The sequence below is a fragment of the Carya illinoinensis genome, chromosome 8, assembly GCF_018687715.1.
Source record: "Carya illinoinensis cultivar Pawnee chromosome 8, C.illinoinensisPawnee_v1, whole genome shotgun sequence".
NCBI classification, from domain to species: Eukaryota; Viridiplantae; Streptophyta; class Magnoliopsida; order Fagales; family Juglandaceae; genus Carya; species Carya illinoinensis.
In genome coordinates, this window is record NC_056759.1 from 14473719 (window position 1) to 14530884 (window position 57166).

Sequence of the window (57166 nt, forward strand, 5' to 3'; positions counted from 1 at the left end):
TCGGGCTTAGCCTCCTCCTCTTCCTCGAACTCTGCACTAAAATTTATGGAACCAAAAATGATACCGCAGGTAAGTAAAATCCAAACACCACTAGATAAAAACATATAAAACTCAAACAATATACATGAAAGAAATACCAACGCACATGTCCCGTAAAACCATATTTTTTTCCACGCATGCCAAAAACCCATTTAACCCAAAAAACATATCGCTTAAAATCAAACCTCGTCATTATCCCAGATAATGGCCCAAACCACAATTTTCCCCGAAAATGGATCAAAAGCCTCAAAACCAAATTTCGCCTTTTCCCAAAAAATGGCCCGCATCCGAAAACTATAAAAACGATCCAATTATGTATGCACCATGATCTCCCATACGGATCATCCGCACACCCTAGCTCTGTGCCACACCGCAGGTAACGACTACTCATGTGACACCTAAACAAGCGATACCCAAACTCGCGCCCAGCGCGTACCTGGCTAGGCCAACCTCTAGTCCCCGCCACTCTAGGGACCACAGAGTCGACACGACAGCGTTACCGTATCGTGTGATCCGGTCGTCGCCCTGCGACAACCCAGGGGATGTCACTCAGTATTATCTACTCCCGAGTGACCAGAGGAGCTCCATCGAGATAATAACCCATCTCGGCTCGGGCTTGTGAGACACACGCACCCGAAAACCATTTACGCCAACAAAACACGATTTTCTCAATGAAAATAAAATGCACATGTATGCAATATGTAACGCACGCCTCATGGCACAAATAACCAAGCAATCACAAACAACTAAAACCAAGTACTCCGTCCTCAAACCATCCAACCCCCGAACTTCTCGGACTCAGTCTGGAATCAACCAACCAACAGCAAATGTTTATTGTATGAGCAAAATATATTTAAATCTAAAAGTAGAGTTTAGAGAATACTTACAGTGCTATATGGTATTTTTTGAAAGCTCGCGGCATTGCAAACGACGGAAGAAAAGCAACGTAACAATGAAATTTCACTGTGGCCGTGGGTTGTAAAATATCCACTTTTGAACGGGGACAAACCAAAATTCGGGATTGATAGGGAATGGTCTATGGATGTTTATGAAGCTAGTGGAAGTGGAATTTGGTCGTGGGTGGTGGTGAAAATGGTGGTTGAAGGCCAAAATACCCAAATCGGAAAGGTAGCTCGTGGGGACTGTTCCGGGGACGGATTGAGGCCGGAAATGGGTGGTTTAGGACGGAAAGGAGTCGGTGATGAAGTGGTGAAGAGGTGGTGGTCGGAGGTGGAGTGACGGCGGCAAATCGGAGCAAAAGCCGTTCGGCTTGATGATGGTTTTCCGGCTAAACGGCGGCTCCGTTGGTGGTGGAAATTTGTGGGGTGGTTCACCGGAGGGAGGTGAAGAGATTGGTGGTGATGGTGTGCCACATGGTGGCCTGCGGTGGTGGGTCTGGGTGGTTGGAGCGTTCGGCGTGAAGGAGAGGAGAGAGAGAGAGAAACGCACGGGGGAGGGGGAAAACGCACAAGAAAGGGGAGGGAAAAAAAGAAAGAAATAGAAAAAGAAAAAGAAAGAAAAGAGAAAAAAGAGAAAAGGAAAAAAGAGAAAAGAAAAGATAGAGGAAAGAAATGAGGTCCAATCCTCACTCCGAAAACCAAAATAGATCCACCGAAAATAAGATTAAAAACCGTAAAAAGACTAAATAAGTAAAACACAACAAGAAATAAATTAAAAACCAATTTAAAACACAATAATTTAAAATAAATAAATCACTATATTAATTAAATTAAAAACAACTATTCAATAAAAATACATATAAAAGCAGGTCATCACATAACATGAGTTCGAAACCCCGGCCCACCCCCTTGTATAATAAAAAAAGCAGTTGAATGCTAAATAAATATTAATTAAAGCCATTTTTAGTGCTCTCCTTTGCACCTTGTAGGCTTGTAAACCAAATATATATACAATTGATAAGTAAGGTGCATTAAAGCTACTACGTACCTTTTCGGAGACGCCCTGATACTTTGGAACTCATTGACCATGCATGCATGCGTGGAAGAGGCCGCAAAATGATTTTGACACGAAATACAATAAAAACTATAACGAACTCGATGACATGAACTTCTAGTACTTGATCATGTCAATGGCACTTGAAGTACTGCCTGATTTCTTTAATTAAAAAGGGGAGAATGAGATTAAATATTACGAATATTTATAGAGGGGGGGGGGGGGGTGTTAATCAACTGCAATAGTCACATCTAACTATAAAACCAAAAGAGCTTTATAATTAATGAGCTGAATGATATATCGATCATTATTTCTTTAATTATTCACATAGTTAAGCTGGTACATTATTAGCTCGATCTCTCTCTCTCTCTCTTTCTGATCTCCATATATATATATAGCAATATATCAGACTAATTTCATGGTTCTAGTAATTACAATATATCAAACATGCATCCCATGCACCTAAGCTTTAAATCTTCATTTCTTCCCAATTTATCATGGTCATATATAATATATTTTTTCCTCCCTTTTTTCAGACATACACGTCTATTTTCCAAAGCCAAAAAAGTGGCAAATCTTTACGTATGTGCATAGCACAGCATATATAGTACTACTGCTCATACAGTACTGGAGGGATCACAAATCGAAGCCAATTCATTATCAGTACGGAAATCCGCGAGCTCTCCAAGTTCGTCAACCTCCTTCGCCAATTCTTCTACCTTTTCCACAATCTCCATCAATATGAACACAAAGGTTGCCATCGCAAGTCCACCATCCTGATCATGATCGATAACTTGATGATCTACCTTGCAATATTTAGTTGAGACCGAGCTTATCTCTACTCTCGTTGACTTCAACTTTGGCACTATCGACGTCCCTGCATGGCATTTTCTCATTTTCGAAATACTCTCTCCAAGCTCTCTTAGAGTCCATGTTAGTATCGATCCAACTGCCTCGCATGGCTCTTTGATTCTCTCCCTCTGGACTGTTGGTGGCTAGATAATGAAACAATTCAGACGAAATAACCCGATTAATTATTTTTTAATGATCTCTGCAAAAGTTCTAATCAAACGAAACTATTGCTTTCTGTTCTTTTTAACAGGTAGAGATGCAGCATTTTAATGGGCTATGAATACATGGCAAGAGAAAATAGAGAAGAACTCATCATGTCCGGCCAGTACCTGTCTTGGGGATTGAAGACAGCCATTCAATGAAAGGATAGTTGCTGCCAACTCTCTCAGATGTTCTCCAATCTGCAAATATTTTATCCAAGGATAGTATAGCCCGAATTTTCCATGCCATGGTTCCCATTTTGCGAAATTTGCCTGAAAATATATATAGTGCTGCGGCGTGAGCATGGGCGCCGCTTCTTTTCGATCACTAACTAAAGATAATAATTGCTTGAACAGTGAATTTCATGGTCTTTCAGAGGATACTAATTATTATTACTACTTAATAGACAAATATAAATATTAAATCTCTCTCTTCCAATCAGTTTAATCTTTTGGTATATAAATAGTGATTTCACGTACATAATATCAGAGCAGAGGGGAGTTTGAATCTTGCCTCCACTTTATACCCCATTTATATAATTAAATATTCTACGTAATAAGGCTACTTATTAAGAATTAGGAGTCTGACCCTTATATATATACGTGAGGATGTGTGTTAAGATCAATATAAATCATATAAGAAGAAAAACATAATACCAGTGACTCATCCTTAGATTTGGAATTCATGACGAATTTGCATCTATTAAAATTTGCTCTAGGCTGGTTTTCCTTTTCGTTCGTGAAAGCACTAGCAATGTATTCCTCCAGGCATCCTACATTAACAAACAGCTAGCTATCATAAGTTAATTAGCAAGCATGAATGCAGAACATATATAGTACTCCTAGTTATATTTGATCTGTTTCAATTAGCATATATAAGATAATTAAAGATCAAGGTTACGTACGTACGCACCTTCAATAGAGTGAGCGAGATGTTCAAAGTTGGAGGCAATAGAGTCATGAAGTTCATCGCTAGCCCAGACAGGGAAGACAAGCAAGCTTACAAAAATGCAGGTGACAAAACCCATACCAATTGTGGAGAGACGTTCACGTGCTAATCTCATGACCTTTTCAGCACGTATCCCAGATACCACTACTAGATTGAAGGTGAGGATGAATATCATTGCCCCGTAGTCGTATCTTTTCTTAATGTTTGGAACCTGTCTCACATACGTTGCAACTGCAGCTGTAATAATAAATCATTTTGGCGATCATTAATTAATCATCACCAAGTACAACCGCGGCACGTACCGCGTCATGTGTTAATTGATTTTCCAATTTCTAGCTAATTAAGCCCGTTTATATATACTAGGTGAGAGTAACGTGCAAAGCACGTTTGTCTAATTTTATGAAATGATTATTTATAAAAAATAATATATATTTTATAAAAATTATTGATGTCACTTAATAATTTAAGGCATATTGGAGAAAATAAAAAAAATTAGTTCAAAGTATCATATAATCCAATACATGTTTATAACATCTATAATTTTAGCAAAGATGTATACGAAAAATTTAATAAAAGTCTAACACAAACGGTAGTTCAAAATATGTATTGTTTGATGTTTGTATTATAATTCATCAATTTATGTCATCCTGTAGACAATCAATAGAGACAACATTGAAATTCTTATTTTGCTGTTGGTTAAGTCGATCAGGGACAACATAAAGTTAAAACATAATCTTTTTATAAAATTTGTGGTATAATATTTTCTAGATATAGCATATATATAAATCATAAAATATATTTTGAAATTGTTGGCCGAATTTACTCTTTCTTAATTAGCTCAAGGATCACGGCCTTTGTCACGTGCCTATCATAGCAAGCCCACGTATGGAATATGACTTAGCGGAAGCTACGTCCTACTACCATGGGGAAAAAAAATACTTTGATTAAACGTACTTATATTATATATTATATGAGATTTTTAAATTTAGAATACTCAATAATCTGAGTTAATGAAGCGTATAATATACGTATATTATACTTAGGGATTCACGTCTTATGCACCTAATACACGTGTATATGTTAAGGAGAAAGAGAAAATATAATAACTAATCTTTAATTACTTATTATTATATAAACTATTAAGTATTATAATTATTGAGATTAATAAATCATATAACAACATTGAATGCTATCTCTCTCAATATTTATGTCTTCATTTTATGTGCCAAACCTTTAAAACAAACGGTGTTAACTTTAACGGAAAAATAAGAAAAACCGTTAAAACAAGATTTTCCGTTTTATACACACTTTTTATATATAGAAGATATACACACACATACATAAAGCTCTCGGCAAAAATATACGATACACGTACGTACGTCGACGTTGCATGTGTTACAGCCTAGCCATATATATATATAATAATAATAATATTGCATGCATTAATTAACGACGCTTGCCCTATAGCTATGAGAGCAGTACAACTTTATAAAGGTGGTAATTAAGTTTTTGTAGTATGAAATATTAAGGTTGCGTTTGGCTAGTGAGATGTATATTCTCTTGGATATTTTGTGAATAGTAATACAAAAATAATAAAAAAGATAAAATATTGAATAGTAATGAATTAATAGTAGTAAAAATAATAAAAAGTAGGTGAAAAGTAATAATAAAATAATAAATAGTGGTAGAGTATTATCAAAATACTCTTGTACCCAAACTAGCCCTAAATGAATAGATTATTTATGTGAATACTGAAAAAAATTAATTTAAACGCACTTAAACTGCCGGCCAGATACTTAGGTATATATTATATGGTGCATGCTGATTTATAATTTAATATATGGTGCCTGCCATCATGATACTAATATAATATTATATATATGGTTTCTTTCTGAAAAAATAACAATAATCATAAGAATAATAATAACGATGAGGACCAGATAATATGATCTTTAAGCTATTAATTAATATCTTAATTATAAAAAGAATCAGCTTTGATCTCGAAAATCAAAAGACAGAATAATTGCAGGCTGCAACTTCAGCATCGCACCATCGATCAACTAATAAGATTGTTTCTTTTTCCTTAATTGGCAAAGGCCACATTATCATGTCAGCAGATGATGAGCAATATGTATGTAGGTCCAACAATATTAAGCTACATATATATATAATTCTTACCAAAGATAAAAACAGAAGTGCCAACGACAATGGCGTTGCCAATTCCACCAACTTCTTGAGCTAAAGCTGCAGCTAAACACCCGAGTCCGCCTCCTAATATAGTTCCAATTCCACGGTTCAAGCCCTTGCTGAGTGTAGCACCTGCCATGCATGCATGCATTTCATGATCATCATCAACAGGATCATAAGTAGTAGAGAAAATGAAATTAATTTGAAACACTTAATATTTTTGTTTTTAGACTATATATATGTAATATCATATAACGATCCATGCATGAGTAAGTACAACAATTTACATGCTTGAATACAAATAAACAAACCTAGCTACCTGCAAAGAACTCAAAGATGACCACAACAGTCATAATAGCCCACATAGCATTTTGTCCAACTTGACTAAAAAGAGGATCCAGGAGGTAGAGAAATGAAACCAAAACCAGCGCTATTCCAACCTTGAAACTGTGAATCAGTTTTCTCATGTCCTGCTTATTTGTCTTTTCTCTAAGATTGGATATAATGGGAGGAACTGAAAATTGGAGTCTATTCTTTTGATCTGATTTCAGACAGGAAAAAATGGGAAGAAGAGAAAATTGAAACTTCTTCTTCATCTGATCTTGATCATCAGGCCGAGCTACCCTCTGATCATCTCCATCTGAGATAGATATTACAGTACTCGATTCCATCGGTACTGAATATTCTCTCTTTATTTCTTTCCCTAGCTCTTGGCTTGACTTGAACTTCCACTTCCTTTTGAGCAGAAAGAGTTGGAGAGAAACCATATATATATATACAAACAGCAATCCATGAAATGTGAAAAGTGGGAAGAAAATAGCAATATTGGGTCGAAGACCTAAAGTGGAACAGGCCCTATGCACTCCACGAATAAATTCAAGGATTAAAGGTTCGAGAATATGAGGGAAAAAAAAAACACACACACACACCACTTTTTAGACGTAGTTTGTGCCTTTTATCCCAATGTGCACACATTATTAATTTGAACTTAGTGACCATAGTGGAACACGTATGCTTGCACGGCACGATTCATAATGTTTCTTAAACAGTATATATACGTATATATATATATTGTGGAGCTAGCATATATATATATAGTCTTTTCGCAACACCTCTCTATGCGTTGCGCACCGTACACTCATCCATTGCTAGCTGCGGATGATCAGAGCTAGGTTAACCCTAAATTCTCATGTTAACGCTATATATCGATCTTTATTGCCAGAAGAGAGACCATCCCCCGACAAAACTTTGCTAATTTTCAACAAGCTCTTTAATTTCCAATTATTTCAGTTTTCACGTTAGTAGTGTCAATGTCGTGCGGAGTTCAACAGGCCATCATTCATTTAAGACCGTTCCTAGCATCATAACGTCTCTGCTTCTTTTGCATGTGCTTAATTGGATGCATATGCATCATATATCTCTTAATAATATATATTTTGAGGAAGTATAGAAATGTTTGGTATATCATATAAAGTAAACTTAAAAATTAATCTGACTTGACATGTTATATTACAAAACTATTTTCATTATAAGTTAAACAGATATAATATATCGCATCAAACCATATTATTAATTGTAATAAAGTGTATCCCGTAAATCAAGGTGGTAATCAAGAAATTATTCAAATTAGATTCAAATTTGGAAGAGATGAATAGTGGAAGAGGCCGAGACATCATTGGCTGGAAGACTGATAAGATTAATTAAAAAATAACAATATAATCCAATGTGTGAGCTCGAAAGGCCGGCAAGCCTGATCGATAAGCATCTTATAGTATATATAGATCGAGACTTTAATTAATTAAATGCCTAAAGGTAAGAACGGAGAAGATCATTACACGTATCCTCCAAAAGATTCATCAAAACAAATAGCTTGTATCAGAAATATTTTAATAGTGCCCTCTGTCGCATTGCTCCACTATCTCTTTGTCTGTTAACGTGATCATGATCACCTAATTGGGCGCTATATATTTCTCTAATTAATACAACTCCTCCTTATAATTATACATAGAGAAGAATGTTTTAATCACTAGCTTGTCTGATAGATGACTATAAAGTTATTTTTATTATAAAGTAGATATAACAAGTCACATGAAATCACGTCAGTCAGTTTATAAGTTTACATTTATGTAATAATCTGTCTGTATTTGTAACACTATGAAAAAGGTAACTTGATGTTATATAATGGACTGGAAACTTGTCCACGTACGTCGACAGTGTAAAATCACTGTGTCTTGAAAATTTAAGGTAATGAGAGGAGATACAAAAATTGAGTAGACGACGAGCAGAGACAATTAATCGACAATCAACATTATCCCATTTAGCCATTTAGTTAAAGATCAGAGAACTAAAGACAAATTAGTTCGATCTCTTTCACGTTTCGATCTGTCTGGCCGGTTAATGTATCTTTCGCTTAACAAACACCGTACGTGCCTTTACCTCGTACATACATACATATTGTATATATGTCTCTTTCTTGCATGGCTTGAGTTAATTACTACTAGTACCTTAATTTCCATTCGTCGCTGCAACTTCGACCTTTCCATCAGTTTCCAGGAACCAATAATACCTTAACATTTTAGGTCCTTATAAATCCTATCTGAGAGTACCAGAAAGTTGGAATCAATCTTAAATTTCTCAAGTACGCGAGCAGAAGGAAGAGAAAAAGATCTGTCATTGTTGGTAACCTTCAGTGTCGATAGTACCCAATCAAATCATATACAAAAAGAGTAGTCTGCACGTAATTTTGGCTCCATGATGATCAGATTGATGGCACGGGTCTAAATTTCTTGATACTGACAAGAACTTTCAATTAGCTCAAAAGGTGCACCTGGAACGCACATTCATTTATTTTACGCTAGTTTTTAAAATTTTTTTATAAAATTATATATATATTATATATACCTATGCATGCACTAACTAGGTTTTGCGCCTTTCAATTTGTACGTACGAAATTCGTACCTGGCTAGCTCCCTCCTTGGCACTGCTTATCATGTGTGGGATCCACACGTTATTGACATGCAGTACTACCATGTCTGCAATGAATATCATTCTTTTTGAAAAAAGAAGATATTGGAAGAAATTAGGCAATCCAAAAACATTTAGGTACATATATATCGTGTATATATATGTGTGTGTGTGTGTGTATGTATGTGTGTCATGTAATTATCCTTGATTCTTGTGGGGATGACGAAGTTGGGTAGCCAGTCATATTCTGTGAATTTGGAATAAGAGCTATTGGTAGTGGTATAGACATTAAACAAAAGGAGTGCTTTCCATTTTTACTTCACGACTAGAATCAGAGTCAGCTTCGACATTGACAAAAACCTGCCCGTTGAAAGAGATACCGTTGATGTTGGGTTAATAATCAAGCCTAGCTATCTCCACAACCAGATAAATAGTCTCCATGCTTTCGAGGACGGATCCATTGTGCTCAACATTCTGTAACTTAATTAGTAACTTGGGGATGTTTATATACATATATACACACCAACTCCCTTCTAGGCTCTAGCTATAAATGCTTTCAAATAATGTTATATGGTCTATCCATTTATGAGTATTTTATCATATGAGTTTTTCTACTTACAAGTCGATATAGATGACATACCATCCACACAATTTAATTGGTGGTATTTGATTTTCAAAATTCTGAATTTTAAATTTTCTTTTTTAATAAAATCATTTTATATCAACGTCAGCGTGGAAGGTGTGTGCTCCACACCAACTTGCAAATAAAATTTTTCTTTACCATTATACAAGAAATTGAATAACTTATTATTAATCGATATGCCAAGTCAGTTATAATTAGTAATTAATAATGTTACAATTACTAGATGCATGTAGTAATTAATTATTAGTACTCACAATATTCATTAGTATGTGTTAATGTGCATATTATATAAAAGGTTAAATTATTTAAGGTAACACATAAAATATAGCATTTGGTAGAGTGGGTCTATAGTTTTAACATGGAACATGTTATAACACATGCAATATGCAAACATGATGCACCAGTACTTGGCTCATTGATCATGTGTATGCATGATGATCGCAAATCATTCATATAACATATATGTGTGTGTGTGTGTGTGTGTGTACGTGTGTGTGTACGTGTGTGTGTGTAATTCTTGGTGGAGGAAGCTAATGCTATATACCTCGTAGGATCAAAGAAGGGAACATATATACATTATCGCTACATCTAGAGTAGTTTGTATTTAACTTCTTAATACACACACACACACACACACACACACACAGAGAGAGAGAGAGAGAGAGAGAGAGAGAGAGAGAGAGAGAGAGAGAGAGAGAGAGAGAGAGCATTGTACGTGGTTGGGATGTTTTTTGTCATTCAAACTGATGTCATGACCTACATATGACGCACACATGCACACATGAGAGATATATATATATATATTATAATTAATTAGTGTCATGGAGGACTTATGGTCAAACGGAAAATCTAAGCGTAGCCATCACCGAGAAGATACGAATAATTAGGGATTAATTAGTGTTAAAAGTTGGATGCATGACTAGTACTTTCTAAGCAAGGTATACCTACCTAGTTATTATATGCATAATAGACCAGATGAACCAGCTTTAATATCCATATATAACTAATGGATCGATGTTAATTGGAAGTTATGTATTCCTTAATTAATTTGTGGAGTATCCATTGACATTCACAAATATGTCATTAGTTTTATAATCTAACGTATTATATTAAGTCAGAAATTTATATTTATGTAATGTCTTTATGGTTAAAACATTTTTTTATATAATGTATATATATCGTAATTACGTACTAGGAGATGGCGGAGGAAATGTGTGGCTAGCCACTAATTGGGATCGCTTATATATGCATACGTGGCTCATGATCAGTACTACCCCATATATATATATATATATTATAGGCTATAGAAACTTAATTAGTTTGAAGTATGGATGGACGGACGTGTCGATCGCCGGCCAGTGGAGGTGGCGTGTGGAATTAATACAACTTTGAGTGAGTTAGTATTATATATGATCCTTTCTTAAAAGTTAGGACGAACGTACAACTATATATACTTATTGTGTTAGGTATAAGCGTGATCTCTTAAAAAAAGATCAGATCGATCATATTATATATAAATAATGTTTTAATGTTTTAACCTATGGGAATTTTTTCATTTTTGAGTTTTTAAATTGCTTTAAAAAGAAAAAATTAAAAAACTTTGTATGTATATATATATATATATAATATATACTTTTTGGATCGATCGAAGATATTAGATGAATCCATAGGTCTGCAATCCGATCCTTTGAAAGAACAATTGGGGCCAACTCGACCCAATTAATGTCCAGACAGGACGAAATTCACTCAACCCGTCCAGACTCAAGCACTAACTTGTTCGCGACGTTAACGTCATGTCATGTTATCTTATGTGAATTGAAGATAAAACTCTAGATCTTGGGGATCAGTTTGATGATATATATATGGCACACGTCGGAAATAAAACTATCGACAATGGTTATCATGTATGAAAAGGGATATATAACAGAAGATTGGTGAGGAAAAGGAAATACGGTTGGACACAAAAAAATGATATTTATTTTGTATTAGCTAGCGTCCCTAGTCTATTAATGCACGCATGCATATACATAAGAAAAATAGATATTTGTGATTAATATTTTACAATTAAAAAGACAGAGAAAACAAATATGTTTTAATCTAAAATAGTCGTTTTAATCTAAAATAGTCATTTTAATTACAAAATATTAGTCATAAAAATTTATTTTTCTTGTAACAGTAACTGCGGCTTGTGGATATATACGTTTATAAAAAAAATTAAAATAATCTAAAATTTTAAAATTCTACAATAATTAGTAACTTAAAATAATTAAAGAAATTAAAATTTAAAAAAATTTAAAGAACGGAAAACTAATAATCAGGTTGACAAAACCTAGCTAGCTAGCTATTGCTTGCTTGTGCTCTAATTATAAGGAGTTTTGCTATATATAAATATAGTCGCGCACTAATCTGTATACTAATATTGATTTATTCATATTTAAAATTTAAATTAACATTATTTTTAATAAAAATTATTTTTTAACCAATCACATTATATTAATATAAAGATTAGTACACAATCGTACTTACAATTATATTTTTTCGATTATAAAAAATATATGCCGCCAGCCAGGCATGGACAGAGTCACAAAAGTTAAAAGTACGTACTACTAGAATTTCTCGTCTCAGGTGGCCAAATGAGGTTGGGACGTGCGCATGCATGTAATATTCCAGTAATAAAAGAGTAAGCTGGGATAACAGGCTTCTTTTTTAGGCGAAATATTTTAGTTTTTGAGAAAAATTTACTGATCATATTTACAACTTAATTTCCAAAACGTAATTAAAAGAACATTTCATTAAAGTGAACAATATATATATATATATATATGTGAATATGTATAAGAGAAATTCTATTAATTTGCAATTCCTGCTTTTTATTAAATAAGAAAAAATATCATTTTAAAAATGAGATTTTTATAATTTTAAAAATTTCTAAAGATAAAAATACTTAGACCTACGTTACAATCTCTAGATAAGAAAGTATACATAGCATTGCTCTGTGTATAAACCTATGGAATCCAAAACTCAGAGAAATACAAATTAATATATATAATCAACCCACATGATCGACGTATTATAAGGTGTGTAAATCCGATGAAAAACTAATTTATTTCTTATGAAACTAGCTACAGGCACGGTCTATGTTTTGCAACAACAACCCATATATTGTCTGAGCTCCTCCATACATATTGTGTGCCTATATTTATGAAAAAGTTATTTTGATTGTCTCTTTTACGAAAATTTAAGAAATCATGGTCCAAAACTTAAAGTTTTTCTCAAGAGGTTTTGATATATATATATATATATATATATTATGGAAAACAATACCAGTCATCAGAAAAGACATTATAGACATCTATCAAGCCATCTAGAAAGAAAATCTGAATATTTAAAAAGCTAGAGTACGTGGATTGAAAACTCTCTCTCTCTCTCTCTCTCTCTCTCTCTCTCTCTCTCTCTCTCCCCCCTTTCTCTTGAAGTGATTTAGCCACAATTAATATATCCCATAAATGTTAATCTAAAAAAAAAAAAAAAATTATACCATAAAATTAGTAAAGCTATGTACTGACTTGGTTGGTTTGATGTGATATATTAGATTGTAAAATTATTTTTATTATAAAATAAATTTAATGTATCATATGAAATTATATCAATTTGTAAATTTATTTTTAAAAAAATTATTTTTAATTAATCATTTTTTTTTTCAAACCTCGAGGAGAGTTGTGAAAGATTCCACTAATCCCTGTCGATCGAGAAACTGGACGACGTTCCTTGTATATTCTAATTTTTACGTATCAAACAAAATATCCGAGCCAATGAAATCATTTGTACTCTTCACGACTGACCTTATTGCATCCATCGTCAATATATATTAGTGTTGATTGTCTCCATCTTCCACATTAATATTAAGCAGGAATTGGATCCACTGCAGTCATATCAGTATAGAGTTGTACATAGTTGTTGCTCCGTCATCCATTTCAATCCTACAATAATGGTCTCGTCCTCTCGATCTGAGCATGTACGAAAGCAATATTCCTGGCGCTGCTGGTGCGTGCTGCTTCTCAATGGCCCTCGAAGTTGTCTTGGGCATGTTATTATCTCATTGTCCCTTAATTCGGATTGCACCAACAAAAGATCAAAATAGGATTAGTGTTTATCATATTCAGACGTACGAGTTGCATATATATGCATTATACTCATCTCCCAAACTTAAAGCTGATTTCTATTAGATCATCACTTCAGACTTTAATTTGTGTTAATAAAGCAATTAATTATTGTGTGTTTTACAGACCAACTAACCACCAAACAAATGCAAAAAATCAAGATCAGAAAAATGATGTTACGGCCACTCAAAACTAAATTAAAAAATGTTCTTGATATACACAGTTAATTTGAGTTGAAAAATGTTTCATTAATGAGTTGATTATTCACACAAATTAATATCTCTATAGAATGCTATATATCTGATCAATATATAATAAAATCCATCTATTTCAATCAATTTAATGATCTTTTAGGTAAGTGGCAATTGCACATATAATAATATCAGAGCACAGATACTAAGTTCAAGTTATAACTTTGGGCCCACCTGTTAAGGGAAAGTGTTAAGATAAAAAATAAATAAATAAATAAAGCTTTTTAGATATGGATGATCATTAAGCTTTGATTTATATATTTAATTAACCTGCCGTGTACTGCTTAGTGGGACATCAAAACAATGCCACTCTTGGCTGATGCAATGAGTGATCTAATATTACACATTAAACAGAAGGATAAAACTTCAAATCCAAATGTATTCTAGAAGGAAAAAAGGGGAAATGTCTCTTTTTCCCTTTTGAGGAAGATCAATGAAGTACTAGTCCAGGGGAACAAAATAAAAGAGATAGATGAGGAATAATGAGCTGTGCCAGAATTTCATATCCGATGCGACCGTTATTGATCATCAATTTTACCTACATTAATATATATATATATATATATGTATATTATATGCACTTAATGTGTACGATCACTACGGGAAAATGGGCACTTAATTTGTAGTTTGTAGGATTTAAGATATAAATATGCAGGCAGTCTACACTATATATACGTACATGCCCCGCCCAATTGATGATGAGTTGCCATACACGTAATCCACACGTTATAATATATAATTTTGAGTGTATTCCAATCGAGATGGAACCATTAATGCTAGTTAGTTCAAATTCTGATGATCATCACAGGCCATCATCTTAATCAGCTTGTCATGTCACTGCCTCGATCGATGCATTATCTTGATTACATTTTATCAAACTTTGTATTCTTCTTTATATCATAACCAAACTGAAGTTGATCGCATGCATGATCCGCACAATACAACAAAACTGTTTTTTGCTGTCAATTATTTCCGGTCAAAACGAATACTTTTTTTTATTATTAAAATGAGTTTATTTTCATCATAAATAGATATTTTATTACAGATAACTCGTTATAAATGCTTATTTTTCTTGTAGTTACACTCTGGAGGTTTGATAGTTGTACCTGTGGTGGATATCCATGCATGATTTCCAAAGATGAGTAAATGGTAAGAAATAGAGATAAAGGGAAACAAGATTTTACGTCGCTTGACACTCACGTGGCCTACATTCAAGTGTCTTGGACGTGAAACCCATCATGAATAAAGTTTTAACTCTTATATATATATATATATGATTATATGAGAGAGAGAGAGAGAGAGAGAGAGAGAGAGAGAGAGAGAGAGAGAGAGTTTTAAAAATGGTAAAGAAAGGAAAATTAATTGATAATACAAGTGGAGATCCCACTAAACAATGCAATATATAAATTATGCAGCAGCAAGCAACTCAAGAAAATGGAATTCTCCACACATTGGCCGGGCACTGATACACAACGCTAATATTGTTTTAGGATAAGTTGGTAATTGTCTGTTGGCACTTCCATTTTCCTGTTTTTGGCTCAAGACAGAAGCTGTACGTTGCAAGTTTGAAACAAGTGTTTGCTCTGTCCTATAGTAGAAAGAAACCTTTCATATAATAGTACGTACATCATGCGCATAATCTTGCAAACAAGAAATTTACCTATAGGCCTTTCAGTGGTGTAAAGGGCATCTCCTACCACCGAACGTGATCGTCAATCTGTAAGTAGCTATGTGGGTGGTACTATGTGTCTATAACAACTCCAATACTTAAATCACTAACAAGTGATGGAAAATAATTTAAAAATGTATAATCAAATCGTTTGAGAGTTATCTGTTACCTTTATATATAGGCGTAGAAATCTAATGGATAAATGCTATAAGTAGATTAAGTTCGCACAATTCTTAACCATGAGGAAGTTTGTCCCCAAGGCATCAGAGTTATTTGATCATCACGTCGTAAATATCTATAGGCTGAGGATTCATCCTCCTAATAATTAGGGTAGCTAAACCTATCTTAAATCATATGACTTCCTTGGATAAGTATCTTTTAGTAGTAATGGGCCTTGGGCTCTGGTTTGTGCCAAACCAATATTGATCCCTCCAAGTGGAAAAAAAAAAAATTATACACACATCAGTACTACAAAATAAACTCAAATACTAAGGACTTGATTGGACACTGAGAATATTTCAGAATATCTGTAAATAATAATAAAAGAGTTGAAATTAAGATATTTTATTGAATTTTGAAAAATAAGAGAGAAAAAGTTAAGTAAAAACATTATGATGTTAAAAAACTATTTGAATATAATTTGTGTTCTGAAATTTGAAAAAAAAAAATTTTTTTTTTTTGAGTTTTCTGTAAAAGTTTAAGAAAATTGTAATAATTAGATAATAATTAAATAAAAATTTTAAAAATTTAAAATTAAAAAATATTTTATATTTAAGTGATCTTTACAAAAGAAATATATGAAAATATCTTGTTACACAAACAGGGCGGCCTAACTCCCTATAAATCAATCTAGCATGCCAGATAAAAGGTCATGAAGAAAACTAATACGTTATACTATTGAACAAAGAGATCAGACACACGACTACAATAAAACTGACCTAAGTTAGAGATGAATAATCTATATATGGTGGAAATTATATCAATTTTCATGTAAATGTAACTGTTAAAAAGTTGGATGATAATTTATATCTTTTATGGTCCTTAGCTTGGGCTGGCAGGCAGGACCTACAACCAAGCAGGCCCAAAATTTAATACTGAAAATGGGCCATAGACGAGGCTATGATGGAGCTATGTAAAGGCGGACTTAAGCCTGGGCCTCCAGGCCTATCGCACCAAGTGGTCTTGCCCCAATTAATTTCCAAATATTGGAGATTTGCTTATTACGTTACAATGATAACTTAATAATAAAAAGGGAAAATTAACTAAAACTAAAAACCTTCAGATATAATAAATTAAGTTCAAACCATTAAACCAACTCAAATTATTCTTTCATCAAATTTTAATGGAAAAATAAAACTTAAGACTATTCCATGGATAGCACTTAATTGTAAATCTCCTTCTAACTCTCCCATGACTCATCTTATATAGCCAACTTTCTTATTTGTATGCTCCTCTTTAATATCTGTAAAATAAGAAATTTTATAGGTGGAAGGTAAATTCACGGCTCGGTAATTAGAATTGATTAAGTTGGGTGTAACATATCATGAACGTCATTTATTAAAAAAAAAAATCAACTTAATAAAAAAAATGATAACTAAAATTATATTACTGAATTTAAATTGAAAATCTTGTGCATGTAAAGAAGCACTTCCCAAAAATTTCTCCACATAGGGAACTACCCGTTCCAAGGGTATCTATCATTCTCATAAACTCTTCTCCATTTGGAATTTACACATTCTCAATATCATAGATCAGTGTAATTATCTTTTCCATTTTCTTCGCTGTTTAGGGTCCTCACATTCTCAATGTTCTTCAGTGTAGTTATCATCCCCATACATTTCTCATTGTATAGGTTTTCACCTTCTGAAAATCTTTCGATATAGTAATCCTCCCCAATATAACATGGTAATGGTATCGTACTAATATAAACATCACATATCTTATCATGAGATTAATTCCATAAAAAAATGTAATACATGTTTTTCATGTAAATAAAGGCGTGCCATACTTCACATGAAGTCACAAAAATCTTCTATGAATATGTTATATCAATACACGTAAAAGTCTATGCTATGAAAGCATTATTTTCATATAGGCTCAAATCACACAATTCATGTAAAACTATTTTGTCACGAGATTTTTCAACAAATTATTATGTAGTGCAAATAGGTTTTTTGAACAATAACATTTCATAACATGTTTAATAAAAATATAGTGCCTAGAAACTTGTAATAAAAATACCATATTAATTAAACCCATGTACCTAGATACACCAATTGCTATTTGATAGCAGCAGTTGTATCACTTTTTTTTTTCTTTTTTTAATCAGAGTTATCTATATTTTTCTGTAATTAATGTGATTGGTACATTCTTTATCTTTTCTATACTTTTTGAAATAAAACTTAGTATATCTTCTATCCAAACTATTTCAAACTCTAAACTAAGAGCCCTATTTGCTAAAATGCGAGCCACTTCATTTGAGTTCCTGTTAACAAATTGCACCTTCCAATTTTTATACTGCTGCAGCATCTACTTTACGTCTTGTACTATTCTTTCATAATTAGAGTAGTCTTCTCTTTTCTCATTTACAGCCTTCACAATGGTATGTGCATTGCCTTCAAAGACTACTTTGTTAAAGCCAAGATCTCTGTCCAGTTCCACAGCTTTCCAAAGGGCAATGCATTCTGCTGTAGCTGGTTGCTGCACATACTTCTTTTGATCACAACAAACTATTAAGACTTTGCCACACTCATCCCTTATAACTACCCCTATCCCCATTTTTATTTATTTCTAGTTAATAGCTGCATCCCAATTAGCTTTTACATAGCTCTCACTGGGTTTTTTCCACCTTCGTTGCCTTTCTACAGAGTTGCTGGATTGCTTTTTGAGAACCACGTTTTGAGCCAACTGGAAGTCCCTTATTTCATCCCTTGCTGCATTGATCACCTGTCCAGGGTTTCTGAAACTGTTTTCATACACAAATTGATTTCTTTTTAGCCATAATCCCCACATAATCATAGCCACCTTCTCCATTTCCTTTTTAGTCAGCTTCATCATCATTCTTTCTATAAAAACCAGCAGGTTGCCTTCATTAGTGCTCCATTTTTTAATTCTATTAAGAAACTCAAGCCACACATCATTGGTGGCAGAACACTACCATAGCACATGCATGGTAGATTCCACTTTACTTTTGCATATTGGACATAAGTCATTGGCCACTAGTTTCTTAGACATCAAATTACTCCTTGTGGCAAGCTAATTGTTCCTAGTTTTCCATAAAAACAATTTTACTTTCTCTGGGATGTTCAACTCTCAAATCCTAACCCACCTTTGATCTTCATCATACTCCTCCGATGTTTTCCCTTCTAATCTTTTCTTCCTCGCTATCTCTATATAGTATGCACTTCTCACAAAGAACATTCTCTTATTAGAAGGTCCCCACACCATTTTATCACCAAAGTTTAGTTTGCTTAAAGGTAAAGTCAGAATTTGTTCCACCTCCTCCTTCCCAAATATATCATTGATCAAAGTCTCATTCCATTCCCTACCTTCCTACAGAATTAATTCCTCCACCCTTGCATCCTCATACAGCCTTAATACAAGAGCCTGGACACAAAAGGAGGATGGGGCTATAAGCTATTTGTCTCCCTATATTTTAATACTTCTACTATCCCCAACCCTCAATCTCATCCCTTTTTTTAATAACACTAATACCTTCCACATGCTCTTCCAAATCAAAGAGGGTCTACCACCCAGTTTAGCATTCAAGAAGGAAGAATCTCTAAAGCACTTCTATTTATAAATCAAAGCTACTAAAATGTCAGGATTATGCATTAACCTCCACACTTACTTTGCAAGCAAGGCCAAGTTAAAACACTCAACATTACTTAATCCAAGATCACCTTTCTGTTTCTGTTGCCCCAGTCTTTCCCAGTTGCACCAGTGAACCCCTTTATTGGTAATTTGGTTCCAACCTTGTGGAGATATAGAGAGTAAAATATTGACCATTCATTGTGTATATAAGTCTCTACTATTGACTCCTCAGCTCAATCTTTATTCCTAATAGTGCGTTTTAGCCTATCCAAAAATCTCTCAATTGGATACATCCAATGAAACTACACCGGTCCTTTACATCAAAAAATTATAGTGGAAAGATCTGCTTGAATTTATATAGTATTATTGTAATGTTGTCTTCTATCTTCAGCAGCACTTCTTGATTTACCACCTGAAAGCACAAATCCTTGAAAGATATGAGTTTAGTTATGGAAACACGCACATTAGAAGTCAACTTCCCACATATTCCTACCGGTAACAATTTTTGTAAAAATACGTGACAATAATGAATTTTCAATCCACTTATTTTCTATTTATCAGGGTTTATGCATCTACTGAGATTTAAAGTATAACCATCAAACAACTTCACACCTTGTAACTATTTCCAAAAGTCTATCCTCTCATCCTTTATCATCCTAAAATATGAATGCAGCAAAACCACCCTATTGTTTTCCACACGCAAATTAAAATTATGTTTAATCATGTCATTCGTCTTTTTATTAATTCTCATCAATGTCCCCAATATATTAACGCAAATATTCTTCTCTACATGCATTACATCTAAACTATGTCACAACATGTATGATGACCAATATGGCAAGTCAAAAAAGTACTCCACTTTATCCAACTCAATTCCATTGCGCCTCATTTTCTCTTGTTCGATCCAAGTTCCATTAATTATTTCACTATCTCATCCACAGACAACTCATTTGGTGCAATTCTGTTAACCACTCTCCTATCAAATTTAGCGCATTTCCTTCATCATTAATGATTTGTTGATAAATACCGTTGATGGCCCATGAAACACATATTCTACGAGTATTTTAGCCACTTACTTGCAGTTTCCATATTACACATGGGACATGCCAACTTTCCTTTAGTACTCCAACCCGACAGATCGCCATATACTAGAAAATTATCTATCAGTCATAATACCACAACATGCATCTAAAAAGATGTCGATGTGTATACATAGAATGTTTGGATGTCATTTTCCCATTGATCTTTCAACTCTTCAATTAAAAATTACATGAAGACGTCAATATCATTTCCAGGTAATCTTGGGTTGAGAATAAGCAAAGTTAACATAAAATCGTCACAGAAGTGCACTCACAATCGAGGGATAAATCTATTATATATTTCATTTCAAACATATCCTAGTAGTATTTTTCTCTCTACATAATTTCAATTGTGCAACTTAGATGCAACCAATCATAATGAGATTTTGGAAGAATTATGGTTTTTTGGTATACGTATTACTTCCTTAAACTATCTCATAGAATTAATGGATCTTTTATAGTGAGATACTCAATTGTCAATAAAATTATTGCTTTGGAACGATTCTATAGTGTTGCTCTATTTTCTTCCTTAATAATATTTTAAAAATTCATTCATCAAGATGAGCCTCAACATCAATGATCCATGATAAATAATTATTTCCAGAAACATCAAGTGCAACAAATTTGAGTTTTGTAAGATTTGATTTGATCTATAAAAACATATTAAGTATGAGAAAAAAAATATTTAAAATTGAACTCAAATATAAAAGATAAGAATATTCATCACATTGATATGATAATATTATAATCTATATAATATATCACATAGATTATATCAAGATTTTATAAAATGATTTATATTACAATAAGCATATATCAATATTTATAAAAGATAAACATATAGAAGTTTGGGAAATGTTATGCAAATATCTTGTCAAAGATTAAAAGAACACAATGGTTGGCTAGAGTCTCCTGCTGTTTAGAAATTGTAAAACTAAAGAGAAGTAGGAAGAGAATTGGAAAATAGCTATGTAAACTTAGCTCTTCACGAGTTCAATATATTCTCTTTGAATTTCTTATATTATATAAATGATCTTCAAAACATCATTTTATAGGCATATATAGGAGGATAAGCAATATGAAGGGATGATTTATGAATTAATAAGATGCATTGATGAATTTAGGAATTCTAAGAATTGATACATAAATGAGAATTCCGAGAGTCGGTATATGAATGAGCTAAAATTCTAAATGGTGGAAACCAAATGATTATCAACCAAATTAGTATATGTATTTATAACAAAATCAAAATATAAAGTACATACAATTATTAACTTACAAAATAAAACAAATAAATTAATATTACTCATCTAACTCTATGTGTAGGGGGCCAAGGGGATGAGGGGTTGGAGCCATCTCCCCATGATTCTGCTAGGTCATACTAAGGATATCCTCAAGCTTCTCATCCATATTAATATGGATAGCCACATATGATTTTTCTTCAAATGAATACCTTGTGACTAGTATTAACTAATTCGATTGATTTTTCTCGATTAAAATATTAAAATAAATACCGGATTGAACTAGATTCTTCCCGTTCCAATTCTTGCCAACTATATTATACTGATCTCATGGTTAGATTCACCGCATTTCGACTTTTTGACTCGTTTAAATATTAAAAATATTTTATCTTATCTCATCTCATTATTATAATTTTTTTAAATTTTCACACAAAATATAATAAATAATTTAACTTTTTCAAATTTTAAAATAATAATAATATTAAAAAATAATATTCTTATAATATTTTTTTCTTTAAATTTATTACAGAACACATCATTCTACTTAGGGTTGAAAATCGGACGGTCCGAACCGGATAAACCGACCGGACCGGCCACTTTTGGATCGGACCGGACCGAAGTGGAACAAAATGGGTCCGGTCCGGTCCAGTCTATTTTTCAAGGGACCGAAGGGTTTCGGTCCGATCCCAATCCAGGGGTTTTTCACCCCGGACCGGACCGAATAGAAATTAAAAAAAATTATTATTATTTATATATATTATTTATATAATAGTTTTATATAATTAATTATATAATTATATATGGTATAAAAAATATTAATAGTCTAATATAGACTATAGTTATACTTATACTAATATATAGTTATACTAAATCACTATAACTAATACTTCAACAATAGTTATAGTGATTATACTAATAGTCTACTATTAATACTAATATACTATTATATTAGTATATAATAATATACTATTATACTATTATATTTATACTAATATACTAATATAGTTATACTAATATACTAATAGTCTACTAATATACTAATATACTATTATAGTTATACTAATCATAATAAGTTAATAATTAAATCACTAGAAATATAACTATATATTTCTAGTATGAATGTATTATTATATTCTTTAATATATAACTATAATATGTAGTACTAGTATATATTAATATATTATAAGAGTTATAGTATAAATATAATATATAAATTATAATATACTAAATCACCATAACAGTATAACTAATACTAATATATATACTAATAGTCTACTATTATATAGTTATACTAATCACTATAATTAAAACTAATATATAGTTATACAATATACTTATATAGTTTTACTAATATTATTAGTCTATTATTTAGTCTAAGACTCTCAATTCTAATATAGGCTATATAGTTATAACTAATACTAATATTTATATTAATACTAATAATGTAGAATATATTTATACTAACTAACTGATTCAATATAACTAATATTACTAATATAATATAGCCAAATTGAATTACTAATAGTCTAATACTAATACAATTAAATAGTTATACTAATCATAAATTCATAATAACTAAATCATTATAAGTCTATAACTATATATATTTAGTATCGATGTATTACTATATTCTTTAATGTATAACTATTAACTATAATATATAGTACTAGTATAACCGATCAAAAATATATATATAGTACTAGTATATATATTAATGTATTAACATATTATAAAAGTTATAGTATAAATTATAATATATCATATATTTGTAAATTTATAATAGTATTAGTATAGTTAGCTTAATATGTAATATGTTAGTATTAAATCACTATAACTACGTAGAGTATTAGTAATAAGAGTATTACTATTATTACTATTATTTAATATAGTATTACATATAGTATTACTATCATTACATATAGTTATTAGTTATAGTATTAGTACTAGTATAGTTATTAGTACTAATAGACTAATAGTATTAGTTATTAGTATTACATATAGTTACATATATAGTTATCACTATCACTATTTATTTATTTTTGATAACCACGAATGCACTTTATTCAAATAAGCAAGTATCAAATATTACAAAGATAAATCTGTCCAAATAGCTTGGGAAATACATTGTGGGACCGAATCCCACCAAACAACTATATCATTAAGATTCCATGCATATCTTGCCAAAGAATGAGTCACTCCATTTGCTTCCCTCCCTTTATGTTGCACTTTCCATGATGGGAATCTGTTAAGTATAAGCTTTATATCATGTACAAGAGTACTCCACAAAGTTGAAGAGTAATCCTGTTTTTGCAGCTCCTGAACAACAAGTAAAGCATCTGTTTCAATCTGTAAATCTGATATGCCTAAGGGAATGCACTATTGCAGGCCCCTTAACATAGCAATTAATTCAATTTCCATAGGATCAGCAAGAGCTTCTTCTGGTTTACTAGCTGCAAACAAGACCTGTCCTCTGTCATCTCTTAAAACCACTCCAATACCTGACCTAAATTGATCACTAAAGAGTGCCCCATCTACATTAAGCTTTAGCATGCCCGAAGGAGGTGGTTTCCATCTGCATTGATACCTCAAACCAACTTTCAGCCCTGCTGCAGTTGCCTTATGCTCCTAGTATAAAGATAAAGCATGCTCTATGACTTGGTTTGGTGTCAAAAATTTGTCATCATACATCCACTGATTTCGACTATACCAGAAACCCCATGCCATTAGAAAGAGCTTTTCCAACTCACCCTCAGATTTTCCTCTGATAACAGACAGAACAAGTTGTAAAAAATCCTGTCTCTGAATAGATGTTTTGAGGGATGGAAAGAGATGCATCCAACAATCTATAATTAAGGGACAGTAAACCAAAGCATGGTTAACATCTTCCATTTCTTCTTGGCACCAAATGCAACTGTCATCCACAAGTAATTTTCGACTTTTCAAATTGCTGAGAGTAGGGAGTATATTCTTGCACACCCTCCATGCAAAAACTTTAATTCTGTGAGGAACATGAAGCTTCCAAATATTCTTCCATATCAGCTTCTGATCTGCAGCTGTTGAGCTCTCAGCTTCCTGTCTATTTTGCTCCACCTTAGTGAAAAAAGAGTATGCACTCTTGACACTATAGATACCACTACTCTCATGTTCCCACACAAGTTTATCTGCCACATTTTCTGAAGGAATTCTGATGCTAAGAACCTCAGTGGCCATATGAACTGGTAGTAGACTTCTGACCTTGTCAATGTCCCAGCTTCTTTGATCATCATGCATCAGGTAAGCCACTGTATAATCCCTTAGGTGTTCAAAACCAGGTTGATGAGATATGAGCTTGTGATTTGGCAGCCAGTAATCAGACCATAGTTTTATAGATAAGCCATTTCCCAAAGCCACCTGCATCCATGAAGCAAACTGTTCTTTGTTTCCCAAATACCTCTCCAAACATAAGAAGGGGCACTCCCTAAAGAAGAATTCTGAAAACTAGATGTAGGAAAATATCTTGCCTTAAAAACCTTATGGAGAAGAGAATCTTCATTTGACAAAATTCTCCAACCCTGTTTTGCAAGGAGAGCTTTGTTAAAAATCTGTAAATCTCGAAATCCCATACCACCTTCAGTTTTAGGACTATACATTTTATGCCAACTCACCCAACACAGCTTCCTTTCTTCTTTCCTTTGACCCCACCAAAAATTTGCCATCATGCCCTCTAGCTCAGAACATAGGGACTTAGGTAGTTTAAAACAGCTCATAGTGTAGGTGGGAATTGAAAGGGCCACTGCCTTCAACAGAACTTCTTTCCCTCCTTGAGACAGTAGTTTTTCTTTCCACCCTTGCAACTTAGACCAAACTCTGTGCTTCAAAGCTGAGAAAGCTCTATATTTCCCTCTTCCAACCATAGGAGGAAGGCCTAGGTACTTTTCATATTGATGGTAATGTTGAACACCCCAAAACTGCATAATTGCCTCCCTTTGAGAAAATGGTACATTATGACTGAATACCGTAGAAGTTTTCCCACGGTTGATCTTCTGACCTGAAGCTTGCTCATATATACCCAGCCTATGCTGAAGATTTAAACAGATTTCCAAGTTTTCTTTACAGAAAATGACACTATCATCTGCAAACAACAGATGATTTAACTTAGGGGCTTCCCTGCATACTCGGATACCTTCAATTTGTTGATAAGTGTTTGCCTGATCCAATAAAGAAATAAGACCTTCTGTGCAAAGCAAGAAAAGATAGGGTGAAATAGGATCCCCTTGGCTCAACCCACGAGAAGGAAAAATATGACCTGTTGGCTTTCCATTCACTAAAATAGAAAATGATACTGACCTTACACAAAGCATGATCAGATTCAGCCATTTTTTACTAAAACCCATCTTCTTCATCACTTCTTCAAGAAAAGGCCATTCAATTCTGTCATAAGCTTTATTCATGTCCAACTTCAAAGACATAAACCCATCTCTTCCACTTCTCTTCATTCTCAGAAAATGTATCACCTCATAAGCCACTAACACATTATCAGTGATTAATCTACCAGGAACAAAAGCTGTTTGAGAGGAGGAAATGATAGAGGGCAGTATCCTTTTGAGTCTATTAGCTAGCACTTTGGATATAAACTTATAAATCACATTGGAGAGGCTGATAGGCCTATAATCAGAGACAAATTCAGGTTTTTTTTTTTCTTTGGGACAAGAGTAATGAAGGTATGATTTATCATAGCAGGAAAATGGCCAGAATTAAGTGCACAAAGAACAGCATCTGTAACATCTTGACCAACTACTGACCAGAAATTCTTATAGAATAATGGAGCCATACCATCTGGGCCAGGTGCCTTTGTAGGGTGCATCTCATCAAGGGCTCTTTTCACTTCCTCTTGTGTAAAGCTAGCATCCAGATTCTCCACCATAGTTGGGGTTAGTCTGCCCGTTAGTCCTTATAAGAACTCCATATTACCAGAGACTTCAGATTCTTTGAAAAGATTAGAGAAATACTCTATAATAACTTCATCTCTAGCCTCATTAGTCTGCCACACCCCATTTGAGTCCTTTATACCATTTATCCAATTCTTTTTCTTTCTTTGAGATGCTTTATGATGAAAAAATTTGGAGTTTTTATCCCCTTGAGCTAGCCATAAAGCCTTAGATCTTTGTCTCCACATAGTCTCATTTCTTTGTAGCCATTTCTGAACCTCATCTGTTGCTTCTTGCAGCTTCTGTTTATCATGAGAAAGAGGATCCATCTGATAAGCCAATTGCAATTTCTCCTGTGCTACTTTTAGACTTCTCTGCACATGCCCAAAACTAGCTTTATTCCACACAGTTAACTTCTCTCCACAGCATTGAATCTTCTTCATAACAGTACCCAAATCTCTCCTACCATTAACTCCCCTCCAAGCTCTCTGAACAATCTGTTTACAATCAGGAGCTTCAACCCACATAGCCTCAAATCGAAACAATCTTCTCCCCACCTGCCTTTGAACTCTTTCAGTCAGCTTTAATATAATAGGCACATGATCAGAATAAGCCACAATACCATGGAGCACAGTGGCCATTGGATAAAGGGAGTGCCACTTAAAATTTGAAAACAACCTGTCTAACCTCCCACTTATAGTTTGTCCCCCCTCTCTCCTGTTGCACCAAGTAAAAGGATTTCCTTCAAAGCCTAGATCATGTAAGTGACATTCCTCAATAACATCTTTAAAGGCTTTCATCTGACTTTCAGATCTAACTCTACCCCCACTCTTCTCATCATTGCTCATTATCTCATTAAAATCACCCATTAATAACCATCCCTTATCACTAGGGACTTTGATAGATCTCAACAAATCCCATGACTCATATATCCTACTAACATCTGGTTTACCATATACACCAGTCAACCACCAAGACTCACTATTCTCCCCCTCCTCAGTAACCTTTGCATGAACATGGAATCTTGAATAGCTTTGTACTTCTACTTTAAAATTGTTCTTCCAATGTAGTGCTATCCCACCACTCCTACCTTCACAACTTACTGCTAAGCAACCATAGAACCCCAGCTTAAACTTTAACTTTTCCATAACTTTAGAATGAAGTCTTGTTTCTTGAAGAAACAAAAAATCAGGAGCTTGTTTTCTGACCAAGTCAGAAAGGGTTTGAATTCTCAGTGGGTTCCCAAGCCCACGGGAATTCCAACTTATAAAACTCATTGATCTCAGCAGGGCTGGTGTACAGCCCCTGCCGATGCCAAAACATTTGAAACCACCACCTCTTGTTTACTCTTCTTAAAAGAATCAACTTCATCACTAGAAGAAGTAGTAAATTTACCTCTCTTTTTACCACCTGCAGTAGCTTTGCCTCCTAAAATGTTATTTATAAAAGATAAACATATAGAAGTTTGGGAAATGTTATGCAAATATCTTGTCAAAGATTAAAAGAACACAATGGTTGGCTAGAGTCTCCTGCTGTTAATGTGACGCCCCCAAATCCCCACACCCGAACACGGGGAAATCGAGACGTCCGGATGGTGACAACCCGGGTCACCATCCCATCGACGGTGCCAAATGTGTGCAAAAGCAACAAATGTGCACGGAAGAACACGCAGCGGATAACGAAAGTCATAACTAAGTACCAGAATTGTTCTCAACGTAATACAAGCTGTTTAAAGCGTACATAAATAAAATATTACAAAACACGCATATAATAAAATATCAAACGCAAAACATAACATCAGCAACCCGGCGGAGCCGCATCCTCGGGCTCAGCCTCCTCCTCTTCCTCCTCGAACTCTGCACCAAAAGCTACGGAACCAAAATTGGTACCGCAGGTAAGTAAAACCCAAACACCACCAGATAAAAACACATAGAACTCAAACAACATGGATGCAAGAAAAACCAATGCACATGCCCCGCAAAACCACATTTTTACCACGCACGCCAAAAAACCCATTTGGCCCAATAAAAACATATTCTTAAAAACCACGCCTCGCCATTATCCCAGATAATGGCCCAAACCACCATTTTCCCAGAAAATGGATCAAAAGCCTCAAAACCAAAACTCGCCATTTTTCCAGAAAATGGCCCGCATCCGAAAACCATAAAAACACACCGGTTATGCATGCACCATGATCTCCCCTAGGGATCATCCGCACACCCTGGCTATGTGCCACACCGCAGGTAAGGACCGCGCATGTGACACCTAAACGAGCGATGCCCAGACTCACGCCCCGCGCGTACCTGGTCAGGCCATCCTCTAGCCCTCACCAGCGAAGGGCCACGGACTCAGTGAGTAGAGCGATGCCCAGACTCGCGCCCTGCGCGTACCTGGCCGGGCCATCCTCTAGCTCCGCTCCCGTCGTCGCCCAGCGACAACTCAGGGGACGTCACTCAGTATTATCCACTCCCGAGTGACCAGAGGAGCTCCACCGAGATAATAACCCATCCCGGCTTGGGCTCGTGAGACACACGCACCCGAAAATCCACTCACGCCAGCAAAACAGGGTTTCTCAAATAAAATAAATACACATGCATGCGCGATGCAAATGCAATTATCAACGCACAAAACAAACAACCAATCATAAAACAATAAATCAAGCAACTCCGTCCTCCATCCATCCGACCCCCGAACTCCTCGGACTCAATCCGGAATCAACCAACCAGCAAATTAATTAATTGAAAGAGCAATATATATTTAAATCTGAAAATAGGGTTTGGAAAATACTTACAGCGCTATATGGCAATTTTAGAAAACACGCGGCGTTGCAAACGGCGCTGGAAAAGCAACGTCACAATGAAAATTCACTGTGGCCGTGGGTTGTGAAAAACCCACTTTTGAACGGGGACAAACTAGGGCTTGGGATTGATAGGGAATGGTCTAGGGATGGTTGTGAAGCTATTGGAAGTGGTGGTTGGCCGTGGGTGGCGGCAGAAACGGCGGTGGGAGGCCGGATTACCCAAAACGGAAAGCAAGCTCCTAGGAGCTGTTCCGGTGGTCGTTGGAGGCCGGAAATGGGTGGGTTAGGACGGAAAGGGACCGGTGATGAAGTGGTGAAGAAATGGTGGCCGGAGGTGGAGCGACGGAGGCGGAACGGACGAAAAACCGTGCTGGCTTTGAGGAGCTTTTCCGGCCAAACGGCCGGCCGGATAGGGGTGGAAACCGGTGGGGTGGTGCGCCAGAGGGAGAGGAACCGAATGGTGCCGGTGGTGTCGACCACAGCGGCCGGACGGCGCTGGGTCGACGGTGAGAGGAGTCCGGCCGTGGGTGAGGAGAGAGAAGAGAGAGAGAGAGCTCGGGGGGGTGTCGACGCAGGGGAGAGGAGAAAAAAAGAAAAGAAGAAAAAAGAAAAAGAAAGGAAAAAGAAAAGAAGGGAAAAAAAGAAAAAGAGAAAAAAGGAAAAAGATGTAAAGAGAAATGAGGTCCAAACCTCACTCCGGGAAAACAAAACAAACCGCCGAAAAGGGATTAAAACTCACAAAACAACTAAAAGAAATAAAACACAACATCAAATAAATTAAAAACCAATTTTAAAACGCAATTAATTTAAAATAATTAAACTAATATATTAATTAAAATAAAAATAATTATTTCAGCGAAAATACACTCAAAAGCAGGTCATCACATCCTCCCCTCCTTAAAAACAATTTCGTCCTCGAAATTGCAAATCAACCACCAACTTAAAGCAAGCCACAAGAAAGCACATAAACCATCTGTGATCAAGATTAAGACACATACCTTCCTTATTCGAACAAATACGGGTACTGCTCCCTCATGTCCGCTGCTCGCTCCCAAGAGAAGTCTTGAGCTAACGGATCTCCCCAAGCCACTTTAACTAAAGGTATCGTCTTAGACCTCAACTGTTGCTCCTTCCAATCCAAAATCTGCGACGGAACAACTTCATAAGTGAGATCCGGTTGCAGCTGAATACCCGTTGGGTCGACGAAACGTGGCTCTTGTTGCCCAAAGCTCTTCTTCAGGGATGATACGTGAAAGACATCATGAACATCCCCAAAATAATCTGGCAGAGCAACTCTATAGGCGACGGATCCTACTCTCTCCAGAATCTGAAAAGGGCCGACGTACCTCGGATCTAGCTTCCTCTTCTTACCAAAACGCTTAACACCTCTCATGGGAGAGACTTTAAGGTAAACCCAATCACCAACTTCAAACGACAACTCTCTCCTCCTGGTATCAGCGTAACTCTTCTGACGACTCTGAGCTGCCGCCATTTTATCTCTGATGATCCGGACTTGGCTTTGCATCTCTTGAATTATTTCGGGTCCAATTATCCTACTCTCCCCAACTTCATCCCAACATAAGGGCGACCTGCACTTTCTCCCATAAAGAGCTTCATAGGGAGCCATCTGAATGGTCGCATGGAAGCTGTTATTGTATGCAAACTCGATGAGCGGCAAATGGTTTTCCCAACTTCCTTGGAATTCCATGACACATGCTCGCAACATGTCTTCCAGGGTCTGAGTGGTGCGCTCTGACTGGCCGTCTGTCTGCGGGTGATAAGTAGTGCTGAACTTCAACTTAGTACCCAAAGCTACCTGCAAACTCTTCCAGAACTGCGACGTAAACCTCGGATCTCGATCCGACACTATACTCTTTGGTATGCCGTGCAGCCGCACTATCTCCTTGACATACAAGCGGGTCAACTTACCCAAAGAGTTGGTGTTATTAACAGGCAGAAAATGAGCACTCTTCGTTAACCGGTCCACAATCACCCAAACAGAATTCTTCCCACTAGGCGTTCTCGGCAAACCCACTACGAAATCCATCGTGATATCATCCCATTTCCACTCAAGAATAGGGAGGGGTTGGAGCATACCTGCAGGTCTCTGATGCTCGGCCTTTACCTGACGGCACGTGTGGCATTTCTCCACATATAAGGCAACGTCTTTCTTCATTCCATCCCACCAGTAATTTTTCTTCAAATCTCGATACATCTTTGTACTGCCGGGATGAACTGAATACGGAGCCGCATGAGCTTCCGCCATGATCCGTTCTTTGAAATCTGAGTCCTTTGGGACCACTCTGCGATCTCGGAACCGAAGTATCCCATCATTATCCAGGCTATAGTGCAACGGCCCTCGAGATTTTCGGACTCTTTTCCTGATGTTCAGCAGCTTCGGATCCTTTCTTTGGAGAGCTTTCAATTCTTCAAAATCAGTTACCCGAATATCAAGAACTGAAGACAAAATCTCTACTTGCTGCGAACTCTCTATAAGGAGCCTTCTCATCCCACAAAGCAACGACTCCAATTCTGACGGCTCGGCTTCATCTTCCAAATGTGACTTCCGGCTCAAAGCTTCAGCAACTATATTAGCCTTCCCCGATGGTACTTGATCTCACACTGATAGTCACTGATTAGCTCCAGCCATCGCCTCTGCCTCATATTCAGATTTTTCTGGGAAAACAAATGCTTCAAGCTCTTGTGATCAGTAAATACCTCGCAAGCTTCCCCATACAAGAAGTGCCGCCAGATCTTAAGGGCAAAAACAATCGCAGCCAATTCTAGATCGTGCGTCGGATAATTCTTCTCGTGGTCCTTTAGCTGACGAAATGCATAGGCTACAACCCGTCCTTCCTGCATAAGGACACAACCCAAACCGAACTTAGACGCATCACTGAAGACTACGAATGGCTTATGCGGTTCTGGGAGTGCTAACACTGGTGCCGTTGTCAACCTGTTCTTTAATTCTTGGAAGCTTCTCTCACATTTCTCTGACCAAACAAATTCTGTATTCTTCCGAGTCAAAGCTGTGAGAGGTCCGGATAGGCAAGCAAAACCCTCTACAAATCTTCGGTAGTAACCGGCGAGCCCCAAGAAACTCCTGACCTCGCGCACTGTTGTCGGGCGCTGCCATGACAAAATGGCTTCTACCTTACTAGGATCAACTGCCACTCCGCCCCGGGAAATTACGTGCCTAAGAAATTTAACTTCTTCCAACCAGAATTCACACTTGCTGAGCTTGGCGTATAGCTGGTGTTCTCTCAATCTCTCAAGTACCAGACTAAGATGATACACATGCTCTTCAACATCTCGGGAATAAATCAGTATATCATCAATAAATACTACCACAAAGGAATCCAGATAAGGTCGAAACACTCGATTCATCAAATCCATGAAAGCTGCAGGGGCATTAGCTAACCCAAACGGCATCACCTTAAATTCATAGTGTCCATACCTCGACCTGAAAGCAGTTTTAGGCACATCCTGGTCTCTGATTCTCAGCTGGTAGTATCCCGACTTCAGATCCATCTTAGAGAACACGGCTGCTCCTTGAAGCTGGTCAAACAGATCATCAATCCGCGGGAGCGGGTATTTATTTTTGATGGTCACCTTGTTCAATTCCCGATAGTCAATGCACATACGGAGGGTTCCATCTTTCTTTTTAACAAATAAAACTGGTGCACCCCACGGCGACGTACTAGGCTGAATAAATCCCTTCTCTACCAACTCTTGCAACTGAGTCTTCAACTCTTTCAATTCAGCCGGTGCCATGCGGTAAGGAGCTTTATGCACAGGAGCCGCTCCAGGTTCCAGTTCTATAACAAACTCCATCTCCCGAACAGGGGGTAGTCCGGGCAAGTCATCCACAAACACATCGGGGAATTCTTCCACAACTAGGATGTCTGCCAAAGACTTCTTCTCAGACGGCGTGGACACCATCTGCACCAAGAATGCATCCGCTCCCCATGCAATCTCTCTCCTTGCCTGAATCGCCGATATAATCATCGGCTTTTCTTTTAATCTACTCCCCGCAAATTCCAGACAATCACCATCTGGAAGCTGAAAGCTAATTATCCGACTTCTGCAATTAATACTCACAGAATATCGGTATAGCCAATCCATCCCGAGGATGATATCAAAACCCAACAGCTTGAACACCACCAAATCAGCATCCAGGAATCTTCCCTCAAAATTTAACAGGCATCCCAAAGCAACCTTGGAACACCACACCATCTCACCATCGGGTAGAGCCACTACCATAGCCTTCGGCAACGGTTCTGTAACCAAATCACACACCCGTGCAAACGTGGAAGACACAAACGATTGTGAAGCACCGGAATCAAACAAGGTACAAGCATAAAACTCATACAAACGGACTCTTCCTGAACCAAACACACAACCCATGAAATCCAAAAAGCAAAGAATAAACCAAAAACACCAAAAGAAATAAATCCAACTTAAAATTATATTAATCCATACCTGTGATTACTCCAGCATCATGGGTCACTGGTGCCTCGTCATCCACCTCTCCGGGTGTGACAGCATAAACCCGGGTTTGCACTGTTTGTCTCGGGTTTGTCCTTCCACCGTGTCTACCTCCACGGCTTCCTTGAGCTGCTCTTGGACATTCTCGGGCAAAGTGACCCTGCTGGCCACAATTATAACATCGAGCCCCACCAGAAGGGCACTCACCCACATGGGCTCTGTTACAAACTCCGCATACAGGCACACGTCCTCCCATGCGAACACTTGAGGATGCTTGCGGTCGAGTCCCGGTCCGTTGAACAAATTTCTGAGGCGAACCCAAGCTGCTTCCTTCACCAGAAAAACTCCGCCTCTTATGCCCTGGAGGGGAGCCCATACTCAGATTGTTTTCTCGTTCCACCAGGGTGGCCACATCCACTAATTCCTGAAAAGTGGATATCCGATGGCTGACCACCATACGGCGTATGTCATGACGTAGCCCCTCCTGGAAACGATCTGCTCGCATCTCCTCAGTGGCGACAAGGTGAGGAGCAAACCGCTCAAGTTCTATGAATCTCCGAGCGTACAGTTCCACTGTCGCGCCCCCTTGGACCAGATTGGAGAACTCTCTTGCCTTTTCCTTCCTTACCGTTGCGGGAAAGAAGCGGTCATTGAACTCCTTCTTGAAACGCTGCCAGGTCACCGCAGCGAAAGATCCCAATTCAGATTCCAATAGCACCCTCTTGGTATCCCACCAATCAGAAGCGGTACCTTGCAAGAGGTAGCTGGCGTAGAGTACTTGTTGCGCCTCAGTGCATCCACACACCTCAAAGGTTTTCTCCAGATCCTTGATCCATTTTCCAGCCTGAAGTGGATCCTTATTTCCAGTGAAGTGTGGAGTCCTATGCGCCAGGAAGCGCTCATAGGTGCATCCGGCTTGTACCATGCTACTGGACCCTCCTGGATACATCCAAGGCCCTCCCTGATATGGCCAAGGACCTCCTGGTTGTGGCCAAAACCCTCCTTGTTGCGGACAAGGCTCTCCTAATGGTGGATAAGGTCCTCCTGATGGTGGCCAAGGACCCCCTTGTTGTGGCCAAGGTCCTTGTTGTGGCCAAGGCCCTGCCTGTTGAGACCTCGCACTCTGCTGCATAAATTCTGTCATCTGCCGTATTACTTCGGCTAGGGAGTCATCCCTGGAGGTATTGTCCCGTGGTTCCTGGGTATTTTTCCTTGGTCTCCCCATATTCCTACCACAACACCACTCTTGACCCTCCTTTAAGACAACAAATAAAATCATCATAAAACCAACAAAAACAAAACCAACACCACACAGCAAGAAACAAAAGAAACCAGCTTGCAAAAACATAACCAAATAAATACAAACAAACAAACAAACTCAAACAAATAAAACAAATAAAACAACTGTACTTAACATAACTTTTAAAACACAACTTTAAAAAGCATTCTGGTACTGCCTACGGGACATGTGGTTTTACCCAGAGCCAAACCGCTCTGATACCACCTGTGACGCCCCCAAATCCCCACGCCCGAACACGGGGAAATCGAGACGTCCGGATGGTGACAACCCGGGTCACCATCCCATCGACGGTGCCAAGTGTGTGCAAAAGCAATAAATGTGCACGGAAGAACACGCAGCGGATAACGAAAGTCATAACTAAGTACCAGAATTGTTCTCAACGTAATACAAGCTGTTTAAAGCGTACATAAATAAAATATTACAAAAAACGCATATAATAAAATATCAAACGCAAAGCATAACATCAGCAACCCGGCCGAGCCACATCCTCGGGCTCAGCCTCCTCCTCCTCCTCCTCGAACTCTGCACCAAAAGCTACGGAACCAAAAATGGTACCGCAGGTAAGTAACGCAAAGCATAGCATAACACCGCAAAGCATAGCATAACTCTGCACCAAAAATGGTAACGCAAAGCATAACACCGCCAGATAAAAACACATAGAACTCAAACAACATGGATGCAAGAAAAACCAATGCACATGCCCCGCAAAACCACATTTTTACCATGCACGCCAAAAAACCCATTTGGCCCAATAAAAATATATTCTTAAAAACCACGCCTCACCATATTCCCAGATAATGGCCCAAACCACCATTTTCCCAGAAAATGGATCAAAAGCCTCAAAACCAAAACTCGCCATTTTCCCAGAAAATGGCCCGCATCCGAAAACCATAAAAACACACCGGTTATGCATGCACCATGATCTCCCCTAGGGATCATCCGCACACCCTGGCTATGTGCCACACCGCAGGTAAGGACCGCGCATGTGACACCTAAACGAGCGATGCCCAGACTCGCGCCCCGCGCGTACCTGGCCAGGCCATCCTTTAGCCCTCACCAGCGAAGGGCCACGGAGTCGGTGAGTAGAGCGATGCCCAGACTCGCGCCCTGCGCATACCTGGCCGGGCCATCCTCTAGCCTCGCTCCCGTCGTCGCCCAGCGACAACTCAGGGGACGTCACTCAGTATTATCCACTCCCGAGTGACCAGAGGAGCTCCACCGAGATAATAACCCATCCCGGCTTGGGCTCGTGAGACACACGCACTCGAAAATCCACTCACGCCAGCAAAACAGGGTTTCTCAAATAAAATAAATACACATACATGCGCGATGCAAATGCAATTATCAACGCACAAAACAAACAACCAATCATAAAACAATAAATCAAGCAACTTCGTCCTCCATCTATCCGACCCCCGAACTCCTCAGACTCAGTCCGGAATCAACCAACCAGCAAATTAATTAATTGAAAGAGCAATATATATTTAAATCTGAAAATAGGGTTTGGAAAATACTTACAGCGCTGTATGGCAATTTTAGAAAACACGCGGCGTTGCAAACGGCGCCGGAAAAGTAACGTCACAGTGAAAATTCACTGTGGCCGTGGGTTGTGAAAAACCCACTTTTGAACGGGGACAAACTAGGGCTTGGGATTGATAGGGAATGGTCTAGGGATGGTTGTGAAGCTATTGGAAGTGGTGGTTGGTCGTGGGTGGCGGCAGAAACGGCGGTGGGAGGCCGGATTACCCAAAACGAAAAGCAAGCTCGTAGGAGCTGTTCCGGTGGTCGTTGGAGGCCGGAAATGGGTGGGTTAGGACGGCAAGGGACCGGTGATGAAGTGGTGAAGAAATGGTGGCCGGAGGTGGAGCGACGGCGACGGAACGGACGAAAAACCGTGCGGGCTTTGAGGAGCTTTTCCGGCCAAACGGCCGGCCGGATGGGGGTGGAAACCGGTGGGGTGGTGCGCCGGAGGGAGAGGAACCGAATGGTGCCGGTGGTGTCGACCACGGCGGCCGGACGGCGCTGGGTCGACGGTGAGAGGAGTCCGACCGTGGGTGAGGAGAGAGAAGAGAGAGAGAGAGCTCGGGGGGGTGTCGACGCAGGGGAGAGGAGAAAAAAAGAAAAGAAGAAAAAAGAAAAAGAAAGGAAAAAGAAAAGAAGGGAAAAAGAAAAAAAGAAAAAGAGAAAAAAGGAAAAAGATGTAAAGAGAAATGAGGTCCAAACCTCACTCCGGGAAAACAAAACAAACCGCCGAAAAGGGATTAAAACTCACAAAACAACTAAAGGAAATAAAACACAACATCAAATAAATTAAAAACCAATTTTAAAACGCAATTAATTTAAAATAATTAAACTAATATATTAATTAAAATAAAAACAATTATTTCAGCGAAAATACACTCAAAAGCGGATCATCACAGTTAAGAAATTGTAAAACTAAAGAGAAGTAGGAAGAGAATTGGAAAATAGCTATGTAAACTTAGCTCTTCACAAGTTCAATATATTCTCTTTGGATTTCTTATATTATATAAATGATCTTCAAAACATCATTTTATAGGCATATATAGGAGGATAAGCAATATGAAGGGATGATTTATGAATTAATAAGATGCATTGATGAATTTAGGAATTCTAAGAATTGATACATAAATGAGAATTCCGAGAGTCGGTTATGAATGAGCTAAAATTCTAAATGGTGGAAACCAAATGATTATCAACCAAATTCATATATGTATTTATAACAAAATGAAAATATAAAGTACATAAAATTATTAACTTACAAAATAAAACAAATAAATTAATATTACTCATCTAACTCTATGTGTAAGGGGCCGAAGGGATGAGGGGTTGGAGCCATCTCCCCATGATCCTGCTAGGTCATACTAAGGATATCCTCAAGCTCCTCATCCATATTAATATGGATAGCCACATATAATTTTTCTTCAAATGAATACCTTTTGACTAGTATTAACTAATTCGATTGATTTTTCTCGATTAAAATATTAAAATAAATACCAGATTGAACTAGATTCTTCCCATTCTAATTCTTGCCAACTATATTATACTGATCTCATGGTTAGATTCACCGCATTTCGACTTTTTGACTCATTTGGATACTAAAAATATTTTATCTTATCTCATCTCATCATTATAATTTTTTTAAATTTTTACACAAAATATAATAAATAATTTAACTTTTTCAAATTTTAAAATAATAATAATATTAAAAAATAATATTCTTATAATATTTTTTTCTTTAAATTTATTACAGAACACATCATCTACTTAGGGTTGAGAATCGGACGGTCCGGACCGGATAAACCAACCGGACCAGCCACTTTTGGACCGGACCGGACCGGATCGGAACGAATTGGGTCCGGTTCGGTCCAGTCCATTTTTCAAGGGACCGAAAGGTTTCGGTCCGATCCCAATCTAGGGGTTTTTCACTCCAGACCGGATCGAATAGAAATTAAAAAAAAAAATTATTATTTATATATATTATTTATATAATAGTTTTATATAATTAATTATATAATTATATATGGTATAAAAAATATTAATAGTCTAATATAGACTATAGTTATACTTATACTAATATATAGTTATACTAAATCACTATAACTAATACTTCAACAATAGTTATAGTGACTATCCTAATAGTCTACTATTAATACTAATATACTATTATATTAGTATATAATAATATACTATTATACTATTATAGTTATACTAATATAGTTATACTAATATACTAATAGTCTACTAATATACTAATATACAATTATAGTTATACTAATCATAATAAGTTAATAATTAAATCACTAGAAATATAACTATATATATTTAGTATGAATGTATTATTATATTCTTTAATATATAACTATAGTATGTAGTACTAGTATATATTTATATATTATAAGAGTTATAGTATAAATATAATATATAAATTATAATATACTAAATCACCATAACAGTATAACTAATACTAATATATATACTAATAGTCTACTATTATATAGTTATACTAATCACTATAATTAAAACTAATATATAGCTATACAATATACTTATATAGTTGTACGAATCTTATTAGTCTATTATATAGTCTAAGACTCTCAATTCTAATATAGGCTATATAGTTATAACTAATACTAATATTTATATTAATACTAATAATGTAGAATATAGTTATACTAACTAACTGATTCAATATAACTAATATTACTAATATAATATAGCCAAATTGAATTACTAATAGTCTAATACTAATACAATTAAATAGTTATACTAATCATAAATTCATAATAACTAAATCATTATAAGTCTATAACTATATATATTTAGTATCAATGTATTACTATATTCTTTAATGTATAACTATTAACTATAATATATAGTACTAGTATAACCGATCAAAAAAATATATATAATACTAGTATATATATTAATGTATTAACATATTATAAAAGTTATAGTATAAATTATAATATATCATATATTTGTAAATTTATAATAGTATTAGTATAATTAGCTTAATGTGTAATATGTTAGTATTAAATCACTATAACTACATAGAGTATTAGTAATAAGAGTATTATTATTATTTAATATAGTATTACATATAGTATCACTATCATTACATATAGTTATTAGTTATAGTATTAGCACTAGTATAGTTATTAGTACTAATAGACTAATAGTATTAGTTATTAGTATTACATATAGTTACATATATAGTTATCACTATTACTATTATTACATATAGTTATTAGTTATAGTATTATTACTAATAGACTAATAGTATTAGTGTATTACTAATATATATATAATAGTATATTATATGTATATATACATTAAATATATCACAATATAATTACGTAAGTATTAAACAAAATGTCATTAGATTATTAAAAAAAAAAAAGTCAACAATGGACCGACCTGACCAGACCGGACTAGACCGGTCTTGAGTGAGTTTGGTCCAGTTTAGGGTGGGAAAACCATTGACCGAATAGGTCCGATTTGGTCTACAAAACCTCCCCAGATCAGACCGAATTCACCCCTAATTCTAGTGAGCGAATAAAAAGAATATATCATTTACGCATTTATATAATAAGATTAGGTTTATAAAATTTATATTTCTTTTAACCTCTGTATATATAAATTAATCGGTATCATATATATAGAGCCTGTCTGAACCATGGATGCCAGGAAATTGAGTAAAATATGGGCCCGGCCTGCAAAGTCCTAACTAGCCAGTAGATTCACGTGTAATCTACGTAATAAATGTATGTGCGTACGTATATAGTATAGCTAGGGATACAGGACCAGTGGTCCAAGCATGCATGCTCACCATCATAATTTATAAAGAAAAAAGTTACTAGTTGACCGTTCGATAATTTTATTTATTTAATAATTAAAAAAATAATTTTAAATATATTGATATATTTTTTTATTTTTTAAATATATTTAAAAAATGGAAAAGTATAGTTACAAGCACAATTGTGTACTAATTTGTGTACAAATATGATGTGATTGGTCAAAAAGTAGATTTTATTGAAAACAGTGTTAATTTAAATTTTAAGTATGAATAAATCAGTATTGGTACACAGATTAGTGCGCAACTATGCTTATATGTAGTAAAACTCTTAAAAAATATTAAAAAAACAGAAATTAAAATGTGAAAGTGATAACTATGACAACTGAGCACCGCTCATTGATAAATTCCGTGAAGCAACTTTAATTGGTTATTGTTATTTTCTGGCGGAATAATTAAAGAGCTGTGTAGCTACCAGTATAGCGATTTTTATATTGTCTTCTTCTTCAAGTCGTAACTGCCAGCTTCTACTGAACATATGTATAAATGCATGCTTGCATCCAGGCCAGTACTTTTATCGGTTGAGATTCGGGTTTATTGACTTGCACAGGAAATTTAGTTAGAGCAATATTGCTACATGCCGTACTCATTTCATCGATCTCATTAGATAAGATATATTATTAATTATTTTTATTTCTATTAAATCCGCATCCATTATTTTTATAATTAAAAAAAAGGAAAATATTAGTATATCTCGTGAGTTTGTTCACTCATTTTAACGGTTTATATATTAATTTTTTTAAAAAAAAAATTTACTTATTGGTTAAAGAAATAACTTTTAATGTATTGGTGTATTTTTTTATTTGTTTAAAAATATTTTAAAAAATATATAAAAAAAAATATAAAATTTATACTAATGAGCATGCCCATCAGTCAAAGCTAAAATTAAATCATCAAATGAAATAAAAGTAGAACGAAAGCGTGGTTAATGGAGTGTATATTTACTTTAATATATTTTCTTCTTTTTCACACACACAATATATATATATATATATATGAAAAATTTTGAAACATTTATGTAATTAAAGCTAGGCCTGTGCAAAAAAGGGCATGTCCGATCAACCCGTTAAGCTCGAGATGGCTTCACCCACCTAAAATCATGTTCAACGGGTCAAACCCATTACCGGGTTTATTACCCATAACATCGGTCGAAACCGATCACCCGCAATAAAGAAGAACAACGCCCAGCAACCCCATTGAATCTCAGATATTGTGGTAATGGAAGTGGCACGGGCGCGAGAACCAGGGCTTGACCATTTCTAGCCATGGCGGTGAGCTCAGCAACCACCACTAAGAAGAGGAAGCTCCACGTCAAGGAATGGAAGTGCTCTTCGTTACCATTTTTGAAGCTGAGAAGGAGACGCCTTGCGATCAGCACAGAGGTGACGGAGGAGCGCCTGTGTTCCAGCCCTACTCAGATCATGACGCGACACTGTGTTGCTAGAGTAATGGGTTGAGTTTGCTGCTCTCGGAGGAAGAGAGATTTCTTCGGCATGGCACTTGGTTGCTGCCCTCAATATGGCCTCGTTTTGTCCCATTTCACACAAACCCTAATCCCTCTCTCCTTTCCCAGTCCTCCCTCTTTCTCGTTCTCGCTGAGCTCTTCTTTGTTCTTTTTTTTTTTTTTTTCTCAGGAATATATTATTGCATTATTAGCCATTTTTTAGATTGATTAAGATAGAAACCCATCTTCTTCTTCCTCTCGCTAAAGCTACGATGCAAAAAGTCATTTTGCCCTCCGTACATGGTAGAACAAACGAGGAGAAAGCGAACGGGTAGAACGAGTTCGACCCAACCTAAATTTTACGGATCGGATCAGATCAATTGTGTTTTTGTTTTCCCTGCTGTTCGGGTCGGGTCGGACCAAAATTTGAACCGGGTGGTTCGGTGTGTAACCCTAATTAAAGCTCCCATGCATTGATTTGATCATTGGTCGCTTTCTCTTTTGTCGATCTATTAGTTTTAGAAGCGTGTAGCTTGCCTCTATATAAGCTTTAATTTCATCCATTTCAATGAAAAACAAAAAGTAAAGAAAAAAACGCTTAATTTAGAGTAACTTTAAAAAATCAAATAATACAATACTAAGACTCGCACAAAAATGATATCTCATAATGATATGTCAACGTCGATACCTTTTTAATGGTAACTATAGTATTTAATTATTTATTTAATCTAATATCTATTTTCAATAAGATGTTATCATTTTGAATATTGTGGATAAACTAACTCCTACCTTGTCGTTATTTTATCATTTTGTAATTTTTATGTGATTATATATTTTTAGTATTCATGTGCATATGTCTGAATGATAAATAAGATATATTGCACGGCGAAAGTAATTACGAGTGATATTCTAAGGTGTTGAAGCAATTTCTCAGATAGGGGTGTAAATTGGTCCGATCCGGTCTGGGGATGGTCTATCATTTTCTCGGACCGGATATGACTAATCACCCCTACTGGACTAGACTGAACCGTTAGTTATCGGTCTTGTTCGACATAATTATTTTATTTCATCTTTTTTTTTAAATAAATTAATATAAATTATTTAAATTACTAAAATTAAAATTAAGTGAATTATAAATGTAGATTATGTAACTGTCTCATTAAAAACATTAACTATAATTATATTTAAGATGTTGATACATAGTTACTACTTATTAACTTAGATTTTAGTAAGCATAATTATTAATAATGTCTTATATTAAAAATTAAAATTCTAACATTTTATATATGGTTAATGAATATCAAATAATTTCATTGTACATAGATTATTCATACTTTCTTGTAACTTAGGTATTTAAAAAAAGTTACTTAATTACTTTAATTAAGTATAAATAGTAGAATATGTATGAACGTATTATGTATCTAAATATATTATCATATGATTTATAATACATTATTAATTGATATCATATATTATTTAACATCTTATATGGTCAATGTTAATGGATTAGATGAAAATTACATAATTAACTTATACAACTACTATATAAAATAATATAATATATATAAATATTTTAATATATATATATATATATATATATATATACTAATTGGGTCCTGTCTAATCCAAAAATCAGAGATACTAGGACTAGACCGAAACCCATTCAATCCACATCTATGGGACTGAAATTGACTACTCACATTTTTGGTCCAGTTTGGATCGAACCAATCGGTCTGATCATTTTTCTAGTATGAATTGAAACTTCTTCATCCCTATTCTCAGGTGCTAGGCTCCACCAATCTTTTCTTATAGAGTTAGAGGAGAGATGAATGACCCAGCAAAGTATTGAATACTCAAGTCAGTGTAAAGTCAAGGAGGAGAATGAGAATGTGAATAAGAATGAGTTCAAGTATACATCATCTTTTCCCTAAGACTCATCAAATATATACAACATGTGCTTTTCTATTTTTTACATGAAGGCTTCGTGTCATATTTAATTCTTGCAGAGGTCATTCCACCTCATTTAATACTTGGCATGCTCCTAAAAGGAAACTGTTTTTGTGCTCTCCCTCATTTTATTGTGATCTCCACTCTGAACATCGCGTAGGCTTGACCTTAATCTCATTAACATTATCTATCTGTTTTCTTCTGTTGCATTGCCATTAATGCTAGCCTATTCCAACTGCACACTTCCAAGGTTGCCCTAGAGTCGACTCCTGAGGTCTTGGACTGGGGCGGTAAGTCGCCCGTTCGATCTCACTAATTAAGGGTTCCTTGCCTCTTTGATCCCCCTGTTCATCTACATTTTTTCTTGCACCTCTAGTCATCACATCCCTCATCTCCCAACATAATATATAGGCAAAATTGTTTCTCTTTTTTAATTTTAAATGAGGATACCTCTAAATATTTTAAAATTATTGTTAGGGGTATTACCGGTCTAGTTTTAGATAAAATCTGAAACCAAACCGGTATGCATCGATTTTACATTTTGGAAACTAATTACGAGTCAGTTACCATCCTAAACTGGTACTTCCGGTTTTACTAGTTCCAGTTAGGTTTTCTAGTTTAATGTCATTAATATATATATTAGTATTAGTTATAGTGGTTAGAATAACTATCTATCAGTATTTGTTATAGTAATTTTAATTTATTATAACTATATCATTGATAGTGGTTGTATCAGTATTACTATATCATTATTTCATATATAATTATTTAGTATAATGATTTATATAGTAATTTATATATAGACTTAAAATATATTACTAATAGTAATATAGTATTAGACTATTAATATTAGGCCATAAAATATAAAGTGTAATTAATATACATTATATACTAATATATATTAGTATTACTAATTTACTAATGCACTTATCAAATAGAATATATTGAGAATTTAGCAGGCAATAAAATGTTATTAATATATATATTATGAATAAGCATAAGATCAAATAAAATTTTATGTTTAAGATTAAAATTTTATGTTATAAATTATAATTACATTATCTTATATATAATTATAATTTATATTATTACATAAATTATAATAATATTAAAAAATATTATTTATAATATTAAAAAAATTAATTTAAAATATATAATATACCGAACCGGTCTGATCCCGAAAAGCATAGAACCGAAACCGGACTTGAACCAGCTGGTTTTGCAACTAAGAAAACTAGTCTCAAACTGGACAAGTTTGGGTTAGTCCAGTCTGGTTTTCCTATTTTCCATTTAATTTTTACACACTAACTAGTGTATACACCAGACAACAAAGTTAAGGCATTTAAAGAAACTTTTTTTTTTTTTCCCTTGAATTGATTATAGTCTCTTATAATTTTTGTCTAAACTTCTTGTTCAAAAGACTCGTACGAATAACAACAAATATTATAAATTGCACTTTATGGGTAGTGCTACTATATCCCATCAATTTGCCCACTTGGTGTGCCGGCCCATAGTACAAATTATACTTTTCTTCTTTTCTTTTCTAACTTTTTTTTTTCAAACATTTTAAAACATGTTTAAATATTTTTAAAAAATAAAAAGATGTCAATACACCACTTCCTTAATAAGTAAGTAAAAAATTAATTTTTAAAACATTAAATGCATGAGTGGTCAAAATGAGGGGGAAAATGAAGTGACATATTAGCATTATTCTTCACTTTATAAATATATATATATATATATATATATATATATATATATATATATATATATATATATATATATATATATATCATTTTATATATACTATAAGAGATGAATTTAATCTATAGTCAATTTCATTAATTGGGAATGGTAGAACATATAATAGCAAAGAAACCAGATTTATGAACAAAAGAATTAGGTTGAAAAGAGAACTTTAGGCCTCGTTTGGTTACGCAATTCAGATGAGATGAGATATTCTAAATAGTAGTGAGTGTTTTGTATTAAGATGAGATTAGATAAGATGGTTTGTAAAAATATTTGTGTTTAGATAATGAAATGAGATTAGATAGTTTTAACCTTTTGAAAATTTGATAAAAAGTGGTAGGTCTTACCAATTATTGAAAAATATTTTTAATTATTGGGTGGAAAATATTATGAATATATTAAAAATAAGTAATATCTATTATTAATTTAAAAGCTCATAAATATTTTGACTTTCTCAAAATATATTTTTATATTATTATATTATGATCTATTTATTATATTATATTTTATAAAATTTGAAATATGTTTTTCTAATTATATATTACAATAAAATAAAAAATTTTAATAGATAATTATATATATATTAAAAATGTGGTAGTTAGCTTTACTATAGCATTACTATAATATCACTATAATATCATTACTGTATCATCAATGTAGCGTCAGTTGAAAAATTAGAAATGAGATAAAATTTTATTTCTAATTATTTGAATAGACAGATAAAAGATGAAATACAACTCAGCTAATTTATATCTCATCTGGGTATCTAAACAAGACCATAATTTAATCTGTATATTCTTGTTTGACCAAGATCTTCATTCATTTGAATTAAAAACTTTAATTTTATTTTTTTTTTAATTTCATCCCAAACTACTCTTGTTTTATTGGGGTGAAATTCTCAATTTCCCAGAACACATTGGGGATGAAATAATATTTTAGTTTTAGAAACAAGAGAAGTGAGAAAAATAAAATTTTAGTTTTGATAAAAAGAAAATTACAACTTGTTTCTTATAGCAGCTCAGAATTATGATTTTGACAAGTGGTTGAGGAAATACTGGTAGACTCTCCCTACTCCCAAAGCAAAAGCCCCAACTTCCAGTCTTCTCACCACCTAATAATTCTGAACGCCTCCCCATCCTCACTAAAAACAAACCCACACGCGCGTAACCAAAATCCCACACTCTCCTAACTCATCTTGCCACGTCTCTCAACTTGTCTGGTAGACCGACCATTCAATAAGAATCAAAGACCTCCCTACTTCTCTCGATCGGAGTCACAAACCCTAACTACTCTCTGTTGAATTTTTATTCATTGCTCATCACCTAGTGATCTAACGGCCCTTCAAGGTTTTTTCTTTCTACTTTCTTTTTTCTTTTTTTCTTTTTTTGGATCGTCAACCATTACAAAGCGTGGCATTTCTTGGGCTATTCACATATCCTCCTCAAAGTCATCTAACTTTTTTTCTGTCTGCCTCTCTCTCTCTCACCTGCAGGTCTGCCATTTACCTTCTCTTCTTTCCCAAAAGGCCTCCTCCACACACTTTGATTTCCTCTTCGTTTTTGTTCAGCTGACAGGGGTTTGATTTTCAGCTCACCTGATCATCATCAGCTTACCTTTCTGTCTACTTACTACCTTCGAAACCAAAAGGTGGTTTTCTTCTTGTAATTTTTTACTTTTTCTTTTAACCAATTCCGGGGGCTGATATCCATCAAAAGGATGGCTGCACCGCCAAGTAGCCGGCTTCAGAGTATGCTGCAGGCGGCGGTGCAATCCGTTCAATGGACATACAGTCTGTTCTGGCAATTCTGTCCACAACAAGGGTAATTCAAAATAACTATAACCTCTGTCCTCTTATTTTTTGGTGGTAGTTGAGAGCTAGCGTTGTGGCATATATAAAATATCTTGATTTGCAATATCTTTGTCTGCCCAGGATCTTAGTTTGGGCAGATGGGTATTACAATGGAGCAATCAAGACTCGGAAGACGGTGCAACCCATGGAGGTTAGTACCGAGGAGGCATCTCTTCAGAGAAGTCAGCAGCTTAGAGAGCTCTACGATTCTTTGTCCGCCGCAGAGACAAACCAGCCGGCACGGCGACCTTGTGCAGCCTTGTCACCGGAGGACTTGACCGAGTCGGAATGGTTCTACTTGATGTGTGTCTCTTTCTCTTTCTCCCCAGGTGTGGGGTAAGTTCTATATATATACATGTACTTCTGCTCCATCGATTAGCTTTCCTTCCTTGCTTACCTGTTTATCTCAATGTCAATTTCCTGAAGTGAATCTCACTGTGCGTCAATGATTTATAAATAAAAATAGAAAAAAGAAAATCATGAGTGAATGATTTCCTTCATTTTACACACTGTTCTCAGTGTTCAGTTGTCACACATAGGCAATACAATTGTCACTTGCATACTGATCCCCTTCCATTTTCTGCCCTTCTCTCTTCGAATGTTAGTGAAAGAGTTTGAGAATTTCCTTTCCTAGAAGGTAGGACATTTATTGCGGCTACTTACCGGGAAAAGGTCATTTATTACAGTTAACATCCCATTCAATTATTTCCTAGAAAAATGGAAAAATGACAGCTCGCTCTCTCTCTCTCTCTGCATTAACTGCGTACAAGATGATAATTAGGGGCAGTTGAGTGAGTAAATTTAGCTACGTAGCTGGAAAATAGGGCTGACTTCGTTCAAGAAAGAGTAACTGGGCCAGTTGGAAATGGTTGGCTGTCCCCCAGTTTGTTGAAAAAAGAAATGTTGTCTGTCGATTTTTATTTTCTGAAAGATAAGTTATTGAGGTCGTTAAAATTTTTGCGTTATGTTTCTCAATAATTTCCTCTTTCATATCTTAAAGTTATTTATCAAGGTCAGATCTTGTCTTAAATGAGTCTCTTTTTAACAATGTTAGTACTGAAAAGTACTTGGAAGACTTCTGGAAATATGTTCCAGAAATATTAAGCTGTCTTAGAAATTGGGTGTCAACTGAATTTGTGGCTGATTAGCACACTGGCTGATCACTGAACTTGCTAATCTTACTGTAGCTATTGCAGTCAGATTCGCCATTGCAGTAAGATTCCTCTCTCTCTCTCTCTCTCTCTCTCTCTCTCTCTCTCTCTCTCTCTCTCTGCTTTAAGCTTTCATGGCAGCTGCTCATGGCGCATATACAGATATGTAACCCTTAGGCACCACCAGAACAGGACGAAGCATTGATCAGAATTTAAACATATTGGGAGTACTTTTGACATAAAAATAACATTCATTAATCCTCATCCAGACATGCATTTATATCTTATTTTCACTTGAGTAATGTTTCTTTTCCTTGTTCCTTTTGTTTAAACAAACGTAGAATCACTCTCCTACGTTAGAAAAAACCTCGAGTCACGTGTATACGTTAATAAAACCGTTTGAAGACTACATATATAAATGCTTTATAAACATAAAACACTTCTGGCTGTGAGTCATCATGCAACACGAGATAAAATATACCAAACAATTAGAGGAAGAAACTTTATCAACGAGATATATTCCCATCGGTGTACTCGTTCTCTCTCTCACTCTCTCTCTCTGATCTCTCAAAATAAACATATATTCATGATTAATGTAGGTTACCTGGAAAGGCATATGCAAAGCGGCAGCACGTATGGCTCACCGGTGCAAATGATGTCGACAGCAAAACTTTTTCTAGAGCCATTCTTGCCAAGGTATGTTTATATATGTCTGATCTACTTAATTTTTTTTCGTATTCTTGTGCATTTGACTGCAAATTGTTAAGCCATTAAATTATATGTAATAAAATCGAGATTTTAAATGGAGCTCTTGATTAATATGGTGGTAATTGGTGAAGTTCCTCAATTGAAAGACTACGATCGAGCTTAATTTTGAGTGTCTGAAATTAAAATGGAGCGTTGCTGCATGCATGTTTATTTTACTGGCAGTTGTACTACCTTGTCTTTTAAAGGTGCACGATGAACATTAAGCAGATCATTTTGTCGTCGTCTATATACCGAATTTTTGCTGTAGTGGAAGATGGGGGCACGAATCCCCACGCAATTTCACCTACTTTTCCACTGTTCAAAGACAAATGAAGAAAAAGGTTGGGGGTACTATTTGGCTGGATTAGAAGCTGTTTTCAAACTTTTAAGGGTTTTTTTTTTTTTTAATTAGGAATTAATTTAATAATAAACAGGTCATGTTTGAACATGAAATAAGATTAATGTATTGTAATCATTAATGAGAGAACTACTTAATCATAACAATTTAGTTGCAAATTATGAATGTTTTATTTGAGTTGTGTTTTCTTAATAACTAACGAAGTCGTCCTCTCCTGCATGCGTACGCTTTTTCAACTCCAACTTGCTTCTCGTTGCACAGAGTGCGCGCATTCAGGTAACTCCGATGGCCATGCGCATGCCCGCAGTTTGATGATCTTTTCTACTAAATGCATGTATTTTTGTTTATCTAGCTAATAATTTTGTTTTTTTCGAAGAAATCTACATTAATTGTTCCAACATTTTTCAGACAGTGTTATGCATTCCCCTCTTGGATGGCGTCGTGGAATTTGGCACAACAGAAAAGGTAATAAGACCCAGTTTTGTTTCATCAATTATTTTGTGTTTACGTAAAGGAAAATTTATTTCCTTGTATGTGCAAGTAAACTCCTCCTTGGAATATAAATAAAGAAGAGATTTCTCAATGATGCATTAATACTGCAGGTGCAAGAAGACCTTGCGTTGATCGAACAAGTCAAGAGTTTCTTCACCGGACACCCCCACCAACCTCACCCGCCAAAGCCCGCTCTCTCCGAGCACTCCACTTCCAATCCGGCGACGTCGTCCGATCACCCCAGCTTCCACTCTCCTTCCGTCCCGGTCATGTACCCAGTGGCAGACGTTCCTGTCAACACAAATAATCCAGAAGAAGACGAGGAAGAGGAGGAAGAGGAGGAGGAGGACGGCGAGTCCGACTCGGAAATCGAAACCGGCCGTAACAACCGTCACATTACGACGGCCACAAACCCCCAAGCAGCAGCAGCGGCCGAGCCGAGCGAGCTCATGCAGCTGGAGATGTCTGAGGACATCCGGCTGGGTTCCCCAGACGATGGGTCCAACAATATGGACTCGGATTTTCACATGCTTGGCGTGGGCCAATCGGGCAATCCAACGAATCAGCAGCGCCAGGCTGACTCGTACAGAGCAGAGTCAACTCGAAGGTGGCCATTGTCGCAACAAGATCCGTTATTGGGCAGTGGGATTCAGCAACCACCTTCAGGTATATTCATTTATTTGAAAATAATCTCATAAATTATTGTGATTTAATGTGATTAATTAAATTATAATTTTTTTTTATATAATTCAATATAGCAATAATCATAATATATATATATATATATATATTTATATGAGTCTTCGTTGGGTTTCCTAGAATGGAATCTAGAAGTGTGGCTTTCTGCCAGTGGGGTGGCCAAAATTTCAAAGAAACTTTTGAGATCCGAGTGGAGTCAACGATGACGATGATGCTCACATATATTATATATATAAAAGATGACATGATGGTTCTCCATGCATGCACGCACACTGCACACACACCTGCGGGAATTTATTTTGTAATCCTTTTAGCTAGGCTGTGGTCTCTCTGACAAGATCTGGATCTGACATTTACGCAACGCATGGGTCCCAGATATACCATACCCGTGGGGCACGCGCCTATGCTTCTCGTGGGGACGATTTCCCCCTGCCCAACGGGCCTTCCTCTCCCTCAAAACTATCGCTTGCTTTTTGGGACAGTACCCTTCCCATGAATATAATAATAATTTAAGGCTGAAAATCATTTTTTCTTTGTACAAGTTGTCTTTATGTGCGACAACTGGAATTTATTTTTTTATTTTTTTTAACGTTTTGGGCAGTGAGATTTCAATTGACCCATGCAAAATTCAATTGTGGTTGAGAGAGTCTTCATTTTCTTCCCCCGTCAAGATTGTCTCATATGAATCCACAACGTTAATTTCATCGATCTTACATGAAATTTCCTGGAGAAGGGAGAAGCTTTCTTCCCTTTTCTTTTTTTCTCTCTCTTCGTGGCCCTTTTCTTTACGCTTTTCTATTCCCTCCATGGTTTCCTTCACTTGTTCCCGATGCATACAAGAAGTTAGATTTGCCTCTTACCAATTCACCTATATATGGACACCATGCTCCCCATGATCAGTACATGTGCCACTCTCCCTCCTTCGTTAGTCTCCATTTCCGAGAAGTAACTCTTCACTTTAATCATCAGTTAAAAATAATAATAATATTTTTGTAAAATAATATTATTTGTATGATATAAATATCTCTTATTTTAAAATATAATTAATGTAAAATATTATGTATTTATCATTTTCCACCTCTAAGAAAATATAATATGGGACAGGACAACTTTCTTAGCTCCATTTTCCTTTTACTGTACTTTTTATTTGATGTACTTACACGATTGCTATGTGGAATATATGTTGAAACTTCTCCTTTTATATCTTTTGTGTTAATAAAATACTCTAACTACAAAAAAATTATATAAAAGTAATCTCGCAAACTCACATAACTTAATATGATTCGTTAGATTTGTAAAGTTAATTTATTGTAAAATAAATCTAACAGATTAGATAAAATCACATCAATTTATAATATTATTTTAATGTGATTCTTTTATGGATGTAGCAGTACTCTTTATGTTATGCATATTCTAGTAGTGTCACATTGGCATTATCCTTACAATAAACTAACTGTTTTTTATTCTAAAAAATAAATAGTAGTATTAACTTACGCACAACATTATAAGTAAAGATAGCATTGTGCAAAAACAAATCCCAGAAAATATACCAAACCCATTTTCTAGTTGTTCTCACATACCTTATATATGTGTGTTTCGTTTGTGTAGGAACTACTGCTCCACTGGAAGACTTGGCACAAGAGGACACCCACTACTCCCAAACAGTGTCCACAATTGTCCAAAGCCAAACCAGCCGATGGGCCAAGTCAGCATCCCCCGACTACATCTCTTACTCCACCCAATCAGCATTTACCAAGTGGACAACCGCAGTGGACCACCACCTCCGCATCCCAATTGACCAGAGCACATCCCAATGGCTCCTGAAGTACGTTCTCCTCAGCATTCCATTCCTTCACACCAAGTATCGTGACGAAAACTCCCCCAAATTACGAGATGCCGACTCCACAATGACTCGTTTCAAAAAGGGGACCCCCCAAGATGAGCTCAGCGCCAACCACGTCCTAGCCGAGCGCCGCCGCCGAGAAAAGCTCAACGAAAGGTTCATCATACTAAGGTCCTTGGTGCCATTCGTGACCAAAATGGACAAAGCCTCCATATTGGGTGACACCATTGAGTACTTGAAACAATTACGTAAAAAAATTCATGACTTGGAGGCACATAACCGGCAGATGGAGGTCGATCAACGGTCCAGATCATCATTGGGGGACCTACAAAGGTCGAATAGCTTAGGGGACCTACAAAGATCTACTAGTAGTTTGAAGGAGCAAAGGAGTGGGGTAACAGTGGTGGACCGTGCCCATGTGGGAATGGATAATCGGGTTCAGGTTGTTCAACCCGGGCCGGAGAAGAGGAAGTTGAGGATTGTGGAGGGCAGAAGTGGCTGTGCAAAAGCCAAGACTGTGGATTCGCCACCACCTCCTCCATCACCGACATCGATGGAGACGATGGTAGAGGTGTCGATCATAGAGAGTGAAGGATTGTTGGAACTCCAATGCCCGTACAAGGAAGGATTGTTACTTGACGTCATGCAAACGCTCCGAGAACTCCGGATTGAGACCACAACGGTTCAGTCTTCATTAACCAATGGGTTTTTTGTAGCTGAATTGAGAGCCAAGGTATAATGCAATTTGCTCATGAATGCCTTTTTTTTATAACATTTTAATAACTTAAAATTTTCATTGAAGTTTTATAATCATGGTGATATATTAATTAATGTAATTTCTGCTTCCACAGGTGAAGGACAATGTTAATGGGAAGAAAAGAAGCATTGTGGAGGTGAAGAGGGCAATAAATCAAATCATACCCCACAATGACTCTTAGATATATAGTACTGAAGGATATATGTGATTTTAGCAGGAATCCATAATCTAACAAAGGATGTCTATAAGGATATATATGGAGTGCAAGTAGTGGATCGAAGAGATTAACATGACACTATGTTTGAAGTCTGTATATTTGATCATAGCCAATCATCTCTGAATCCGACAAGAGATTGGCGAAAACTAGTTAATATTTGAGACTGAAAAATGCTTGATCCATTATAAAGTAAAGTGTATGTCTTCATATGGTCCATCAAAATATAAAGAGAAATAATCTACCGACAAAGTAATTACACAAAAGTAATCTTACAAACTGATGTGGCTTAATATTGTTTGTCAGATTGTAAAGTTACTTTTATTATAAAACAGATCGAACGGAATATATGAAACCATGTCAGTTTATAAAATTACTTTTGTGTAATATCTTTTTGTGGTTATAGCCTTTTGTGCCCAAATTTAAGCGGTTCATCACTTAGGGACTCGCAAGCTTATACCCTACTACAAAAGTCATGCAAACCAATATTTTCAAGAACAACAAGATGACATACATTAATTTGTCGTTCACTTGACCATGGAATGCTATATATGTGCAAATCTCGCCACTAGTCCGTTAGACAAAGTCGGACGAAAGGGTTTGACTGTAAAAATTTGTAAATTTAAAGATAAAATTATAAAAATTCGAAACATATGTAAACGGAAATAAAACTAATTAGGCACTAAATTTTATAATTGTTAGAATATATTTGAAACATTCTAACAATAATCTGCATTAACCCCTATTTTTGAGACCCAACAAACATCACCCTTGTGAATTCGAACTATGCAGATCAGCATTCTAACATCCTCCTTCCCATTACAGGATCAGGAAAAATTCAATGCTTTGAATTCTGGTAGGTATTTCTTATCATGCATTTTGTTGTCTATAATTTTAAAAATGTATAATTCATGCAATTTTATCATATATATATATATACACGAACTAAAATATAAAGAGAAACAAAAGCCCAAATTTTTGTCCATTAAATATGATGCAACTTTTAGATTGTGATTTTATGCATATTAAAAAAATTAAGAATTCTTTTTTTTTAGATTGGCTAGGTATTGCTGTTCCAATCCCAACAATTAAATTAATTGCAATCTCGTCGCCAGGGTGGCATGAATCACCCTAGAACCTCCCTGGCACATTTCTGCCATCTAGTGAGGTCAAGGCGCTGAGAGATCTGACTCCTCCCCAGCATCGAATCTGCCAAATGACACTAGGAGATCTATGAATGCATTGTTCAACATCTCCCTTGCGTTGGATCTACCATACGGTACCAAGGAGGCACCGAATCAGTGATCCCCAGTGCCGAACCTTCTCCAGATATGGTTATCAGCCGCCACCAACAACTGCTTAGGCACCAAGAGAATTTGATTTTCTTTTTTTGTTTTTTTTTTCAGAATACTTGCACACCGTGGAAAATTGATATCTTCTTTTAATTTTAGCATATGTATCAAGTTTTGTCAACTAAAGTCATTGAGGCATTGGAGGAAACCACAGTTAAATATTAGTCTTGCCAAAAGTACTTGAGTTACAACGCAACAAGACTGAAACTTATGAGGTATCGTCAGTTGAATCAACTGATGTCAAGATCTCAGGTAGACATGGGGCTTCTACATGACATGAATTTGCCTGTCGAGCATATATTCATGGCATAAGTTGGAAAATGAAACTCAAAACAAAATGACGAGCTAGTGTTAGTTAACCATGTGACGGAGCAAATAAGAAGGAAATCTGCTACAATCAAATCTTTCTTCACCGCGTCCAGTATTTCTTTTTGTCGTAAACTAATTATTTATATAGGAAAAGCAAAAGAATGCATTCCTAGCCCAAATTATCAGTCAGTTCTTTAAACAAATTATCTCGTCCTTCCTCATTTTTCTTTTAAGAAACAAATGATAAAAAAGAAATTAATAGATCCCTAAAACAATATACAATGGGTTACATCTTGCCTAGGTATTGTAGTACGGCAACAAAGACCAGTACTTGTATGCACAATTTCTCAAATGGATAGAATCAGGCCCGCTACCCGCCGCCCTATATGTAACTACTCTCTCCATCCCACCCTCAACCCCCCCCCCCCCCCCCCCCCCCCCCCCCCACGTTTAACCTGGCTGTCTGTATTTGTTGAATGGGCAGGCAAGTTAACTAGCCCTTTCGCCTGACCACCAAACAGGAAATTAAACTTCTTTATTTTTTATTTTTATTTTTATGGGTTAAGCTAACTTCCTTAATTCAAGCATGAAAACCCTTAAAAACGAGAATTGGATTTCAACAAGAATCGGTCATGGAAATCTTCTACATCAAACCTAGTACCTACCTACACCTACATGATATCAACACGCAAAAAAAAGTACAACAATATGAAGAAAAAAAGATGTTTAAAAAAAAAAAATCCATGAAAGAAGCAAACGAAGAAGCAGGAAAACATAAAGAGTTGTGATGCGCATAGAAGTTTTAAGGGTTTGAAATATTTTACATAATATTTATTTCAAACTGGCAGGCAGATATATACTGAATTAGATGCGCATAGCATAGTCTACCCACAATTTTTTGCCCATTTCTCTATGGGTTGGGCGAATTTATAGCCAAGCCACCCATTGCCCAGCTTTGTATATGATGGAGCTCACTATGGTACCATACCCTTTGAGTCCACGACTCCACACCTTGCAGTGTGTGTATACACATTCTACAAGCAATACAGATCTACTCCTTGAAATGGTCAAGTACAGTGCGCGCACTTTTATCTATTGCAGCTTCACGATGTAGACTGCAAACCCTGGACGGTTTTGCATTCAAGATCGCCTTTTGGCGTTCATTTCCTAAGCCTGCTTGAGGAACATGGAACCGGTTCAATATTTTTGCTCCATTACCGTACCTTATTGTTTTTAACTGCATGCATTGTATTGATTATAACGGGGTATTTTGTTGGGAAAACACCGCCTCTTTTTGTATCTTTCTTTCTAGTCTAATCAAATTTCCAAAAAATACTGTGTATTGTATGGGTCCTGAAAGTCTCTGCCATCCTTCTGCCCTTTTCT

At 35.7% G+C, this 57166-nt stretch overlaps 4 protein-coding genes across 4 annotated transcripts; 1 reads left to right on the forward strand and 3 right to left on the reverse strand.

Moving 5' to 3' along the window:
* Window positions 1-2272: 2272 nt before the first annotated feature.
* Window positions 2273-7093, reverse strand: LOC122319269 (aluminum-activated malate transporter 2-like). Its single transcript, XM_043137260.1, has 6 exons — window positions 6500-7093; window positions 6172-6312; window positions 3958-4230; window positions 3702-3817; window positions 3174-3317; window positions 2273-2987 (listed from the first exon to the last, which is right to left on the reverse strand). Exons 1-6 carry the CDS (start codon window positions 6945-6947, stop codon window positions 2610-2612), a joined length of 1500 nt encoding a protein of 499 aa, XP_042993194.1. The 5' UTR covers window positions 6948-7093; the 3' UTR covers window positions 2273-2609.
* A 17283-nt stretch (window positions 7094-24376) lies between these two features.
* Window positions 24377-26903, reverse strand: LOC122274438. Its single transcript, XM_043083476.1, has 4 exons — window positions 26744-26903; window positions 25510-26543; window positions 24687-25390; window positions 24377-24572 (listed from the first exon to the last, which is right to left on the reverse strand). The coding sequence occupies exons 1-4, from the start codon at window positions 26901-26903 to the stop codon at window positions 24377-24379; spliced, it is 2094 nt and encodes a 697-aa protein (XP_042939410.1).
* Window positions 26904-26930: 27 nt separating this feature from the next.
* LOC122274439 lies at window positions 26931-28184 on the reverse strand. The gene is made up of 2 exons (XM_043083477.1): window positions 27186-28184; window positions 26931-27020 (listed from the first exon to the last, which is right to left on the reverse strand). The coding sequence occupies exons 1-2, from the start codon at window positions 28182-28184 to the stop codon at window positions 26931-26933; spliced, it is 1089 nt and encodes a 362-aa protein (XP_042939411.1).
* Window positions 28185-47438: 19254 nt separating this feature from the next.
* Window positions 47439-54316, forward strand: LOC122318557 (transcription factor BHLH42-like). Its single transcript, XM_043136020.1, has 8 exons — window positions 47439-47829; window positions 47940-48194; window positions 49609-49705; window positions 50376-50390; window positions 50523-50579; window positions 50717-51272; window positions 52914-53881; window positions 54000-54316. The coding sequence occupies exons 1-8, from the start codon at window positions 47726-47728 to the stop codon at window positions 54084-54086; spliced, it is 2139 nt and encodes a 712-aa protein (XP_042991954.1). The 5' UTR covers window positions 47439-47725; the 3' UTR covers window positions 54087-54316.
* The last annotated feature ends 2850 nt before the right edge of the window (window positions 54317-57166 follow it).

Coding starts and splice junctions, on each gene's coding strand:
- LOC122274439 (XM_043083477.1), bottom strand. CDS start 28,184: ATGAGTTTTATAAGTTGGAATTCCCGTGGGCTTGGGAACCCACTGAGA. Junction 27,021..27,185: donor TGCAAGAAGCAACAGATGAG/GTTCAGAAATGG, acceptor GGGGTGTGGCAG/ACTAATGAGGCTAGAGATGA.
- LOC122318557 (XM_043136020.1), top strand. CDS start 47,726: ATGGCTGCACCGCCAAGTAGCCGGCTTCAGAGTATGCTGCAGGCGGCG. Junction 47,830..47,939: donor CAATTCTGTCCACAACAAGG/GTAATTCAAAAT, acceptor TTGTCTGCCCAG/GATCTTAGTTTGGGCAGATG. Junction 51,273..52,913: donor GATTCAGCAACCACCTTCAG/GTATATTCATTT, acceptor TCGTTTGTGTAG/GAACTACTGCTCCACTGGAA.
- LOC122274438 (XM_043083476.1), bottom strand. CDS start 26,903: ATGGTGGAGAATCTGGATGCTAGCTTTACACAAGAGGAAGTGAAAAGA. Junction 26,544..26,743: donor TGTTACAGATGCTGTTCTTT/GTGCACTTAATT, acceptor CCTCTCAAACAG/CTTTTGTTCCTGGTAGATTA. Junction 25,391..25,509: donor AAGATTCTCTTCTCCATAAG/GTTTTTAAGGCA, acceptor TCATGGATGCAG/GTGGCTTTGGGAAATGGCTT.
- LOC122319269 (XM_043137260.1), bottom strand. CDS start 6,947: ATGGTTTCTCTCCAACTCTTTCTGCTCAAAAGGAAGTGGAAGTTCAAG. Junction 4,231..6,171: donor CACTTCTGTTTTTATCTTTG/GTAAGAATTATA, acceptor TTATTATTACAG/CTGCAGTTGCAACGTATGTG. Junction 3,818..3,957: donor TCTCGCTCACTCTATTGAAG/GTGCGTACGTAC, acceptor TTGTTAATGTAG/GATGCCTGGAGGAATACATT.